Source organism: Epargyreus clarus, unplaced genomic scaffold, assembly GCF_041222505.1.
Source record: "Epargyreus clarus isolate Ecla_fem2 unplaced genomic scaffold, WU_Ecla_fem_2.2 ptg000036l, whole genome shotgun sequence".
In the NCBI taxonomy this organism is placed as follows: Eukaryota; Metazoa; Arthropoda; class Insecta; order Lepidoptera; family Hesperiidae; genus Epargyreus; species Epargyreus clarus.
In genome coordinates this window covers 178,182-250,270 of record NW_027332241.1, presented here as the reverse complement: position 1 = coordinate 250,270, position 72,089 = coordinate 178,182, and the positions used below count along the sequence as shown (strand labels likewise).

At 35.7% G+C, this 72,089-nt stretch overlaps 1 protein-coding gene across 1 annotated transcript; it reads right to left on the bottom strand.

The window, feature by feature from the left end:
* Positions 1-22,867: 22,867 nt before the first annotated feature.
* fj (four-jointed box kinase) lies at positions 22,868-65,590 on the bottom strand. The gene is made up of 2 exons (XM_073092391.1): positions 65,375-65,590; positions 22,868-26,464 (listed from the first exon to the last, which is right to left on the bottom strand). Exon 2 carries the CDS (start codon positions 26,416-26,418, stop codon positions 24,697-24,699), a length of 1,722 nt encoding a protein of 573 aa, XP_072948492.1. The 5' UTR covers positions 26,419-26,464; positions 65,375-65,590; the 3' UTR covers positions 22,868-24,696.
* Between the last annotated feature and the right edge of the window lie 6,499 nt (positions 65,591-72,089).

Genomic DNA, 72,089 nt, shown 5'->3' with positions numbered 1-72,089 from the left:
AAAAAAATAGAACCTTTTTTGAAACTGAAGGAGCAAAAGAAGCAGTCGACCTGAAGTCACTGCCTTAGATATCTGTAATCTAAATATTATAGGTCTACAAACTGATTATTCCTGAAAGACTATCTTATATACAAAATTCTCGTGTCACAATGTTAGTTACCGTACTCCTCCGAAACGGCTTTACCGATTTTCACCAAATTTTATATGCATATTTAGTAGGTCTGAGAATCGGCTACTATCTATTTTTCATACCCCTAAGTGTTGTTCCCATAAGGGTTGTTCACCCTTAACATTTTTTTTATTTATATGACAACACAACGTTTGCCGGGTCAGCTAGTATTATAATAAAAGATTCAATAACAACTCCATTCTTTATTTTCTCTGACAATCCATTCTATGGCATCTTATTCTCTAAACAATATAATATCCTTCTTTCTTTTATATAATTTTCTAGACTGTTACTCACCAGCAATTAAATAGACTCTTATTAACATAAAATAATTATAAAAGTATTGTAATAAAAATATACTGATATAGCTTCTTTATCACACCAAATCGTAACGTAATAATTATCTAGTTATAGTCCGCGTATAACAGCTAGTCCGCTCTGAATATAGAAATGAATCGCGTCGCCATAGCATTTTGTATGACTACACCTGCTCGCAACTTCAAAGCGGACTAGCAGTTTGGCGCGGAGTATATCTTTTTAAGTACAAATCGAATGGTGGTGAAGCCGGCTGCAGACTTCTCACAGTTGTGGGGAAATAGTGCCCAGCAGTGGGACATAACAAGGCTCTACCATCTCTATTTCGCCATATTTCTTTATTGAACCCATCGAAACTACTCTAACTGTCATTAAGAGTCCGCCATTAAAACCTTAGAAATGCGCTTGTACTAACCAGAGGTAAGCGATAAACTATGTGATCGGTAATCTAACAGAACGCCTACTTTTCTTTATCTCTTTGTCTTTAAGAAATACCCAAAAAAGTTCTGAAATGTGTTCAAAGTCTACCAATTCGCACTTGGCCAGTGCTGTGGCCTATGACCTAAGGCTCTCCTATTAAGAGGAGATCTGTGGCCAGTTATGTGTTGAAAATGTTCTTTTGTTGTCAGATTGTTCAAATACGGTGATACCGCATATTTCTGCCTTATTACTTACAGCAGTACAAAGCTGCTAATTTTAAGAGTTGGGTAAGACACTCTTTATTCCTTACAATTATTAGCTAAATTCTAAGGCTTGATTATAAATGTCCGTTTGCGACACCGACTATATAGCTTCACAAATAGTAATCGTTATAAATATAATGACATGAAATGTTAAAATTTCGGTGGCACCACCGCCACACCTATCTCTGCCTCATAACAACAGTGTTAAGCGCTGCTGTGTTCTGGTTTGAAGTGTGGTAAGGGAGACATACATACAGGCGCTTCAACTTGATTCACAGGGGTAGCACTTGTGGCCAACCTGAGATAGGACTCTAATCTTATCTGGGATTGTATAAGATGTGCATGGGCGGCAGTAGCCTCTTACCATCAAATGTATTGCATGCTATTTCGCTACTTCTAAGCAATATAATTTATTTATTTCATTTATTTTATATGTATGTATTTTAGTTATTTATTTTTGTTAATTAGAACGATACATGTATCATTTACACTAATTAACACGTCAAATTTAATGTCATTAAAAAAAATCGCTTGAAGATCTTTACTCGCTTAGAGTATAACCTTACCATAAGCATAGAACCATAATGTCTTTATTGAAGCTCTGAATAGCTAATAAATTTAAAAGCCATTCCCAGTACAATTGCTGGATGTTAATTATGCTTTGGACGGACAGACAGACATAACTTATGTACCGACATGCAATTTCCTTAACCGACATACATATTATAATTATCTATTTTTATGTAGGAGTAGTAAAAATATGCAGTCGACCTGATTGTAAGCTACCGCCCATGGACATCTTTAATCAATCCGAGATAAGATTAGATTCCTACCTGAGTTAACAACAGATGCGAAGACAGAACTACCCTTGAAGATTAAGTTGGAAAGTCTCGGATAAGTTGACCCCTTTACCACACCCTTCAAGCCAGAAGACAGCAGCGCTTAACACTGCTATTATAACAGAAATAGGTGTACCGGTGATGCCGCCGGAGTCGACCCACAGAGGGTTCTATCTTCAAGAATCTGACTCCGAAGGCTCATGACATGCGTTTTTAGGGTTCCGTATCCAAAGGGTAAAAACGGAACCCTATTACTAAGACTTCGCTGTCTGTCCGTCTGTCACCGGGCTCTATCTCCAGAACCGTATTAGATAGACACTTGAAATTTATACAGTTGATGCATAACGATTGCTGCTATAACAGCAAATACTAAAAATAAAATAAAGTTGATTTTTCGGCATTTTTCGTTCTAACTCTGAAACCGTACTAGGAAGACACTTCAATTTCTACAATGCGTTTACTATTATAACTGCTATTACAATAAATATAAATAAGAACAATTTGATACATTTAAATATAGTAACTTTAATAAGATGAATAAAAATAAGTTTTTTTTTTTATAATATAGGTGTAGCAGACGAGCATACAGTCCACCTGATGGTAAGTGGCTACTGTCGCCCATGGACATCTGTAATCAACCCCAGATAGGATTAGATACTCCCTGAGGTCGGCCACAGATGCGCCGCTGCCCCTGAGGACTAAGCTGGAACGCCTCGAAAAAGTCTGTCTCCCTTACCACACCCTTCAAACCGGAACACAGCAGGGCCTAACACTGCTGTTATTACGTAGAAATAGGTGTGGCGGTGGTGCCGCCTTCTACATAATGACATTCTGTACCACCAAATGTTCATACAATACCAACATTTGGTGGTACGGAAGCCTCCATGTGCGAGATCGCACGATCGCTAGTACTTGGCGAATTATTTTTTCATAGGAAGAAAATTTAAATCTAAAATAAATGGTTACAAATGGTTATAGTAACTTTAATAGGTGGGCTGCATGCTTGGTTGCTACTCCTATTATATTTTCCTATAAATGAACACCAGGTGTGTTGCTCAATAATTCTAACAAAAAATCCGTAAACCTTATTTTAACACATCAGTTACCTTACCGATAAATACACAATACATTTTTTTCAATACAAATATCTTAGACTAAAAAAGATAGACCGTCTCAAACGATATTGAAGTATAGGTAGCAATTTTATTTTTAATATGAAAGTAGTAAATATTTATTCTTCAAATACAAAATACAAATACAAATTTTCTACAAATATTTTTTTTTGTATTTGTATGATGTGTATATATTATATATATATATGTAATAAGACAATAATGGGTTGATAACCAAAAATCTATCGATTTGCGTAGTACAATCAAATTTCGCACATACAAATACGGATTACAATACAAAGAATCTCTGCTGAGTTACGTTGTACGATGTTAAACGCTCGGAACACGCCGTCGTGTGTTAAGTGCTGCTTATATAATAGTACATCACATACAGTTGATCGCAAGTGCAAATCAAATCAAAAATATTTTTTTAAAGTAGATTTGTATAGAAGTATTTTTGAACGTCAATATATCCACCACCACTTCATAAGATGTTTCATTAAGAAGAATAAACAAGTTACAATACCACGTTCAATGCTTTATCTTACATTATTTTAGTCTCAGATCAACATCAAATATCGAAATATCTTGCCTTTTACAATAACTCAAATCAAACTATAATCGACCCAATTATACTAAAAATAGAGCTCACATAACAACATTTTCAAAAACCATAATAAATCTTACTACGGTAATTTCAAAATTCAATTTGGTAAAAAAAAATCTTATTGAAGTTTCGTCCATATTGAGTTACTCAAAATGTGCGAATAGGCACAAAAGATGGCTGTTTACAAAAAAATAGAAAAAAAACCATTCTCTCTGGATTAGCGTTGACAATAGGACGTAACGCGTCGAGTTTCGCCGCCATTTTGTAACGCAGCTGTCAAAGTCACTGTCAAATGAAAATGGCGCTTATTCCAACTTAATACGAAGTATAGCTAATTTATAAACGTTAAATTACGAATGTTTGCTTCGAATATTTCCCAAGTTAAGTTTTCGGTTGGTAAATATATGTTTGGCGCTAAAATATGTCTTATGGCAACAAAAATAAGGGTTGATTGGACATTTTGAGGGTTGCTTAAGTAAGTTTGTACAAATCCAAATATTTTTCATAAAGGAATCTTTATCAAAGAATCCGAGCTTAGATCTGATTCAATGCTGTTTGAATATTTGAAATTCGAAACTAAGGCAGCTATCTGTTGAATCTGTCAGATTTGAATTTCGAAGTATTGTGTCAATGGTTCTTTTTAATCTGTGGGATTTTGATCTTGCACATTCAAAGATGGGTAACGTTAGATGATTTATATTAATCATCTGTAAATATAATAGGAATTTAAGCTTCGTGTGTCTGTACGTCGAAAATATTTGCAAAACATAGAAAGAACTGAGAATGAGTAATAATAGTTTTTTTTAATATCTAATATAGGAGTAGCAGTCGAGCATGCAGTCCACCTGATGGTAAGTGACTACTGCCGCTCATGAACATCTGTAGTCTACCCCAGATAGGATTAGATTCCTACCTGAGGTCGGTCACAGATGCGCTGCTACTCCTGAGGATTAAGCTGGAACGCCTCGGAAAAGTATGTCTCCCTTACATCACACTCTTCAAACCAGGATACATCAACGCTTAACACTGCTGTGTTCTAATAGTAATTTCCATATTTTTTTGAATTTTTGTCTGCTTCTTTGTCTATGTGTTTGAAATCGCATCAAACCAAAACTATGGAATTGAATTCAAAGGATTACATTATACTCATATCTCGTTAACATTTAGTCTTTATTTCATTAAAATCGATTAACTCAATCAAAAGTTATACAATTTAAAATCAGAAGTAATATTTCTAACATAGCATAATATGTGACAAGTGATAGTGATGAGTTTTTAGCAACAAAATATGGATAGGTATGTTTTAACCATCCAAGCAGTGATAGCCTAGTGGTTAAGAAACACGGCCTCTCGATAAATCCCAGGCACGCACCTCTGATTTCTCAAAACTATTTGTGTAGTAGAAATTTATTGTCACTTGCTTAAACGGTGAAGAAAAACATCGTGAGGAAACCTACATACCTGAGCGATTTATTAAAAATCTCAAAGGTATGTGAAGTCTACCAATTCGCACTCGGCCAGCGCGGTGGACTATGGCCTAATCCTTCTCATTCTGAGAGGAGACCCGTGCCCAGCAGTGGGGCGATAATAGGTTAATAATGATTAAGCCTCTAAGAAGGATATAGTACATTTTTGAAACGCAACCCACGAATTTTCATAAAATGTATGTACTCCTACGACAAAACAAACAAACACATCATTTCTACACTCACAGCCCCACACTAGGATTCCCTGTATCGTGCTATGGACACACACAGAGACAAATACACAAACACCCAGAAACAGAAATCTAAATTCACCATTTAGATTTCTGTCGATCGAACCCGGGACCATCTGCGCGTCAGACCGGCATGGTGACCGCTCCGTCACGCGGGTCGTCAGTGCAATGAGATCGAAATATATTTTTTTAATTAAATATTAATCTTTTTCGGTGCAAATAATCAACGAAGCTTAGAAATGTATTATATTGAAAGTACAGACTGACACACATTTTATTTATAGTTCACAAAAAATGTGTGACCAACTCACTAAGCCTTAACTAACCGAATTTGGACTATTGTCATTTTGTATAGTGCAACAAATGAAACACATCCAGGTAACAGAGACCCTTGAACCACTATACCAAACCCCCGCTGTCATCTACAAATGTATGAACAAAGAAGGGGGAGGGTGTCATGTTAGACTGGTTGGTCTACGCACGTACATTTTAAAGGATCTATACTAAAGATCTTTATTCAGGTAAATTTTGTGTTGTGTTCGTAAAAGTTAGTTTGGAACAAGGTTTAAGTAATTTCAATGCAATCGTCTGCAATAAAGAGATGACATGTTAAAATTAACCTAAATATTCCTTTGTGCTTTGACTCCGGAGGTACCACTGTCACACCATTTTCTGCCCAATAACTGCAGTGTTCATTATCAATAATATCAATTAATATAATATAATAATCAATCTTGAATTATTAAAAAAATATTCTCAGACATCACAAAAATACATTCGTTTTATTGCTTATACATTATTATTAGAGATGTCCACCAGTTTGCACAATATAACAAGATTATTAATATTGTCCACAAATTCGCACAATATACCAAGATTACAAATCACAACATAATTACCAACAAATATTGAATTAAATTCTATAGTTTAACATAAGTCGTCATTTAATGAGCTGCACTTTTTAAAAAGAAAAATTAAGAATAAGATCTTCGATACTCCATGGTGTATATTATGCATGCCTACTCTCCTCTCCGACATATATAATGGGCATATAACACCAATGATAATAATAAGCATTAGTTCGCACAGAATCACAGAGTACACTGCCACCGCCAATCGTCAGAATGATTCGTATTTTTGAATCAAAAAGGATGCGTGGAACGAATCCAACCGTTACTAAACATCAATTACTTTTTAGGGTTCCATACTCAAGAGGTAAAAACGGGACTCGATTACTAAAACTCCCTTGTCTGTCCATCTGTCACAGGGCTTTATCTCTTGAACGGTAATAAACACTTGATTAAATGGTAAAAATATTTCGTTATATCATATGGTCATTATAACAAGAAATATTAATAAGTAAAGAACTTTTATCCTGACTGATTAAAATACTATATCCTAAATCACTCCCACAATTTAGACGAATCCAATGACACCTCATTTGTTAAAATCCGTCAAGACGTTTGGGGCTGTAGGGCGTGGCAAAGAGGTTTAAAGGTGGTAGAACCCTTGCGGTTTGACTCCGGCGGCACCACCGCCACACCTATTTCTACCTAATAACAACAGTGTTAAGCGCTGCTGTATTCCGTTTTGAAGGGTGTGGTAAGGGAGACAGACTTTTCCGAGGCGTTCCAGCTTAGTCCTCAGGGGTAGCGGCGCATCTGTGCCAACCTCAGGTAGGAATATCTGATCCTATCTGGGGCTGATTACAGATGTCCATGGGCGGCAGTAGCCACTTACCATCAGGTGGACTGCATGCTCGTCTGCTACTCCTATATTATAAAAAATAATAATAATGGGACATACATACATACATACATACATACGCACGAATAACATTACCCTATATTACGCAGTTGCATAAAAATAAAGGTATTCCCCATACAAGACATAGTTTCGGATTATCCATTGAAGTACAACTAACTCTTGAAATTTTCACAGATAGCAATATAAATGCTATAAACTATAGAAATAATATTAGTAATATATAGCTATGGAAACAATAATAGGAATACTATTTTAACAATATACAGTGTACCTATTTGTAAAAATATAAATAATGCTTTGATGCCTGACGCTTTTTACAATCACAGCCCCACACTAGGATTCCCTGTATCGTGGGTGCCATGGACACACACAAAGATGAATACACAAATACCCAGACCCAGAACATACGAGTATATCTAAATTCATTATTAAAATATGTATATGTCTGACTGGAGATCGAACCCGGAACTATTAACGCGTCAGACGGGCGTATTAAATAAATATTTAAATTCATGGTGGTACGGGATCCTTCTTGCGCGAGTTCGACTCGCACTTGGACGATTATTTTGAAAATGTGTGATTCCTCCAATTTACTACGCCTTGTTTGATTCGAAATGGAATCGTTTTGGTCATTCGGATAATGAATGACTGTTCAAATTCTTTTTTAACCTCTTATTCATAAACGTAGCAAACGAGGATGCAGTTTACCTGCTGGTAAGCTACTGCCGTATGGACATCCGTAACTAACTGTACAGTACGTGAGTTCTACCTCGTCGTCAACCCATTACTGTCCCACTGGGCACGGGTCTCCTCTCATAATGAGAAGGATTAGGCCATAGTCCACCACGCTGGACAAGTGCGTATTGGTAACTTCACATACCTTTGAGATTTTTATAAATCTCTTAGGTGTGCTGGTTTCCTCGCGATGTTTTCCTTCACCGTTGAAGCGAGTAAGAATTAATTTCTAATACGCACATTACTTTGAAAAATCAGATGTTCTAAGAATTGGACCTCGGATCCCTCATTCGAAAGGCAGAGCTTCAACCACTACATTATACTCGTTTTATCACCTAATAAACTAAGTTAATAATAATTAATGTTAATTATTTATTAATTTGTAATTTGTTATACTTTATTTTAATTTTAATAATGAGTTAAACCAAATTGCTCTGAATAATTGGTATTAGTTTTTTAAACTATGTATGTATGTTTTAACATTTACATTTCTTTTATTCATCAAACTAATGTGTATTAATTAAATGTTAAAATAATGTTGGTTCCGTACATATTTGTTTTGAATATTTTATAAGATAGAATCAAATGCACATGCCGTCCACCTGATGGTAATGACAACTGCTCAAGGACATTTACTTTACTATTGGCAGAAATAGGTTTGTCTCTAAAGTCAAACCACAAAATACTTTTACCAGAACCTTAAAATTGTACCGACCACTCTTAGAATATTTTATGGAAATTTACATACATCACACCATGCGTATTTTTTCCCTGTAGTTCCGGGAGTAGAATAGGACTACGGTATCTCCTGCCTGTCATAAGAATCGACTTAAAGGAGGCTTCCAGAGGACCCCGGTTGCGTTCCTTTGGAGATCCCGGAGTCCTCTACGCAGCGCTGAGGACGATCACCGGGGTTTTAATAATACGGTTTTATAACGCGGGACCCTACAAACCTGTCCAATAAAGCCTATTAATAAACGTGTCTAGGTGGTACTAAGTGATTTCTGCTATTTGTATGACGTAGACTAATTAATCACGCTCAATAATTGATGTTTGTTCAGTCGTAGCTCGACTAAGTGGTGTAGATATTTGCCTATAATTTTTGTAACTAGGTAAGGTTCTAATTTTATTTAGGGTTGATTACAGCTGTTCATTGACAGCAGAAGCCACTTACCATCAAGTGGGCAACATATTATTTTTCTACTTCTTTATAAACACACACACAACACCACACACACAACTTAGCATAAAAACAAAAGCGAGAGCAATATTTTCACACGGTTTAGAAGTTAATAAAGTTATAAGAACACCTCACACCGGGGCCCCTCGCGCCTCACGCTATGTCAGTTTGCCGAAAATATTAAATGGAGCAATGAAAATGAACACCGGAATCGGGTTTTGTAAACAAGAGCCAAGTTCTGGTAAACGTATCTAAGAAAGTCAGATTTTTATAATAAATCCACATAGAAAAAAATATTTCGTGCACATACATATACTCACATAATACAAACACACACAACTACATAAACACACACATACACACACACACAATTTTGCATATAAACAAAAGTGAAGGCAATATTTCCACAACGTTTAGAAATTAATAAAGTTATAAAAACACCTTATACCGCACACGCACACAAACACACGCGCGCGCTCAAGCTCACACACATATACGCACAATTTAGCATAAAAACAAAAGCGAGAGCAGTATTTTCACACGGTTTAAAAGTTAATAATGTTATAAGAACACCTTACACCGGGGCCCCTCGCGCCTCACGCTATGTCAGTTTGTCGAAAATATTAAATGGAGCAATGAAAATGAACACCGGAATCGGGTCTTGTAAACAAGAGCCAAGTTCTCATAAATTTGTAAAGAACTGGCAATGTAATAATTACATATAGTTTATAGTATGGTAAAGAGAAAGAAGTGAAACTGTTGAGTGAGTCTATAATCATTTTTATCTATGTTAACTCGCTGTTCATGTTATGTTGGCATTTTTACACATTTTGTCCGTACAAAATTGTCCGTCGTTTATCTGATAATAAAGAAGTTAGTGACTTTTTTGTCCTAGTTATTTTTTTAATATGTACAAAACAAAATATCAACAAACTTAATTAAATAATAGGTGTAATTCTTATCAAGTTTTAACTATTTTTTGAACTGCTAATAAAATTTTTGTTTGTCACGTTTTGTTAATTAGTAGTATCAATAATTTTAGTATAATATATTACAATTAAAAAACGTATAACTGAAAAAGATTCACACTATTGAAATTAACATAGTTCGTCGTTATTTCAATACTGTCACATTGCTAGGCCAGGCTCGAATTAAGATAGATTTAGGCCTAAGTATATAAGCAAGATTTTTTTTAAATTTAAAGCTTAAAAATATCAACCCTTATTAAATTAAAGATGAACACAACTTGACGCTCGCACTACAGAGCCCCCAAACAAAATTAGTATTAAAAATAAATGCAAGTATCAAACTGCGGCACGCCACACCGACGGTTGTATTCGGGTGGTTTCCAACTACCAGACGAGCAAACATTGTATATATAATATATATACAATTTAGATGTACATACATTTGTCTAGAACATCTTAAAAGTATTAGGTATTTGAAAAGCTGCACCGTAACACCTATTTCTGCCTTATACTCTAAGCACTGCTGTTTTCTGGTTTGCAAGGTGGGGTTAAGCATAATTATCCGAGGCGTTTCAACTTAGTTCTAAAGGGTGTGACGAATTTGTGGGCGGTAGGAATCTAGTCAGTTATAGTTATGAAGGTAGTAGACGTCTATGGATCGACTAAGGCAGCACCATCAGCATACCAATGTCTGCCTTAAAATAGCAGTGTGTTCTGTGTGCGCTGCTGTGTTCTGGTTTGAAGGGTGTGATGAGGGAGACATACGTTTCCGAGGCGTTTCAACTTAGTTTTCACGGATGATAACGCATCCATGGCCTAGCTCAGGTATCTTATCTTATCTGGGGTTGATCACAGATGTTCATGGGCGGCAGTAGTTACTTACCATCAGGTGGACTGCATGCTCTGTCTGCTATTTCTATATTAAAATAATAAATATAAGACAGAAATAAGTGTCATTGTGAATTGGTGGTGGGAATTTATTCTGATACTTCTTGGACGTCAATAATATCACCATTTATAAGATGTTTCGTTAAAACTTGGCGAAAGAAACTCCAAAATGCAAATTTCCCATAAAACATTTTAAATAAGAATAGCTTATTTAAAAGCGTATTTTTTTATTTTAAACGGAAACTGGGAACATATATATGCAAATATAGCTATAATAATATCGCATATTACGGCCGACAAATTGGCTAGGCTTAGAGGGAATACAAATAAATAGTAATTTATCGGTTACAACCTCAGACTAAAAAATAAGAATCACTACAGGATTGTTTTAAAACCAAAAACCCGATTTAAAATGAGGCTACATTTGTCATTAATATAATTTATACGAATCTAACGACAGCTCATATTGAAATCCGTTAAGCAAAAAAAGTAAAAGTCGAAATCGTACAAGGAGGGTTCCGTATTACCAATTTTTTAGTACTTGTTATCATAGCAGCCATAGAAGTAAATACATTGTGAAAAATTGAAAAGTGAAAAACGCTGAAAAATGACGGTTTCGTGCATGGCGATTTATTTTAAAGCTAATTTATTTTTTTGAAGTTATACTTCTTTAGGCGCGTTATGAAAAAATGATGAGAGTGAAATTTAAAGAGTCGTCACACGAAAGTTACAGTATGAAGTTGCAGCGGTTGCAGTCTTGAAACAAAAGCTACCAACAAAATAGAAATAGAACCTCTATTAGTCGCGCAAGTTAGCACCATCGTCGCGTCTGTTCACTGTTTTCATATTCATAGTATTTATCCACAGTCTAGTGTCTATAATACATTCATTATTTGTTGTTACAGCGGCGACTGTTACATACACTGTAAACAATTTAAGTATAAAAACTAACTTCTAGTTATGGTTAGTTAGGTTCAAGAGAAAGAGCCCTGTGACAGACGGACAGACGATCAGACTGACAGAAGAACAGACAGCGGAGACTTATTAATAGGCCCTTTGGAAACAGAACTTTAAAAAGAGGTTCACGTAATTTTTATTCGAGAACCGTAGTCTTCCTTTTTTAGTCTGAGGCCCGCTAATTGATGTTCCATCGATAAATTTAAAGCAATGAATGTTTCTGTTAATGGAATTAAACATGCTTAACGTGTTTGTTCAATATTTCCAAGTATTTCTATTTTTTGTTGATCTCAAATTATATTAACTTAGCGATTTTTTTTTTAATTAAGTAATAAACGAGCATGCAGTCCACCTGATTGTCACTGCGGTATGGACGTCTGTGACCAACTCTATATAGAACAGCTTCTATCTGCAGCGGATCACAGATGGTCGCCTCTTATGTAAGTCGCCTTATATGCGTGGTAAGTCATTGCCCATGGACATCAGTAACGAACCCCAGATTAGATTCCTACCCGATGTTGGTCATAGATGTGTTGCTACCTCAAGGACTAAGTTATAATGCTTCACGTTAACACCTTTTTCACCAAAGAATACAGCTTTTTTTACGAAGACTAAATTGGAACACATTGTTTTGTGTTACACTTTAACGTCACCCGTGAGAACTAACTTATAACGCCTTGGATAAGTATGTCTCCCTTACCATACCCTTCAATCCAGAACATCGCAGCGCTTAACACTGCTGTTATTAGGCAGAAATAGGTGTGACGGTGGTGCCGCCGGAGTCGAACCACAATGGTTTCTACCACTCTCAATGTTCTACCACCCAACACTAATAGTTACATAATATACAAAGTTATCGTAAGTCATTTAGCAAACTAGTTATTAGCAATAATTTATGATATCTACGGATTATATTTACAAATTATTTTATGGGTTGACAAGTTCAATAAAATTTATATTTAATTATAGTAACGTATATTTGAAACTAACCTTTTTCTGTTGCATGGTTTGTTATAATAATTATAACTTTTCTTTACCTCTTTTTTATATTTTTTCTTCTTTCTTTTTTTCTGCTTTCAACACTTGTAGCCCCACTAAGACCAGAAATCTCTACTCATAATTCAGACATGTTTGCCGAGGATCGAACCCGGAAACCTTAGCACGTCAGACCGGTTTTAATATAATTGCTTTTAAGTAAATATTATAATTGAATTTCTGTATGTAATTTCAAAATATCTATGAAAACTTTACAAAATTGAGAGTTGTAATATAAATTTAAAGTTTTTTACTTAAAACAGTATTGTATTGCTCCTGTGTTCTGGTTTGAAGTGTGTGGAAAAGACAGGTAACGGAGAGACAAACGAGGCGTTCCAACTTAGTCCTCTAAAGTATTGACGTATTTTCGACCAACATTAGATAAGTTGCCCACTATTGCCCATGGATGGTGATAGACCATCCATGGGCAATAGTGACCATTTAGTAGTAGTGTCATGTGGACTGTTTTTTTTTTATTAAAAATAGGTTATTTACAGAGCCCTTTTTAATGTCATTACATCTACCATCACTTCACAAGGTGTTTCGTTATGGAGAAGAAGCGGCGAAAGAAACTTCATAACACTACTATTTCATTTACTACTCCAATTTTCAATGTTTACTAAACCGCACTATATATATCTTATTATATCTCAGTAGAAACCCACGCTCATGAAACATCAGTATTTTTTTTATCTTTAACATACGAACTTCAATAACTATTTTTATATTATTATAGATTAAGTAGCTCCTAATATGAGTTATTTATTAGCCACATAAGTTATAAATGTCGTAATTTTTATAAAATATTATATTAATAATCTTTTTCTATTGTGCACATGTTTTTGAAGGCTTTCAAATATTTTATAATACGGCCTTCGATTTTTTGAGTCGATTCGCATAAGGTCATAGGTTATAAATGTGAGCATTTGCAAAAACTTACACGTAGGAAGGTAATACCAAGGAAAAATAAATAAAAATATTATTTAAAATATAAGGTCCTAGAACCTGTAGTTCGACTCCGGCGGTACCAACGTCACACCTATTTCTGTTATAACAGCAGTGTTAAGCGCTGCTGTGTTCTGCTTTCATGGGTGTGGTAAGGGAGACATACTTATTCGAGGCGTTATAACTTAGTTCTTATGGGTGACGTTGAAGTGTAACAAAAAACAAGGCGTTCCAATTTAGTCTTGAGAACTAAGTAACGAATTTACTGTATTTTAATTTTAATCAGGTAAAGGCGTAAGTTATGAGAAATCTAATCCTATCTATATCTCATATGTATGCGGTAGTAGTTAACCATCAGGTGGACTGCATGCTCGCTACTCCCGTATTATAAAAAAAGTTGTAAATTAATTTTAACCGACTTCCCAAGGAAGAGGTTATCTATTCGTCGCGTATTTTTTTATATAACCTCAAAACTAAGGTTAGTCAATGCAACAAGTTCATGTGTAAAGCAATTCCGTGTTTTACACCTCGGCCCCGTAATATTAATAAATTATTGGTCTGGCCGAGCTCCGCCGGACGGCATTTTTACGAATGCAAATATTTTCGGCTTAAATGTCACTTGGATGGCGTTATGCTGAATGGAGACATCTGAAATTGCGTTTGTTTTATTAAAAAATGTAGATCTATAACATTCATACGTCTTAGTTCTTAGGTCCACAATTCTCCTCTGTGATCGACTCCAGGTGGAAAGCCGCCCTGACTAAGGTCGTCAGAGGCCCGGGGTGGAAAGTGGAATAGAGGCCCTTAGTCTAAAAAATGTTTTGATTAAAAAATACGAATGTGTCATACATAGACTTATTCACCGAGAAATCTGTATTTCAGTGATGTTACACATTTCTTTAGCTAATCATTTTTTTAGCTAATAATGTACACAGATTGGGGGACCTCCAGAACCGGAGGCCCGAGGTGGACCGCCCCTTCAGCCCCCCCTGGTCCGCTAGAGCCTGCTCTATATTTCCAATGGAAAGTTTTCTGAAGAATTATGTAACCTGGCGCCTACATAACCTTTCTTCCACCGCACCACTTGCACCATCGTCGACATCTACTGGACCCGTGTCGGTCCACCAGTTCCACCATAATTCGATTTGCATCATTTCTTCCTAGTGCATACAATATGTGGAACTAACTTCCTCAAGTGGTAGGAAAAGGTGCAAAAAAGCTCTCCTACAAAGTCGCCGATGCATGCGACTACTCTATATCCTTAGTATGAGTTTTTACGTTTTTACAAATATGATTGTTTTGGTATTTGTTTACGTATTTGCCCATACATTTCCAATCAGCGCCCCTAGAGGATTGTATCAGAACTGATTGGAAATAAATGGGAAATACGTAAACAAATACAAAAACAGTCATTTTTGTAAAAACGTAATTCTCATACTAAGGGTACTGTAAACTTACCAGAACTAAAACAATAGACATAATGACTTTTGCATACACCCATCCAGGGATTTAGAATAGATAATAATAATGGCTTCAAATTTATTGGACCTCTTTACATAAACGCTAAAACATACAGAAATTGGCAGATTCATTGATTTGAGCGATAAATTAGGCGCATTTGAATAATTCCGCCGTTAACTTGACACATCTGTGACAAGAATGAACGAAGTTTGGAGGTGACACTTTGCAACGTAATCTAATGCCTGCCACATACTACGGTGCACGGAGAAGTCTTTTTTTATAATATAGGAGCAGCAGACGAGCATGCAGTCCACCTAATAGTAAGTGGCTAATGCCGCTCATGGACATCTGTAATCAACCCCAGATAGGATTAGATATTCTTACCTGAGGTCGGCAACAGATGCGTCACTGCCCCTGAGGACTAAGCTGGAATACCTCAGAAAAGTATGTCTCTCTTACCACACACTTCAAACCAGAACACAGCAGCGTTAATACTGCTATTATGAGGTAGAAATAGGTGTGGCGGTGGTGCCGCCGGACTCGAACTACAAAGGGTTATCTTACAAATGTTAATGATTGGCAGTTGCCACTAACCATCAGGTGGACTGTAGCCTCGTTTTCTCTGCTATATTATAAAAACATCAAATAATTATCTTAACATACTGACAAACAGTTTAAAAGTATTATCGAATAAAAATGTCACATTCATTATAAATTTATTCGTCGCTCGGTCTCGACAATTTGTCAGCCGCCATATTGTATGATTTACGCGCGAAAGCATCGCTTTTGACAGCTGAATTGATATCCGCCATCTTACTTTACGCCATTTTGGATTCTGTTTTAAATTTTAATGTGTTAATATTTTGCGTTACTGATATCTCATTTCATATGAGATGTTTTATCTCGGGAATTATTTACGTGCCAACCATATTTTGATATAGTAGTTTATGCTATGGTTTCGTCTGCAGTACTCTTAGTATGAGTTTTTACGTTTTTACAAAAATGATTGATTTTGTATTTGTTTACGTATTTGCCCATACATTTCCAATCAGCGCCCTTAGCGGACTGTATCAAAATTGATTGGAAATGTATGGGTAATATCATAGATTAGTAAAGAAAATGTAACCAGTTTTGAGAATTAAAATATGTAGTTGTGTAAAAAAAAATTGCCACGTCTCCATGCTAAAATATCCCTAAAATATTTGAAACACTTATTTTTTATTATGTAAATTACTCAGTACTTATAAGTTATTTATTCGTAAATTTTCTCTAAAAATGTTTTTATTTGTTAAGAATTCAAAAAGTAACTGACAAATCAGCATTTTGTGGCTTCATTCAATTTCAAGACGGCGAAGTATCTTTACTTATCAAAGGGGAAATGCGTAAACAAATACAAAACAGTCATTTTTGCGTAAAAACTCATACTAAGGGTACAGATGGCCAATACTGACCACTTAAGCACCAACTGAGCAAGCAATCATGGTTGTTAATTGTCCCACAAATGTCTATTATTAATAACCGTTAATCTATTTATCTTATATTTCCTACAAAACAACAAAAGTTGATAATTTTTTATATGAAAAAATGGTCAAATTTCGCAATATATTAGATTCCCTAGTGACAAGTGACCAACCGTGGTTTCTTCCTACGTTCTGAGCAAACTAAAAAATCAAAATTTTTTCTTCGTAGTCTTACTACTTTCTGTTATCAATTTATTTCTGTCCCACTGCTGGGCACGGGTCTCCTGCCAGAAATAGAAGCCCATAGTACACTTCTCATTCAAATTCCAAAATAGTTCTCAAAGTAACTCATCTTTCATCTATTTCTCTGTAAATTAATACGAAAAACGATTTTAATTTGGTCCTTCGAGTCAGAGAAAAAAGCAGTAACTTCTCAGCGAAACCTCTTGCTTCCTGTTTCATATAAAGCTGGTTATACAGCTGATCCATTATACAGGTTGTTTATAACTGAACAAAAACAGCGTGTTCATTTTTACAAAAAGGCACTAAAGCGCCTAATCTTGAAAGCGTTTGTTTATGCCTGACATGTTCAGCTAAAGTTATTGCAATAGCTGGGTGATATGTCGGGTGACATGCTGGGTGACATGTTGGGTGACATGTCGGGTGACATGTCATGACGTTGAGGCACTTAACTAAGGTATCTGAAGCGTCAAGTGCGGGACCTCCCAGTAAATGTAGTGTGGGGGCATAGAGTAAGGTGCCAGTGGGTCAAATAGGCATAAAAGATAAAGGTGAAGGTACTTTACGCGGTTTTCTATATTTTATACTCGGTTAGGCTGAAATCTTGATGTCCAATGCAATTATTATGCGTGTTAGTGTTTTTTTTATTTTATATATCTTTGTGTGTGTCTACTTATGACACAGGGAATCTTTGTGTGAGGCTGTAAAATACTTGAGGCTGTAAAATACTTTTTCATCTTATATTACGATTATGGTTAAATCTTTATAGTATTTGTCAAAAACAATGTCAATCTCTTCGAAGAGGTTTGCACACGGCGTTTTAACTTAGGTCTTAGGATTTTATTATATAGAAGTAACAAACGAAATAGCAGTGCACCTTGATTGTAAGTGAGCCCCCAAGGATATCTATAATCAATCCCAGATAACACTATACTTATCTCAGGTAGGCAAAGATGTGGACTAAGGACTAAAGTAGACCGCCTCGCGTAAGTATGTATATCTTCCTTACACATAAATAGGAAAAGATAGATCTAACAAGAGATCCCTCTTTTATTTCGACTTGCTTTTATGAGGTTTTATCTTTTCCGAAATGCACCATCTATTGTTTGTTTACTCTGTGGACCTTACTCCATTTATCGAAAGGTTTAAGGCCGCGATAAGGGCCATGATTCATAAAGGGAGGTTTATTTTTTCCTCCAACGTACCCGCCTTAAGTAGTGTCCTAGTGTGACGAGTCTAGGGTTCCGTAGCTTAAAAAGGTTTACAAAAAACCCTGAATAAGTTTTTTTCCTGACACATGTTTTTTATGTAGCAGTGATATCCTAAAAACTTTGTTTGTTTCAAGGAGTCCGAGGTTCGAATCCCAAGCATGCCTACCTACATGCGTAACGATTTTTTTAAAGTTCTTAAGGGTATGTAAAGTACAGCTATTCGCACTTCGAAAATACTGTAGACTGTAATTTACGTTTCTTTTACTCTGAGAGGAGACTCGTGCCCAACAGCGTGCACAATAGGTAGTAAATAACATGAAAATATATTCACAATGTTATTACTGTTAAAGCAAGTGATAATTAATTTCTAATACTTACAATTATTTAAATAATCCGAGGTACATTTCTGGGATATAAACCCTGAACCTATTATATCAAATACATCATGATAGATGATTCTTAACTATGTTTTCTTTCACCGTTATAGCAAGCACGAAATTTTTTTTTAATACGCACATTAATTTATCAAAGGCTTGGACTCGAACCCTGAGCTCCCTTCAATCAGTACTTTTCGTAAAGTCAAGATCAACATAAAGAACAGTTCCAACCACTTACAGAACCCGAAAGTATAAATATTCCCCAACATTTTTCAAGTGTAATCGGGCGCCGACCTCGGCTAAGTGCGGCACAACTGCTATAGTTTATTACTTTACCCTCAACACCAAATGAATTCCTAGTACCTATATATAAAATGTACTTGTCTGTATGTAAATTCCACGCTTGACAACAAGATTGTTATATTTTATTCATTCTTTCATCTTCAACCCATTACTAGAAGGTGGTAGAACCCTTTGTGGTTCGACTCCGGTGGCACCACCGCCACACCTATTTCTACCTAATACGCACATAACTTCAAATCAGAGGTGCCTGGGATATGAACCCTGGACTCCTCGATTTAGACGCCTAGTTTTTTAACCACTAGGCTATTACTACTGTTATACTTAATTTTACTATATTCTAGCTTGATTGGTACTTATTCAAAGCAGTGTAACTTAGTCCTCATTAGTAACGCTATGGCTAACCCAAGTAGAATTCTAATGCTATCCTATCCTTATTACTTCTATATTGTAAAAAAATATAAGGCAGCATAGACCAGCATACAGTCCACCAGATGGTAAGTAGCTAGTGACGCCCAAGATTAGAATCCTAACCATGATCGACCACAGAAACGCTGTCTCCCCTGGAGACTAAGGGAATCCCTCGGAAAAGTATGTCTACCTCACAGCGCCATTCAAACCAGAACACATCAGCGCTTAATACTGCTGTTAAACACTGCTTGTTGTGAACCACAGTAGATTATATCACATTTAAGTAGGATCTTATTTGGAGATTACATCTGAAGGTGGTAGAACCTATTAACAGCAGTGTTAGGCGCTGCTGTGTTCCGGTTTGAAGGGTGTGGTAAGGGAGACAGACTTTTCCGAGGCGTTCCAGCTTAGTCCTCAGGGGTAGCGGCGCATCTGTGGCCGACCTCCGGTAGGAATATCTAATCCTGTCGGGGTTGATTACAGATGTCCATGGACGGCAGTAGCCACTTACCATCAGGTGGACTGCATGCTCGTCTGCTACTCTTATATTATAAAAAAAAACATACTATCAAATGGATTGAACGCTAGTTTCCTACTCTGTATGGTAAAAAAACGTGTAGAGGTAGAAAAATCGTCGACCTTTAGGAATTCTACCGCGAATTAAATTTTAACGATCCGCGTGGCGGAGCGGTCACCATACCGATCTGACGCGCAGAGGGTCCCGGGTTCGATCCCCGGCCAGACAGATTAAATTTAGGTTTCTGTTTCTGGATCTGTGTTTGTGTATTTGTCTCTGTGTGTGTTGATAGCACCCACGATACAGGGAGTCCTAGTGTGGATCTGAATGTAGAAAACGTTTTATTTTATTATTTACCATCTATAAAATTTTAAATACTTGCCTAAAAGATACATCTAGCAGATATGTCCTTGTCTATCCCTTTAGATACAAGGGCGTGTGGCATTGTAATTCATAGTCCGAAGTTCGACCAAGCATAGAATGTTTTCTTAAAGACTCGGTCAAAGTAACAGTATGCAACAAGCGGATTTAGAATTGTTTGTGTACATAAGCAACAAAAGTAATCCAAACTTACTTTTGTTGCTTATGTAAAAAAAAATAATGGGTCTAATTTTATTTCCAATAAATGTTCACTATTTTATAGGTTGATTGTTCACTATGTTCTAGGTAATATTATAGGCTTAATAATTTTATCACAACGTTTATATTAAATAGCAGTTCGTCTTGTTTTATTTTCTTATTAAAATAAAATAAATTATTTTCTTTCTTTCTTTCTTTTAAGCTTGAATGCTTGAGTGTGAGCATAGTCCACCGCGCTGGCCAAGTGCGAATTGGTAAGCATCACTACAATATGTGAATACTATTGACAAGATTTCTCAGGTATGCAGGTTTCCTCACGATATTTTCCTTCACCGTTTGAGCGAGTGATAATGTATTTCTTATACGCACATAACATTGAAAAATCAGAGGTGAATCAACATAAACTCTCGATCAAGAGGATGAGTCTTTAACCACTAGGCTATCACTGCGTTATTGCAAACATGATAGTAGTTACTATGATAAGAGTTACAATACTATGATGAGCATAGTGGAATATACCAACTAAATCAACCTGCGTCAGTCAAACAAGTAAGCGAATATTTTAAAACATTATTTTGGCCGGAGCTTTAAGATCGAATATTTCAAGGCAGCTGAGTTAAACTAAAGCGGATGTTTAAAAGCATTGCTTTGGCCGGAGCTTTAGATCGCAGAGGTAGCGGTGGGCGGCGCCGCATTATGCTCCGCATAAACAGCTATTGACTTATGTTAAGGAGCACATCTCGCTATGAACCGACGGGATTGACGTTTGGAGGTATTGCTGTGTTTTATTACAACACTTTATGCTCTATTTAGGGAACGCTTCTTCTAATATTAAATTATATTTAATTGTTATATATCTATTTACATGTCCTTTTCTTTTACTCTCTTTTCTTTATATTCTCATGTTTGACTTTCTCTTTCTATCCTTCCATTATTTTTTTTTCTTTTCTTTCAATTATTAACATTAATATGTATTTTGCGCCGCTTTTATATTTTCTGCACATCCTTAAGGTTGACTGCCAGAAAATGCTTAGCATTAAGTCTGCCTGTTGTACCACTTTTTTTATTGGTCAATAAAGTGTAATAAAAAAAAAGCTTCAAAGATCTTTTCTTATTAATCTATGTTATATCAGAAGTTTAGATTTAGAATTTAAATGTTTTAGATCCATCAGTTTCAGCTTTGTACTGGGGGGTTACTACCATCTCTTAAAACAATATTATTTTAATCGTATTTTAACTTTTTTTGCAGGTAATTTAACTTTATTAGTAAAATATGACAATTTCAGTTGGTTTTATACAATGGATAAGCGAACAATTAATAAGGGTTTGAGTTTGTTAAACTGTGTATGACGGAATATTTTACTGTTTTAAGGAGGAAATAAAACTTTTCTGAACTATGATGGTTTTTAAAAGATGTTGGTAGGCCCCCTATATGTATGTATCCGTCATTTAGTATCACGCTCGTTAATTATAATCTATCTAATGTTTTTCCTGTGAAAGATCGAAGTTAGTAAATTTTTGCCTACTTGTTTGCGATTATAAACTTCTTGATCTTTGGTAAACAAATTGGGTAAATTTATTCTTATTTTTTATATATCTTCTTATTTTTATATTTTTTTATATATTTTATTTTTTAGATATAGAAAATAATAGGTAGCTAGGTATTATTTGAATATGTTTTATGTCTGCTGCTTGCATGTGCTTATTTTGAGTGTGTCAGTCATAAAATGGGTATGACTAAGATGTAAAATCCTAGTATGAAATTTAGAAGATATGGTTTTTTGGTATAAGCAGCAAGAACTCGTCCACGTATAACTCCAGTTCAGTATAAGTGTTTACAGATGCCCTTAGATATATTCTAAGAACAGTTACGTGTCTTAGGGACTAATGTGTTGAATGCAACTTAAGTAACTGCCTTACCACACCCTTCAAACCAGAATATAACAACTGCACTTTTATCATCAAGAGCACATTTCTGTCCCACTGCTGGGCACAGTTCTCCTCACATAATGAGAGAGTTAAGATCCATAGTGCCGATCCGATGCCGACAGGTATCCAAATGATGACCTTAGATTTCTGTTTCTGGATCTGGGTGTTTGTGTATTTGTGTGTGTGTCTATGGTTCCCACGACATAGGGAATCCTATTGCGGGGCTGTGAGTATAGAAAACGTTTTTTTTAAATATAGCTATATGCAAATGTGTCTGGGATTTGAACCCTGGACCATCAGCAAAAAAATCAATAGGCTATCACTATCTTTTCATCGAAACTAAGGAAATAGGTGTGGCTGGTACAATACCACGGAACCTTAAATATTGAGTGTTCTACGAAGCAGCCTTCGCCTTAACCATCAATTATTTATGACTGCTCTCCGCATAATATAAATAACAATGCATTTCTTTAGGCTTCATTTATTTATTATAATTACATACTTTTTACATATATTTACATATTTAAAGCTTGCTGGTCCCGAAGCGCGTAATAAAAAACATTTAGACTAAAATTAGAAGTAACGAAAACAAATAAGTGTGAACCAGTACCCTTAGTATGAGTTTTTACGTTTTTACAAAAAATACTGTTTTTGTATTTGTTTACGTATTGGCCCACACATTTCCAATCAGCGCACCTAGCGGACTGTATTAGAGCTGATTGCAAATGTATGGGAAGTACGTAAACAAATAGAAAAATATTCATTTTTGTAAAAACGTAAAATCTCATGCTAAGGGTACTGTAACCAACTCCATATAGATCATAGAAGCAGCGCTAAATATGAGCACTAAGATGGAATGCCTCATGGTTTATCACACATTTAAACGAGAACACAATAGTGAACGTTGTTATTATGACAGAATTAGCGTGACACTGGTGCCACTTTAGTTGCACAATATGACAATTATATTTTACTTCATTATTGAACAAATACATTTCTTTTTAAGTATGGAATTTAAAAAAGATGGTAATATACAAATTTTTATTTTCATAAATTAATAATAACACATAATAAGTAACACATCGTTTAAAAATGTAATAATTATACATTGACATTTTTTCCATACAAAAGACATCAACGAGCTTCCACAAAATTTTGAGAAAATAAATTACTTTAAATTTTTTCTTCATGTATTACAATTAGTAATTTTTGAAACACAACGGTAACCAGTCAAAAAGCATTATTTACAATCATTATTTATATTATAAATTAAAACTAATTACAACGATATCACTTTGATCAACATACAACATACTGGCACATAATGGAATCGAATTTACAATAAATAATGATATTTGGTATCGCACATGCTTCTACCAAAACATTGTATGTGTTTAGATAGCTTTTTGATACAGACTAGTCTTAAGTCTTTTAACCGACGACAATACGATGGTTACTAGGTTCGATACCTGGTCAGACAGATGATTGAGTTTTAAAATTCTGTTCTGTTTTTTTTTTGTGTATTCAAACCAGAACAGAAATAAACAGATTGTTTTATACCGAATGAGCTATCTAGACTCATACAACGCCTTTGGTTTACACATATCACTTATTTCGCTCGTACCGAAAGTATATAAAGAATTTTATTAATAAATAGAAAATTACAATACAATTATTCTATAGATTAAAACCATCACAACTAGACCTTAAAAGCCTTCAAGTGATTGTTTTTATACCAGGTTCTTGGTTAGGCAAAAATCTGTATACTATCTATTTTGGATCTGAACATTTTATAATTTATGTTTAAGATTTTGAAAAACACCAATTTCCTTAAAAATCAAGATCCATCAAGAAATTGTTATAAGGGTATTATAAAATATCTTCATAACTGGAGCATAAAGTGGTTGAATACGCTCCAGCCAAATTTGAGTCGGGAGTCGGAGGGCGGAAAATATATACCTAAGACACAAAAGGGTGACTTTCCGACAGAGATTTGCCTGGTAGCTTAATTATGGATATGTGGCAAATTTACCAATAAGTTTGAATTTAACTCAATAAAATATCGAAAAAAAGTCAAGTCAAACTACTTATTGGTGGATTTGTCAAACATTCATCACTTAACGACCTTATACATTTGTAGTGAAAAGGCTCATTAAGGTTTTTATCTAAACAATTCGCCTCCAATTTTAAATGCTTTCAATTTAAAATTAGGAGTTCAATATACACAGTAAACAGTCTAGATAAATAAATAAATAACATTATTTACATTTGACGGTACGAGGCGAGTTACAAAACTATCTATTCCTATTCGCAAACGTCTGTTCACATTTCTCGACTTGGCTCAAAATCTTGCCGATCCTCTCGTGGAGAACTTTCGCGTTCTTCTCCGGGAGTGGGGGCAATATGTCTCTTATCACCGCGTTATTCTTCTTATGGAATATCATACTTAACTTGCTACCCACTGACTGCATCTCGTACAAACTCCTCAAAGAATCGATTGTCCGTCTCCTAAACACACATAGGTTATCCAACATCAAACTGTGGTATACGTTGTATTTCTTTAAAAGTCTATACCCGTGCAAGAGACCGGATTCATTGTCTAGGAAAAGAAGTAACCCACTATCCATCTTTCTTGCTAAATTATGCGCTGGTCCATCCATAATATTGATATTCCATTGATAGTTAAATAGATTGTTAACAATTCTATCCAAATTAGCGGTTAGATAGTCAAAGATAATGAGATCAGACCACTGCGCGAGTTCAACAAACAAATCAATCGTTTTCTTATTTAGCCTAACATCTATATGGTCAAACTCTGCTATCTCGGTTTTCGTCGTTTTAACGTTTTTTGTTTTCAGTTTGTTGATTAGAATCTGCTTCGTTGCGTCCACAGTATCATTTTCTTTTAATGACATTTTGTAAACGTCATTTTTATTCAAATGTCGCGTTGCAGGTTTAAAGATTTCGGGTATTGTAGCTGATTCGAGGCTTGGGATATACTGAGTGAGTACAACAGCTCGGTTTGTGTTCCACTGTGCCGCAGCGATGTCATTCGCAACATTTTGCCACAGTTTGTCCTTGAGATCGACGACTTTGACCACAGATGGCGCTAAATTCGTCAAGTTCAATAACCTCGCGACGTAGAAACTGAAGATTTCGCCCTGAATTTGGTCGGTGTTCTGTCTGTAACGCACACAAGCTTGAATGCCATCTTTGAATGTGATTAATCTATTCTGCATCCTCCCACAACCAACTTCCATTTTAATTACCTCGCTCTGATCGACATACTTCTCCCATAACTCTGCTGTGTTCTCCCCATAACCTTGAGGCATTGAGTTTTCCACCTCAGGACCCCAATATACATTATCATATAAAACTGTTAAATCATTTGGCGTATAATCCGTCTTATTTAAAACAGTCGTTATAGTGTGCTTATGATGCATATTTTTGTTGTCCTTCAAAATCTCCTTCATATCATCTGTTAAAGTTTTTGGATAAACATCATCTTTATACTTATGGGAATCTACTGCACCCGTGAAAGAGACGGTTGCGAATTTTGAGTCTTTCTCTGTCTCGAAATCAGTCTTAAGATCGCTTGAAAATTTCAAAGAGTTCAAACTCCTTGATCTTATATCTTTCGTGTTATCTATTTTTATTGATTTCCTAGGAACAAAGTTTGGGGTGGCTATCTGGGATTGGGGCGATCCAACTATAACCACCCCTATCACTAACCCCAGGATAAAACTAAGGCATACACTTAAAAAGCAGTAGTTATAGAAACTGTATTCTCTTTTCAAGGCGATTCTTCTAGATAAATCTTCTTTATATCCGAAATTATTGTAGAAGACGTAATTTTGTTTCATTTTGTATAACGAATTCATATCTATGGGGACTGTTCTTGGTACGAAGGCGAATTCTCGATCGTTTTTATGTTTTATATCTTCTAGAGTAGGTATTCTTTCTGATTTACATTCTTTTTCGTTTCTATGATTGTTAGCTAACTGTTCGGCGGCCATTTTGTTTTTTCATTTGAAGTCGTCACTCCGAAGCCATCTTATGGATCTGTAACAAAGAAAGTTGGTTTTGAGTTTTTATATGAGTTATTTTTTTGAAATCACGAATACACTGCTTAATGTATTATTTTTTTAGGACTGTCGCTTAATATTTTTTTACCTGTCTGATAATAGACCAGTAGGTATAGTTTTAAGTGATAGTAAGGAATTTTTTAAATAATGTAATATTCTGAGTTTAAATGCCTCTCTTAAGTAGGTATATCTAGCACACTTCTCACACTATCTTAGCACAACCAGTACCCTTAGTACGAGTTTTCAAAATATCCCACAATTTTACGTTACGTTTACTCAATCCATTATTCTATTCCGTTTCCTGTAACCAGTTAACTGTAACTTTCAGTAAAATTAGTTGTCGAAAGCACACCACTGAGTAAACGTAACAATAAGTAAATGCTCAAGTGACGATGAACTTTTTGTCTCCCTCACATGTTCGCAAAGAAGAGAGAAAAAACATAAAGCGCCATTTTGTCCATTTAGACATTTAATGTTACGTTACTGACACTATAGTTCTGATACAATCCGCTAGGGGCGCTGATTGGAAATTGTATGGGCAAATACGTAAACAAATACCAAAACAGTCATATTTGTCAGAACGTAAAAACTCATGGTAAGGGTACAGAACAAACCAGCGCTATACTGTTGTTTTAAAGCTCGGAATTAATGTGAGAGCGTCCTCGAAATCGAACTACTACGATTTCTACTAATTTCCCAAGGATTCATGAATAATTAGTCAAGTAATAACTTAGAAATCTCATACAAATGTAGCACAGCGCTAAGAGAAACTAAGTAGTAAGTTAATTGCAAATTGCGTTCTATCTAATCAGATCCATCAAGTTGCATTCATACCGTGTACGAGTATAACAGAGCTATTTCTGGATTGGTTTCAATCCGCGATCAACTGCATCTGACATGGGACATGTTTGTAGGGTGACCCTTCACTTCACTTTCTTTTTAAATTTTTATGTTTTATTTTTAGTTTGTAGTTGGCGATTCTTAAAATTGGTTGAAGTGGTAATGGATTAGCCACATCGGTCGGTACTCCTCGAGTGGCGACCAGGTAGACCGACGACCTGAAGAAGACGGCGGGAAACCGTTGGATTTTCGCATGAACTACTGCCACCCATGGACACCTGTAATTGACCCCAGATAGGATTAGATATTCCTACCGGAGGTCGGCCATAGATGCACCGCTACCCCTGAGGACTAAGCTGGAACACCTTGAAAAAAGTTTGTCTCCCTTGCCACACCCTGTAAACCAGAACACAGCAGCGCTACACTGCTGTCATGAGGCAGAAATGGGTGTGGCGGTGGTGCCGCCGGAGTGGAACCACAAAAGGTTCTGCTACCGTCTAAGTCCAAGTAGGCCTTTTCTAGGCCTATTCCCAGGACTTTTACAAGCCGATAAATACCTCGTTTTCTATCACAAACCTCATAAACATATTATCTAACAGCCGTGTCACGCGAAACTACTCGGTCTGAATAAATTATATCTGAAATAGGGTTGCCACCCATACTGTAATATATATAGTAACAACCCGTAGCTGCCCCACTGCTGGGCATGGATTACCACAGATTGATAATCCTAGATCCTAGAGTAATCCTAGATCGCAGTGGCCAAGTGGAAATTGGTACACTAACTATATCTAAATTACGGTGCCTAATTGTTCATCATCATCATAATTATACCCCTTACTGGTTCACTGCTGGACACAGCTCTCCTCAGAATGAGAAGAATTAGGGCTAAGTCCACCGCGCCGGCAAAGTGCGAATTAACAGACTTCACATACCTTTGAAAACTTTTTTTAAAGATTTTTCAGGTATGTAGGTTTCGTCACAATATTTTCCTTTACCGTTTAAGCTAGTAATAATATTTTTTTAATGTACACATAATGCCTCGGAGTTTCTTAACCACTAGGCTATCACTGATTCGATTCCTATCTGACATTGGCCACTGGTCCGCGGCTACCCCTGAGGACTAAGCTGGAACGCCTTGGAAAAGTATATCTCCCTTAGCATCTCCAAACCAGTACACAGCAGCGCTACACTGCTATTATTAGGCAGAAATAAGTGTGGCGGTGGTGCCGCCGGAGTCGAACCACAAAGGGTTCTACCTTGAAAATATTTTTCCTAATATTTATAAAGTGGCATCCCTCATGAGTACGACTGGTTTATTATTATTGATTACGGCTCCGTTATTATTATTTATATTGGAGATAAATTTTTATTACTCACGTCATGTTAAAACTAATATGTGTAGATGTTAGATACGCGAGACGTTTATACTGTACGATGTTTTAGTCGTAACGACCTATTATATAGAGATACTGGTTTGACTTGCAGGTTACAAGTTCAATCGCTGACTAGATAGACATCTAAACGATAATTAAGATTCTGATTTAGCTGTGATAATGGCAGTAACCCAGAGAAGTCGTATTAAAATGTATGATTTTACTCATTTATTACATTTTAAAATTTCATGTTCAATGTCAAAGTGTTTGTATTAATAGCTCCAGTGTATTACAAAGGTACATTTTTATAATGATACTGTTTTTCTAAAACAGAAGCTAAAATAGACTCTATTTATGATCAAACTCGTCTTAAATTCGTCGATTGCTTCTGAAAAAAGTTGAATAAATTTCTTTATTACCATTAAGTGCAAATATTGATACTAAAACGGTGCCTCTTTACAGCAAGATATAACTTTTATAACAGTAATATTGCCTGAATGTAAACAAATGTAATAATTGTATTTAAAAATAGTCATATGAATTTTCAAATATCCATCGTTTTCAAAATTGTTCTCTGAAGTCAATCGTGTCGTAGTCGTCACGACACATCACAAACGTCGTACGTTATAAACGCCACTTTTAATAGACACGGTATAATGATGTTATGTGTCAAAAGCTCGTCTAATATAGGGCTGCCAACTTCGACAAAACTATGTACCATTGATCTATCATATAAGACTAAGTTACATCTTACGCGCTTCAAACATGAAAGGTTTTATTTAAGGTTAAGCTAGGTAGGATAAATGTGACTCTGGTACCGTTGCAGTGTAATTATGACAAGTTCTATATCCTTTAGTTATTATTTTTTTAGTTGATACTAAAACATATGCTTTGCCTTCAAAACAGAAACACAGCAGCACTAAATCGATGTTATAAGGTAGAAATAAGTGTGACAGCGGTGCCTCTGAAGTCAAACCACGGCGAGGACTATCTTAGAATAATTTCGAAATAACTATTTTTCAATTAGTAAATATTATGAAAACCAAAACACTTCACTGACTAAAAATAATGAACTGAAAAGGAAAGTAATACGGCTAATTAATTAATAAGTATTATTATATCACTTACATAATTAGCCCAATCGAAGAACACCTTATGTTAAAATCCGTCAAGCCATTTAGGCTGTGGGGCGTGACAAATAATGCAACATATATACAAACAAACACAAACATACATACGTATGTTATATATTGGCCTTAATCACCATAGTTAGAAGTTCGCCTTAAACAAAATTATCAAGAAGACACCCGATCCTGCACCGCCGCCGTGCCGTGGGAACGCTGACTCCGCACCACCGCTCCGTTTCCACTGTATAGTCCCGAACGTGGGAATTCACTCTGGGCGCTAACATTGCCCCAGCAAGTCACTTAGGATAGTTAGTTTTAATTTAGATTAGATTTAATCCAAAACATGTAATATTCTGTTTTGATTAAATACATATATATAAGTAATTCGGTCTTTCTGTATCCTGGCTGCTGCATCCCGACGTAATATATAACTAGTACATACACAAACACACACACATACATACACAGCGCCCCTAGCGAACTGTATCAGAACTGATTGGAAATGTTTGGGAAATACGTAAACAAATACAAAAACAGTCCTTTTTGTAAACACGTAAAAACTCATACTAACGGTACTGAAAAGGAAAGTAATACTTATAGTATATAATAATCTATATCAGTTACATAACTAGCCGTTTGGGCTGTAGAGCGACTCAAACAATAACATACAAAATACATACACACAGACATACAAACAAACACATTACCCTCCCAGTACAAAGCCAGCTTCCGTCTCAAAACCCGGGCGTGGCAACCCTACACTAATCCTACGTATGAGCGACGTGACTTCTGTCTGTCTGCGATTGCTGTTAATCTCTTAATTACTAACGATCTGAGATAGCGGAACGGATACAGCCTGGTTAATGTGCTTTAAGCTTTATTGCGATCGCGGATAGCCTAGTGGTTAAGCCTTTTAGTCGACGGGTCCGAGGTTCAAATCCTACGCACCTTTGATTTTTAACAGACTTCCCAAAGGAAGAGAGGTTATGTATTCGTCGCGTATTTTTTTTTCAGTTATGTGCCAATTACAAATGATTACTTGCTTAAACGGTGAAAGAAAACATTGTAATGAAACCTGAGAAATCTTAAAAAAATGTTTTCAAAGGTATGTGAAGTCTACCAACACGTTCGTCCAGCGCGATGGACTATAGCCTAATCCTTCTCATTCTGAGAGAAGACATGTGCCCAGTGGGATAGTAATGGGTTGATGTTGAAGCATTATTGCGAGCTTTACTTTCAAGCTTATGATGTAAAACAATATGGTAGAACCTTTTGTGCACCAACGTTACACCTATTTCTATTATAACAGTGCTAAGCGCTCCTGTACTCTGAAGCTGCATTGCTAAAGATGAGTAGTCCTGATGGTAAGTGGCTACTGCCGTCCATCGACATCTGTAATCAACCCCAGATAGGATTAGATTCCTACCTGAGGTCGGCCATAGAAGCGTCGCTACCCCTGAGGACTAAGTTGGAACGCCTCGGAAAACGCCTGTGTCTCCCTTCAAGACTTAAATAGTTACAAACAAACAACTTTAAATATTAAAAATTCCACACCAAAACTGTTTTTATTTTTGATACTTATAACATTTTTCTTTTAAACGTAACATTAGTATCAATAAAACCCACACAAGGTAAAAAAAACGAAAACGAAACAAAAATTCTACAATCGTATGTAAAACAAACGTAATTATATAGAGTTGCAACACCCCCCAATTACGCGGAGCTGTAATTTACTAATATTTCAATTAGTACGGTGTATATAATTGTTTTTACGGTTCGGCCGCTGTACGCCCCTTGACGCGTGCGGGTTTACAGAGCTGTTATTACCACCTCGGATCATTATAATTATGGAGCTTATTAAATATGAATTAGATTTAGTGAGAGTTGTTATTTAAATAAAAGCGAATGAAATTTAAAATATGTAGTTTATAGTTTTGTATGTAATTAAAGTTAAATACAAATATACATACTATCAAAAAATTCTTCGTCATAAAAATGAAAATGTATGTCTTAAGGCATTACCGTACCATCCAGGAAACGTAAGTTTAATAATTCTGAAATAAAAGTTCTTAAAAGAGTATGAAGTCTACCAATCCACACTTGGGTAGCATGAGGGACCTAAACCTTTATCACTCTGGGAATTTATGATACCTTAAATGAATCTTTGTTCTCATAGAAGTGACGAAATGAAATATATTTATTTATATAGGCCAACGACGGCACTTACAAATTGTCAGTTACAATATTTTTCTTAAACTACTACCGGATCGGAACGCGACCTCTACTGAGAAGATCCGGTAAGAAACACAGTGGGTTTGTCTTTTTTTTAAATAATTATTCTCTTCTTTTAATGCCATCATTTTTACGTGTTAGTCCTATTTGAGAATATTATATGGAACAGATTGTACCTGAAGCCGATTAGAGATGCATTTCCAGTCCTGAGGACTTAGTATCATATGTAAGTCAGTCGCTATAAAAACCGGCTACGAAATAATATAATGTTTATGCTTCAACTGCTGTCATTTACAAATGTTCATATGTTACAATGGATACATTACGTCATATTTTATTTTAAAATTCAATTTGGCCACATTAAATACACTTGATTGATTTACTGAATGGAACTCAAATAAAATAATAGCGTGCAAATTTTAAAACAGAAACGAAACAAAAAATAACGAATTTAATATTATAATATGGTAATAACATCTCCGTATCGATTCATCTAAGTCAACTAATAAGTCCCGCGGCACACGAGGCGAGCCTTACTTTTTTACTTCGTTTTTTCGTTTGTTTTTTACCTCGTTTTTTCGTTTCGTGTCGTTTTTCGTTTCGTTTTTTACTTGTAGGAATTTTGTAAAACACAGTCTATGTCATGGCGCATTGACTTCTTGTTTTAAGTTAACGTTTAAGTGTGGTTTTAATGTTCAGGTTTACATTACATTCGATACTTCTAATATGTGTGTTTTAGTGGTATTGGTGTCACACAGTTTTTACATTAATAATACGACAAAGAATCTATGATTTTTATAGTTTTTTTTTATAATAGAGGAGTAGCAGACGAGTATGCAGTCCTCCTGATGGTAAGTGGCTATTGCCGCCCATGGGCATTGGACATCTATGCTAACATCATCAGGCCTTATAACAGCAGTGTTAAGCGCTGCCTACTTTTCCGTTTTAGCTTAGTAATCAGGGGTAGCGGCTTATCTGTGGCCGACTTCAGGTAGGAATCTTATCCTATGTAGGGTTGATTACAGATGTCCATGGACGGCAGTAGTTACCATCAGGTGGACTGCATGTTCGTCTGCTACTCCAGTATTAAAAAATCTAGAAGATAACGAAGCAAGAACTGCGTTACGCTAAAAAATGTTGTGACGGTGGTACCTCCCCGGTTGAAGCATACTTAAGGCTAACGAATTGTAGGTATTAGCCAGATAAGAGGCTCTTTAACACCCACATGAAGAGAAGGGTTGGCCTTATTCCTAAGGCTCGATTATATAACCTGGTAACGGAACAAACCTTAAACAATACAATACAAATAGATATATACAAATTATATTGAGGTGTCTGTCTGTAATTTCAGTTTTTATTCTAATGGTAAGTTATAAGTATAATAACATGTATTACAAGTAGGTTTAATGTCTGCTAGTGTGTTCAAATTATTTTGAAATTAATAAAAAACAATGGGGTTATTTTTTTTGTTAATAATATAGGAGTAGCAAACGAGCATGTTGTCTATCTGATGGTAAGCTACTGCCGCCCATGTGATGTATTCAACTCCAGATAGGATTAGATATTCCTACTTTCGATTCTACGAACTTAAGCCTCAACCCAAATATCTGAAATGTAATATATTTATTTTGTATAGGCCAACGGCGGCACTTACAAATTGTCACAAATAGACAATCATATAAATAGATATAACATATAAAACTCAAAAAATATATCTTCAAAATTTGATTAAATTAAACATAATATAAAACGTTTAAACGTCAAGAACAAAATTTAAAAAAATAACTAAAATTACCATAATCATTAAAAACCATTAGAAACCATTAATAAGCTCACACAGATGTGAACACTCCGGCAGATAACATGCTAATAACACTCGTATCTATCGCCCAAAATACTTTCTCCTCTATTGTTATTTGGAAAAATCGTGAAATGTCTACAGTGAAAGTTTACGATGTTTGTTTAGAGTTATGTAATAGTAGCTAGACATATGTATGGTCACGACAGTCTACCTGAGATTCTGTAGTCCCTGTAGTTCTGGGACTAGAATACGTCTACGGTATCCCCTGCCTGTCGTAAGAGGCGACTAAAAGGGGGCTTCCGGGGTTGCGGGCGGCAAGAGTAGGTTAAAACCGCCCAGTAAGCGACCCTGGGAAGGACGGCGGTATGTGTGGCCGCATACCGTTGCAAACACCAGGTCTGTGGGAAGAGCGTAAACTGCTCCCCCAGGGAAGAGCTCGATTGGGGCATCGCGGTCGGAGGACTCCGGTTGTGTTCCATCGGAGATCCCGGAGTTCTCCACTAAGCACTGAGAACGGCACCCGGGGGGGTTTTAGTGCGGTAAAAATCCTACATAACCCGGCTTCGCTCCCACGTCGTCGGGTACCTTTTGAATGTTTCCCCCTCGTAAACAAAAAAAGTCTACCTGAGGTAATAAACCTTACACTTTACATTATTTTAAATATCGAAGTAGCAAACCCGCCTGCAGTCCTCATGAAGAGCGACAGTAGCCACCATTAGTTGGATTTGTTATCAATCCTAGATAATTTTAGATTCCTACCTAAGGTCGACTAAAGATGCGTTGTATCCGAGGACTATGTTGTAACGTCTCTGATAGATATGTCTCCCTTACCACACTTTAAAACATAATACAGCAGCGCTTAACACTTCTGTTATGAGGCAGAAGTAGGTGTGGCGGTGGTGCCACCGGAGTCGAACCGCAAAGGGTTCTGCCATCTTATATCTTTAAATCATTTTTATAAGGCCAAACAAAACCTATGTTCATAAAAATAAAAAAAAGCCTTTTAATTGGTATTTAAGCGCTATTCAAAAGAATTTCACGAAAGTATTTATCTAAATCAAAACTTTAGTTTCACAGCAATATATTATGTTATCGTAATTATAGGATACTGTTAAATCTATTATTTAAATTTCTAGGTCGAGTTGCTCTTTATATTTATCTGCGTCGTCATCCCAGATAATCACTGAGGTACTTGTTCTAGTACACGCGAGTAAATATAAATAAACTTAAAAAAATATAGTGAAGTGTTTGAAGAACCATCTTTGGTTCGATTCGGAGACAACGCCATTATTTCTGCCTCATAACAGTAGTTTTAGGCGCTGTGTTCTGGTGTGAAGGGTGTGGTAAGGAAGACATAATTTTCTGAGGCTTTCCATCTTAATCCTCAGGGGAAACAGCGCATCTGTGGCCAACCCCAGGTAGGAATATCTAATCCTATCTGGAGTTGTCTACAGATGTTCATAGGCGGCAGTAGCTTAGCATCTATAGCCGACCTCAGGTAAGAATATCTAATCCTATCCGGGGTTGATTACAGTCCATGGGCGACAGTAGCTTACCGTCAGACGAACTGCTCTCTCTGCTACTCCTATATTATAAAAAGCTTACGTCACAAACACCCAGGACTAAATCGGAACGCCGTGGAATGTCACCCATCCTACTAAATCCCTATTCTAATCCAACAAAACAATTAGCATAGCTAGGTTTAATTATAAAAGCCTATCTGAAATCTCCCGCACGCGATGTGGACTATCGCAAAAAGATGTGGCTATTTACGGCCTGTAGGCATTCCGGTAGCGTTCTGCGTAGTGGAGACACGGTATAGCCTTGTATAGCAAGCTGAAATGCCCCGTCGTTTCTAGACATATGACTCTCATTCGAAGTATCTTTATTTAAGTTTTTGTTAGCTATCATGTAAGTGATAGCCTAGTGGTTAAGAAACTCGGTTCGATCGTGTGGTCCGAGGTTCAAATCCCAGGCACTTGCTTAAACATCGTGAGGAAACCTGCATACCTGAGAAATCTTAAAAAAAGTTTTCAAAGGTATGTAAAGTCTACCAATACGCACTTGGTCAGCGCGGTAGACTATAGCCTTATACTTCTCATTCTGAGAGGAGACCCGTGCCCAGCAGTGGGACAGTAATGGGTTGATGATATTAGCTATCAGAAGGACATGATAATGTGAAGATTCCAAAGATTCCAAAGGCTACTGCCACCCATGGACGTCCGTAGTCAATCTCAGACAAGGTTAGAGTTCTACCTGAAATCGGCCACAGATGCGCTGCTACCCCTGAGGACTAAACTGAAATGCCTCGAATATATATTTCTTTCTTACCATAACCTTCAAATTAGAACACAGCAGCACGTAACACTGCTAAGGCAGAAATAGGTGTGACGGTGGTGCCGCCGGAGTCGAATTATCTTATATATAAAATTCTCGTGTCACAATGTTAGTTACCGTACTCCTCCGAAACGGCTTTACCGATTTTCATCAAATTTTATATGCATATGCAGTAGGTCTGAGAATCGGATATTATCTATTTTTCATACCCCTAAGTGATAGGGGTTGTTCACCGTTAACATTTTTTTATTTATATGGCAATACAACGTTTGCCGAGTCAGCTAGTAGAGAAATAAAACTATTATTTGTTTAATTAAAGATAAATAAACATTTAGATGGCAACAAATTTAATAGATGGCACTATATTCAATTTACCAAATACAAAACCTATTTCAAAATCGGAAATATTTTCGGAAATCAATCATACTCCACCGGCCCTTCCAAATCATATCGTTCGAGTTAGTTATACTATTAATCATTATTATAACCATAAGATACGCTTCGTTTAAACCCGCTGAGTCACGCTGAATCGTTGATTTGGACGCAGCCTTAGACACAATGTTACTCTAGTATTGGTAGAGAAAGGATCGACTCGAAGATTTGACCACAAGATGGTTATCGAAGGTAAATCAAATTGTTATTGTCCCACTGCTGGGCATGGTTTTGAGAAAGGTTAAAGCTGACCATCAAGGCATTTGTAGGTTGGTAGACTTCACATAACTTTGAGAGCTTTTTTAAGTTTTCGGCGTTTACGTTTCTTTACGAAGTTTTTCATCCGTTGAAGCAAACATCTGTTTTTAATATTGAAATAACCGCTGTTTACTACGTGCATATGAATATACATACGGTACATACTCCAAAATAACATTTTTTACAATTTTTGTCTGTCTGTTTGTTCTGGCTAATCTCTGAAATGGCTGGACCGATTCTGACGGGACTTTTATTGGCAGGTAGCTGATGTAATAAGGAGTAACTTAGGCTACTTATATTTTAGAACTAGCTGTGCCCCGCGGTTTCACCCGCGGTAGAACTACTTTTTAACGCGAGTAAAACCGCGGGGCACAGCTAGTTATAAATGATTTCTAATAACTTTGAAAAAACAATGTTGCATGCCTGGGATTCAAACCTCATACCTTCCGATTAAAAGGCCTAGTTTCAACCACAAAATTATCACTCAAATATTATTTTGAAGGTGGTAGAACCCTCTATAGTTCGACTATAGCGGCATCACCACCTATTTCTGCCTTATAACAGCAGTGTTAAGCGCTGCTGTGTTCTAGTTTAAAGGGTGTGGTAAGAGAGACATACTTTTCCGAGGCGTTCCAGCTTAGTCCTCAGAGGTAGCGGCGCATCTGTAGCAGACCTCAGGTAGGAATCTTACCTTATTTTTAGTACTTTTTATTATAGCAGCCATTGAAGTTAATGCGTTGTGAAAATTTGAACTGTTTATCTATTATGGTTCATTAGATAAAGCGAAAAACGCCGAACAATAACGGTTTCTTGTATGGCGACCCCCATTTAATTTTGATTTTCTTTTTATTTTTAGTATTTGTTTTTATAGCGATTATACATATTCTGTTGAAATGTCAATTATATGTCCATTACGGTACCAGTGATAGAGCCCTGTGACAGACGGATACAGCGGAAGCTTAGTATCTAGTACTACAACTACAACTAGGTTTTTTACAAAAAGAAATAAAAATGTCCTATAAAAAGAAATTTTTGGATAAACATCAATATTAGGTCAATCAAACTGAAACTGTACACCCAATAACTTTATCTGAGACAAATCCGATGTCGCTATTGTCCTCCCACGCAACGACCAGAATATATCACGAGAGATCCCTTCGCCTATAAATATCTGCGGACAATGATATCTTGATGTTTGCTGCCATACTGACGTACACCCCCATTTTGTGGAGAATATATAGGTTTTGGTTTTAGCTTGTATTATGCAAGAGGCAGTGGCCTAGTGGTTAAGAAACTCGGCCTCTCGTTCGAGGGGTCCGAGGTTCAAATCCCAGGCACGCAACTCTGATTTTTTTAAAGTTATGTGCGTTTTAGAAATTAATTATCAATTGCTAAACGGTGAAGGAAAACATCGTGAGGAAAGCTGCATACCTGAGAGATTTATAAACAAAAATCTCAAAGGTATGTGAAGTCTACCAATGAATGGCTTAATCCTTCTCATTATCACGGCCGGGAATCGAACCCGGGACCCTTTGCGCGTCAGACCAGTAGTGATCACTCCGCCACGCGGGTCGTAAAACTTACATAATCATAATCATCAACCCTTCACTGTCCCACTGCTGGGCACGGGTCTCCTCTCAGAATGAGAAGGATTAGGCCATAGTCCACCGCGCTGGCCAAGTGCGTATTGGTATCCTTCACATTTGAAAACTTTTTTTTAGATTCCTCTGGTATGCGGTACATTAAGCCCTACCTTAAACCTAGGTTTATTTAAACTATTCATATCCGAGTCCTCAGAGCTACAATCCAGATCGGTTTGTGCACGCCTCATTACTATGAACCGTGGTCAGAGCCTACCACCGGACAGGGTTTACTTGCGTCGTAAACACTGGAATGCGTTGGACTATACTACCTGATTTTATAGAGCCTTTTTATCTTAAATATTAAGGGAATAAACGAGTATCAATTATTATTGTTGGTTGTTAATATTTGATCTATGTTAACTTTGAGTAAATATGAAGGAAAAAACGAGTATTAATTGTTATTTTTGGTTGTTAATATTTAATCTATCCAATGTTTTGTCAAAAAAAAAATGATTTTGTTTCTACCAAAAATTGTAATTTTGCTTACCAAGGACCTAAAAATCACAATTTGTGAAGGAAATTATAAAATTTTGACTTTACCGGGCTTAAGTCGTAATTTGAAATCCATCGATTTTGTATATTATGAATACAATTACCGGGCTAGCATGCAGTGGGTTCCGGGTTCGATCCTCGGTGAGACAAATATCTAAATGAAGAATTTAGATTTCTCTTCTGGGTCTGGGTATTTGTGTATACGTCTTTTATGTCCATGGCACTTACAACATAGGGCATACTAGTATAGAGACTATGACTTTAGCAAACGTTATTTAATTTTTCCGGATAATAAAAGTATGAAAATATATACAAAATCCCCCCGTGTGGCCCGCACCTCGCGCCATTCCTTCCAAGGCATATTTAATGTGGTTTAATTATGACGTAGACTCCATTAAGACTCTAACTCTCTTTACATATAATTATAATTCATTTATAACGACCTTTGGGATTGTATGCGGAAGTATTCGTAATATGAACTTAATATTGACGACCCGCGTGGCGGAGCGGTCACACCGGTCTGACGCGCAGAGGGTCCCGGGTTCGATCCCCGGCCAGACAGACATCTAAATGTTGAATTTAGGTCTCTGTTTCTGGGTCTGGGTGTTCGTGTATTTGTCACTGTGTGTGTCCACGACACAGGGAATCCCGGTGTGGGGCTGTGAGTGTAACAAGCGTTTAATATTGGCTTACTAAGCTCACTGTCCCACTGCTGGGCACAGGTCTACTCACAGATTTTTAAGTGAAAACTTCGACGACCCGTGTGGCGGAGTAGCCACCATACCAGTCTGAGGCGCAAGGGGTCCCGGGTTCGATCCCCGGCCAGACAGATATCTAAATGATGAATTTAGATTTCTGTTTCTGGGTCTGGGTGTTTGTGTATTTGTCTATGTGTGTGTCCATGGCATCCACGACACAGGGAATCCTGGTGTGGGGCTGTGAGTATAGAAGTTTATTCTTAAGTGGCATTGTGCACTTCTTGTGATGGGTGAGAAATGTTAATTCGCGTCAGGACACGTGGCCTGATCGAAAATTCGTAAGACGGCAAAGCAAACAGCAAAAGTCAAGATGTCATCCGGTGTCAGCATAGAAAAAATATGTCAATGGGTGTCAGTTTCAATTTTTAATTATTATATTTTATTATTCAACCAACCCATTGAATTCAACCCATTGTTTTTTTGTTATGATATACGAGTAGCAGACAAGCCTACTCCACCTGATGTGAGCTACTGCTCATGGACATCTGTAATCAACCCCAGATAAGATTAGATTCCTACCTGAGGTAAGCCACAGATGCGTTACCCCTGAGGAGTAAGCTGGAACGCCTCGGCAAAGTATGTCTCTCTTACCACACCCTTCAAAGCAGATCATAACAGCGCTTAACATTGCTGATATAATGAACATATGAATACGACACTGAACCCATGCTAGAAATTACTGTTATAAGTGTAAACAAATGTAGCGTAATCATTAGGGATTCATAATGGGGGTCCGAGGTTCAAATCTCAGGCACGTAGTGTATCTGACTGACCTCAGATAGGACTCTAATCTTATCTGGGGTTGATTATAGACGCCGGCAATAGCCACCTCCTTATTAACTGTAACTTTAGTTATCAGAAATCAGTATCCAGATTTGAACCCCACACCATCGCTTCCACCACTAAGCTATCAGCCACATTAAATAGTAACTTGTAAGCTTATTCGATAAATAAAAACCGGAACTCCTCTAAAACCTACTTCACGCACTAACGTTCAAGACATATTGTCTCATAGAACAAACAAACTAACCCTTAAAGCCTTCAAAATAAGAGCTAAAATGCTTAAAATATTTTTCAAAGTTATTATAAGAATACATGCAAAAAACAACCTTAATTCATTATAATAAAGATTGCGTTAAAAATATTAGTGTATTAAAATTGAAACTTAAAAAACAAGGGAAAAGCAACTTTAATACAACGTAATAAGGATTCAAATGTGAGCGGTTTAACTGTAAGTCAATTGAACTGTATTAGTATGTACATAAAGGCGATTTTTCTTTAAATATTCGAGTGTGATCGATTGCAGTTCTTTAAACGGTCAAAAAAGGCTTCTATAGCGTTGTCTCGCTCGCACTGTATGGGAGTGAAGGGGATGGATATAGTTGGTTTGAAAGTTCAGATTTCAATCGATAAAGTTTTGAGTTAAGTATCGTTGGGTTACTCACACTAAGGTTCTTTACACACATGGATAAAACACCCAAACCCAGAACTGAAGTCTATTTAAAAGTAGAACACCATCAAAAACGATACAGCGATCTGTCTTATAGTATAACGCTGCTGTGTTCCGGTTTCAAGTGTGTGGTTATGGAGACATACTTTTCCGAGGCGTTCCAGCTTAGTCCTCAGGGCTAGCGGCGCATCTGTGGCCGATCTCAGACAGGATTATAATCCTATCTTAGGTTATTATAGATGTCCATGGGCGTCAGTAGCCACTTACCATCGAGCGTACTGCATGCTCGTCTGCTACTCCTATATTATAAAAAGCAAAAAAAATACTCTTTGAAAAAACTTTATAATGCAAACCGTTTAATCGGATAAACTTATGTTAGTTGACGAAGCAAAGGTGTCGGTTATGTGGATTATGGACAGTTATGTGCAGTTATGTGTTGTTATGACCTGTTATGGTCACTGAGGGTCCTCGCTCGTAAAGAACTCGTTTTTTTTTAGCACAAACCTTATGTATATTTTGAGATTGTCCTTTGTAATAAAAATAAATGTTTGCATAACTTGTTTGGACAAATGTTGTTGGTTTTGCATTTTTTGGTCATACGTTAAATACGCAGAGGTTCCGGCTTCGCTTCCCGGTCAGACAAACATAATTATGGATTTATTTTTATTTCAGAGAAGAAATAAAAAATAGAAATAGGATTGTAGAAACAGTTTTTTTTATATCATAGAAATAAAAAAATGAGCATGCAGTCCACCTGATGCTAAATGGCTGCTGCCGCCCATGGTCCTCTGTAATAAGCCCCTGAAAACCCCTTCGGCCACATATACGCCGCTACCCCTGAGGACTAAGCTGGAACGCCTGGGAAAAGTACATCTGCCTTACCACACCCTTCAAACCAGAACACAGCAGCGCTAACTGCTATTTTAGACAGAAATAAAATCACCTGTACCCTTAGTTTGAATTTTACGTTTTAACAAAAATGACTGATTTTGTATTTGTTTACGTATTTGCCCATACATTTCCAATCAGCGCCTAGTGAACTGGATCAGAACTGATTGGAAATGTATGGGAAATACGTAAACAAATACAAAATTTTGTAAAAACGTAAAAATGGAAGGCTTTCAAAGTCAACGTGTCACAATATTGTTATAAGTGATACCTTGTACACCATACTCCATTAGGGATCATGGACACAATCGGTATCCTAGTAAACCTTCGGATAGTGGCCTGAAACAAGATCGCTGACGGTAGGGTCAAGTTGCGGCCGGTGGTACCATTGTTAAACTATGCTTTGATGGCTTAACAATAGCTAGGTGCGAAATGGTACAATCAAATCTAATGTAAAAGATGATTTGTCTATACTAATATTATAAAGAGGAAAACTTTGTTTGTTTGATTGTAATGAATAGGCTCAAAAACTACTGGACCGATTTTAAAAATTCTTTCACCATTCAAAAGCTACATTATCCACGAGTAACATAGGCTATATTTTATATGAAATATATTTGATAAATAGATTTTGAGGCGGTACAAAGTTTGCCGGGTCAGCTAGTTTTAAAATAAATTAGGAAAAAGTAGAGCGCTGCTTTGTTTTATTTCTGGTAAGACGTACTTTATCAAAGGCGTTCCGATTTAGTCTTCAGGGGTAGCAACGTTGTGAACGATCTTAGGTAGGATCCGAATCTTATCAGGGGTTGATTATAGGTCACATGTACTACACTTATATTGTATTATTACTATCCGAAGATTTTCTTTCTATTTTGCAATAATTAATTCATTTTAATTTGACTTTAATTATTATTTTTTCTTTAAGTAGATATGGAAATGTTTTAAAATAATAATTTAAATTGTGCTTGTTAAGTAGTATAATTGATTCTGCAAAACCGTCCTATTTGATGATAAATAAATAATAAAATAATGGTTATTGTCATCCAACCAATCAAATTATATAATTGAAAGCGACATATTACTACATCATTTAACCATTAGTCATGTTAACCTTAATCATAATATTGCACAGTACAACCGGCCCTACACTTTATGGTTTCTGTTCGAAGCCCTCTCAAGATGTCACTCAGCCGTAACATAGGAATTATCACCCCTATTCCCATTGTATTACCGGTCATAATTGTTTGTGTAATATATAACATATATATAAACATGGTATTGTCGTTTGAAAATGCCTAAGGCTAGATTTTGCCCACCCGCGTATAGTATATAAAAAGCTGTGATAGTCTAGTGGTTAAGAAACTCGGCCTCTTGATCGAGGGGTCCGAGATTCAAATTCCAGGCACGCACCTTTGATTTTTCAAAATTATATGCGTATTAGAAATTAAAATTGCTTAAACGGCGAAGGAAAATATCGTGGAAACCTACATACCTGAGAAATTAAAAAAAAAAGTCCTCAAAGTAACGCCGGGTTATAAGCTAGTTTTACTATTCCCTTTTATAATACAGGAGTAGCAGACGAGCATGTTGTTCACCTGATGACGCTGCTGCCGCCCATGGACATCTGTAATCAACCCCAGATAAGAATTTTACCTGAGGTTGACCACATAGACTATTTCTGAGGACTGAGCTGGAACGCCTCGGAAAAGAATATCTCCCTTACCACACCCTTCAAACTAGAACGTAGCAGCGCTTATCACTGCTGTTTAGTAAGGCAGACGATTGTGTGACGGTTGTGCCTCCAGAGTAGAAGCCCAATATGTTCTACCACTTTCAGATGATTCGATACTACCAGATACTTTTAGCATCGGCGTTTCGCATTTTCTGATTGTATCGCCGCATGACGTTTTAACAACTTTGCGATTGATCGCGTTGTCGAAAACGCGCAATTTACCGACTACATATGTTTTGTTGCTTTAATCACGTTAATTTTTATCATGTTTTTAATTAGCTTGACCTGTATGTATATCTGAGTATGTAACGCAATCTTTGAACTCGATTTTTACCCACTTTAAACGGTCCGATTTTAACAACATATGAAGCTCCAGAACAGACGGACAGACAGAAGCTTAATAAAAGAGTTATGATTCCACCCTTTGGGCACGGAACCCTAAGAAAGTTCTTAAGGGTGTCTGAAGTCTAGTAACGCACTTGGCCAGGGCAGTAGTCTAGGGCTTAAAACCCTGTCACCAGGAGAAGACTCGCATCCAACAGTGGGACAGTAAAGGGTCAAAAAATCTACAGTTGCCTCAAATGAAGATAAAAACGGAAGTTATATTAAATAAAACGCCTCCTACATTCAAAACACACTTTATCACAGCCCGTCAAAATTAGCAATATTTGTCCAAAAAACCAAAAACCACCCCAAAATTATCAAATTAAAGCCTCCATGAAACTATAATTAACAAATCCGCGATACGTCCAATTACGGCGATACGGGCCCTTAATAATAAAGACAGGGCTTGGTAACATTTTTTAGAAAAATGGACTTCGAAAAAAGGTTGCCGATGCCTCCACCGATAAGTTACAACTTAAAGTTTAAAACTACATACGCACATTAACGCTGCCCCCAGCGGCCAAAAGAAAAAAGTCGGGAACACAGGTACACATACAAGCATGAATGATATGGCCTGACGCTCGTTGGTAGCGTCAGCAAACACGGACATTTATTTGAATATTTAGAAATGATTGTCGAGTTGCCAATTTAATTAATTAACATTATCTTTTTTTATAATATAGGAGTAGTAGACGAGCATGCCGTCCACCTGGTGTAAGTGGCTACTGCCGCCCATGGACATCTGTAATCAACCCCAGATAGGATTAGATATTCCTACCTGAGGTCGGCAACAGATGCGCCGCCACCCCTGAGGACTAAGCTGGAACGCCTCGGAAAAGTATGTCTCCCTTACCACACCCTCCAAACCGGAACACAGCAGCGCCTAACACTGCTGTTATTAGAAATAGGCCTGGCGGTGGTGCCGCCGGAGTCGAACCATAAAGGGTTAACGGTTAGAAACTCTTGATCGAAGGGTCCGAGGTTCAAATCCCAGACCTCTGATTTTTCAATTATGTGCGTATTAGAAATTAATTATCACTTGCTTAAAACCGTGAAGGAAAACATCATGAAGAAACCGGCATACCTGAGAAATGCAAGAAATGCAAGCAAAGGTTTTTAATAATATAAAATACTTAACTCTCTTTCGTCCCAACAGATTCTTGAAAAATAGTAAATTTATATTTAATTAATTTTATTCAAAAAACAACTCAATAAAATAAATTACACCTTTTTAAAAATAAAAATACTCATACCTTTGACGCATTAAATGGGTCACGGGTTTGTTCGCCCCTTAGCCTATTAGGTGCTCTAACAGGGTTGATTTTCATAAATTAATAAATTACAATAAAAATAACATTGAAATTATTAAACGCAAAAGTTTTTAAAAATAACCAAACAAAAAATAAATTAAATCAATTATGAAAACGCGAGCAGCTGTGTCTGCTGACGCTACCCGCTATCTGGGTAGAAAATTTTTGGAATACCGGCGGTCGGGCGATGCTATCGTGAATACGGGTTCGATTCTCCGCACGGCTCTATCACGTGGTATGTCTGTTTTGGATACCCGACTATATTATTGTCCTTAATATTCTATATCATATCATGTTTATAAGCCATTTTGACTGTTGGCATAAGTCATTTTAATTGAGAATTTAGTCAGTCATAGTGACTTACTATGATTCTTCATCGATGCTTTTCTAAATAGCAAACGAGCATGTAGTTCATCTTATAGTAAGTGGTCACTGCCTTCCATGGAAATTGGCCAACAATATAATTATGGACAAGGTTTTACCTGAAGTCTATCACTGATGCGTTGTCACTGAGCACTAAGATCGCATCATAGTAAGTCAGCCTGCTTTCATCATCTTGCATTAAAACTCAAGAACTACACAGCTTGAAATAGGTGAGGAAGTTGTATCTTCATGTCCGAACTATACCTACTGGTTCTACCACTTTAAAATTTAGTACAAATATTTGGAGTTGATTACTAATGTCCATAAGCAGTAATTACCACTTATATTAGTTATAATAGTTATATGTATATCACCTGCTTAAACGTGTAAGCTGTGTTGCAGGTTAAAGGGTTAAGAGAGACATATTTACCCGAGGCGTTCCAGCTTATTCCTTAGTTCCTTAGGAGTAGCAACTCATCTTTGGCCGATCCCAGGTAGAACTCAAATCGTATCTTGTGATTGATTCCAAAAGTCATGGGCAGTAGACATTCATGATGTAAAAATGGCTTATATATACGTTGCTATTTCTATATTATATTAAAAATATGTTTTCATATATGACCTTGTTGATCATAGTGTTAATCAAATTATTAACCTGTACAAGTATAAACAAAAACAAAAACAGTAATTTTTGTAAAACGTAAAAACTCATACTAAAGGTGATGATATTAGTGTCGGTGAAAATTTATAGTAACTATGACTTACTACTTTTCTAAAAATGACTTACTCGAGTAAAAAATGCTTATATATAAGTTCCTTTGCTATTTCTATATTAAAAATATATTTTTATAGTTAAAACAACCTCGTTGATCATAGTGTTAATCAAATTATAAACCTGCAGTCATCAGGCTGTTGGACAAATAAAGAAATCAGCGTCGCTCGTAAAACTCAGGTTGTTTACATTTTTTCATCGTAAAAACACACGGAATCGATTATTATAGTTGTTCTGCTCGCCCGGATCTGTTACGGGTGTCTTACTGTGGAGGGGTAAGCGATAAACGGTTATATCGCTTGTATAGATAGTTTTAAGGACACGAAAGTGACCGGATTTGACCGTTTTTAAAATATACAAATTGAAGTCAAATAGAGCTCCTGTATTTTTTGTTAAGTACATTTTTATTTGTTTGCATGAGATGCCTTCAACATCTAGCAAAACATGTGAATTGAATTAATAAAATTATAAGCGTCTTTAGTTGACATCAATTATCAATAACAGCCTTTATTTTTGGATGTTAGCAACTTTCGTGTTAAAATTAATCTTTTTCAATATGATTTTTTACACACGCATAAGCACACACAATCACACTACAACGTATAAATACTTATGTCTTTAACAAAATATGTATATATTTGTATATATTATATTTGTATATTTAACAAATTTGTATTTTAACATAATCTTTACAAAATAATTTCAAAACGATACTCGCTCGTAGTGAGACAACTGCCCAATTTATCGATTGGTATTTCCATACGGCTAGCGAATCGAAGGTGTAAATAAGGCTAAATGTTTGAATTATACGCTTAATTGTCTTTAGCTTCACGTCGGTTATAGTGAGACTAGCTTTAACATCTGACTTTGCCTGCAAAGTATAAGTTTTATTTTACGAAGATGCTTTCTTAACGGATACATCTGACCAATATTTTTTAAATATTTTATTTAAATTTCTTTGTTACTTCGTATGTATGTGAGTCTAATCGTGCAACTTATTACCATGCTTTTATTAGCTTGATCTGTATGTATGTATGTATGTAACGGAATCTTTAATCTCTATTTTACCCACTTTGAACGGTCCGATTAATTTAAATTTTGAAGAATTATCAAGAACCGATGACAATACAAGATTTTAATAATTTTATCCATTCTACTCATCAGGATCGTCAAGAATCAAGATTAACGATTTTGCTTTTGAGATTTTAGTGTGATTTTTAGCTTTAAACTATAATTATTTTAAATCATTTAACCCTAACCATTTGGTTTTCATGACAATGCATCATTAGCTTAGTGACGTCATTCTCAATTGTTTATTTTTTGTTTCCCTTTTGTTGTAGTCTTTTTTCTTGTTCTTTTTTATGTTTCTTTTCTTTCTATGTTATTTTATTTATGTTGCGATTATCCGAATAAAATTATTTCTTTCTTTCATTCTTTCTTTCGTTCTTTCTTTGTGCTCCAAGATGGCGTACCAATTACTTTCACGCATCCCCACGATATGGGTATCAAATTTTTATTGTTTAAAAAAATGCAAAAATAAGAAATGACGTAAGTAACAAAAAGTTTCAACTCGTATAATTTTCTCTTCCTTACCACACTCCAAAGCAGAATACAGCATCGCTACACTGCTTTTATTATACAGAAATAGGTGTGACAGTTACCTTTAGTCGTACCAAGAATTATTAAATTTATTTAAAAACTTTGTAATAATATTTCACAAACAGACAGATAAAGTTATTCTTATACTTTAGTACCATGTTAAGGAAAACAGCATTAATTTAAAATCATAGAGACGACAGACGCCTCAATTTATTTATTATACTATTCATTCGTTTTTTCTATTAATGGTCCATTAGTACAATCAAAGCGAAAGAACAAATTGGCTGAAACTTGATATTGTTTCGTAAACTCATAACTTTATGACATAACTGTGAGAATTGGCTTGTTTAAAACTATTAGTTTTAATTTATTAATAACATTTAATTAAAATGCTTGAGCAGTGATAGCCTAGTGGTTAAGAAACTCGGCTTGATCGGTGGGTCCAAGGTTCAAATCCCAGGCACGCATCTCTGACTTGTCAAAGTTATGTGCGTATTACTAATTAATTATCACTTGCTTTAACGGTGAAGGAAAACATCGTGAGGAAACCGGCATATCTGAGGAATCTAAAAAAATAGTTCTCAAAGGTGTATGAAGTCTACCAATACGCACTTGGCCAGCGCGGTGGACTATGGCCTAATTCTTCTCATTCTGAGAGAAGACCCGTGCCCTTAATGAAAGCTTCTTTTTAAGACTCTTTTTACACTCACAACCTTGCACAGGGATTCCTTGTGACGTGGGTGCCATTGCCACATATATAAAAGGACACACAAACACCCAGACCTACAAGAGACATAAATAAATCTTTTATATATTTGTTTGGCCGGAGATCGAACCCCGAACCCTCTGCGCGTCAGACCGGTATTACCGCTCGGCTACCCAGGTTGCCATATAAAATTTATTTAAGAAATGTCTATAAGAAGCAGTTATAGCATCTCAAATAAGGGTTTGAGACGTAACAGCCTTTGACACTTAAAGGCAGTTACACAAACACGAAAACTCGTCAAAAATGATCGGAGATCGTACCTAAAACCCTCTACACATCAAACTAATAAACGTCGTTTAAACCATCATTTTATTTAATACACATGCTGTCGTTTATTTCAAAATTCTATTTATCCAATTTCTTAGACGTAGGTCTCATCTGACGAGCCTCGTCGGTACCCGGTAAAGTATTAAACTTAGAAATGTCTACAAATTAAACCAGTAACTTAGGCGCTTTCATGATTTTATATATCACACAAATATTCATTAATCACAAAAAAATATTCATTTAAAATTTCTCTGACGCAGTTTTCGACAATTTTGTTAATTTTAAATTTCTTGGACATAATTCTCATTCGACGAGTTTCGTCGCACGGTATCCCAAACCGAGAACTGTTAGAAACAATACAGCGGCCGACGACTTCGTCACAAAACGTCTATGTGTAAGATTGAAATAGCAAACGAATATGCTGTTCCTCTAATGTGGTTGTCACTGCCACTCATACACATCTGCGACTAACTCAAATTTAGATTCCATCGTGACAGAAGTTTTTGGCATATAAAGACGGTTACAAAAACGCCTAGACTCAATACCCTTAGTATGAGTTATTATTATGTTTTTACAAAAATGACTGTTTTTTTATTTGTTTATGTATTTGCCCATACACTTCCAAACAGCGCCCCTAGCCGACTGTATCAGAACTGATTGGAAAATGTATGGGAAATACGTAAACAAATACAAAAACAATATTTTATGTCAAAACGTAAAAACTCATACTAAGGGTATAGAACAGAAACCTTCAACAGGGATCGAACTAAGAACCTATAACATCCGATCGCTGTTTTGACCTTTACTTTATATATCACACAAATTTTCACATATTATATAATTCCTATATTACCAAATTTGATTAAATTTAAATTTGTCAAACATAGTTCTCGTTCGAGTCTCGTCGCGCGGTACCCCAAACTGAGAACAATTAAAAACAATACGGCGGCCGACGAATTCGCCACAAAAGGTCTAATTGTAGCCAATCGCCGTAGTTCGAGGAACATATGCCCTCCCATTGTCTAATTGTCATTTATTTCAAAAATTAATTTATCCTTACTAAACATAGTTTTCAGCCGACGAGATTTTCTGTATTACATATAGTCCTATCATCGGTCATGTTTCGTCGCACGATACCCGGTAGGGGGACAAACATAGAAACCTCGCCATTTTCTATATATTTCACAAATATTCATTAAAATTTTTAAATTTTCAAACATAGTTCTCGTTCGAGTCTCGTCGCACGGTACCCCAAACCGAGAACAATTAAAAACAATACGGCGGCCGACGAATTCGCCACAAAACGTCTAATTGTAGCCAATCGCCGTAGTTCGAGGAACAAATACCGTCCCATACGAAGATTCCGCTGTCATTAGCTACAACGGAGTGGAGGCTTTTTATCGCCACGATCGGGAACAACAGGAATTCGATCCCCGAATAACGAATTAGGCCTAAATCGATATTTCGGTTAATTACCAACGACGCATTATAATTGAATAGTTATTAATTAATGGTTTAAAGTTATAAGTAATAATAATACATATCCGTTATAATATTATTTATTATTAAAATGTATTTTTAACTGTCTTTCAAAAAGCAACACTATCTCAATTTTATTCTCATTTTCTGCCTTATAATAGCAATTTCGTGGTCTTCCCTTAATACAAGAAGCATTAGAAGAATGAACTCTTCTGGCTTTAAGGTTATATATAGAATTTACATACGCATATAGGCTTAGACTAGCGGCAGCTACCTTCGGGAGAGTGTATTTTGAGGAATCACATTAGAAAAATTAACTAAATGCTCTAGATATAACAGTTGGTAAAAATATGTACGATAGATATGAAAAGTTACAAATCAAACTTCATAGACTATCTTTTTGAAAATTCTCTTTTCAAAAACCTTTTCAGAAAGTGAAACCTTCAAATGTTGTTAGAGACACAATAATAAATTCTTGCCTCAGGACATTTTTTTTTCTTTTCAAAAAAACTTCTGAAAAAGGAAAATCTTCAAATTTTGATAAACATTCAAATCTTGTCCAGGAAATTCTAATCTTATCTATATATCTAATCTCTATCTAAGTATAATGACATTTTCTTTCCCCATTAAAACGTGTCCTAATTTCCAACAATTATGTTTTGGGTAATAAAATTATCCAGAAATAACAACACAAGAGTGAAATGATAACGTTCATAAACTTTTAAACAAGTTCAAGCCTTATTGTAACTGGTCTGAAACTCGCATGACTTTGCATTCAAATGTATGCCATCGCGTTGATGTCTTTTATACGTAACCTGAGTCTGACTACTATTTATTTATTTATTTATGAGAAAAAATATTTTTCACGTATAAATTGAAATATACATGATAACATATTAAAAAACATAAGAAAAAAACAAGCACCTTATAGAAATTATATAAAAACCTTACTATGAAATTCATTATTGCACATGCAAATTTGCACATTTATGGAGAATCTTTCCATAGTCGTTTCTTCTCCAAAGCGAAATGGTGATAAGTAGATTGTTGGCGTTCAAAAAGAGTTATATATGAATCAATTTTAAATAAATGATATTTGAATTTGAATTATCTTATATACAAAATTCTCGTGTCACACTGTTAGTTACCGTACTCCTCCGAAACGACTTTACCGATTTTCACCAAATTTTATATGCATATTCAGTAGGTCTGAGAATCGGCTACTATCTATTTTTCATACACCTAAGTGATAAGGGTTGTTTACCCTTAACATTTTTTTATTTATATGGCAACACAACGTTTGCCGGGTCACCTAATTTATGTATATGTTTAATAATATTTATTTTAGCAACGCAACCGTTATTATACAACCACAGTTTATTGTCAAAGCCTTAAAATTTCCAATCCAAATTACAATTCATGTTGCAAATAATGCTACAAGTTATTTTGTTGAGGCATTTTTGAAAATGGACACAAAACCCAATAACAATATGTTCAATTTGTGTTAAGGTTCTTTTATTATTCAAAAACCATTTCCGTTTCCACCATTTCGATTTTATGAAGGTCGTATGACGCATTTATTGGTACTTGAAGCCTTAGGAGGTTGTGAATGAAAATCATATTTTTTATTTAAAGCCAAAAAGCCTCACTGTCCCACTGTATATTTACTATATTAGTACATGTCTGATGGTAAGTGGTTACTGCCGCTCATGGACATCAGTAATCAACCCCAGATAATATTAGAGTTCTACCTGATGTCAGTTCCAGATGTTTTCCTACCCCTGAGGACTAAATTAGAACGCCTCGAATAAGTATGTCTCCCTTACTACCCTTACCAGCCTTCAATCCAGCGTACTGGTATAAGGTAGAAATAAATGTAGCGATGGTGCCTCCGAAGTCGAACAACCTTTGAAACCAATCGATCTCAATATTTTTTTTTAAAATGTCATCATCATGTACGTTGTCCCCCTGCTGGGCACGGGTCTCCTCTCAGAATGAGAAGGATTAGGCCATAGTCCACCATACTGGTTAAGTGCATATCGGTAGACTTCACATACCTTTGAAAACTTTTTTCTCTTTTAATTTTTCTCAGATACTTCTCCACGCCAGAGTTTTCGCCACGATACTTTCCTTCTCCGTTTAAACTTGATAAGTAATTTATAATACGCACATAACTTAAAAAACAGAGGTGCCTGGGATTTGAACTTCGGACCCCTCGATTTTCAACCACTATGCTTCAAAAAATATACCTACATGAAAATCAAAAGCTTCAATACATTTTTGATTTATAAACCAGACGCCATTGCCACTTCAAAATTCAAAATACTTATTATTTGATATTCATTGTATCTCGATTTGATTCCGATTGTTCTTTAAAAGTTAAAGGTTAAGTTATTTTCGTACAGACCAACTGACAAGGCAGTGCTCATTGGGAACTGACAGCGGCTTGCAATCTTAAAAAATATCTCTAATATTACAAAAAATATCATCTTGTCTGTATAGTTAAATTGTGTTGAAGTACATAGTTATTTTAATTTTATTAAATAAAAAAGTACTTAAAATATAGTTTATATCACTCCCACGCAGTAACAGTTTTTTTTTTTTGTTGACGAGGGGGAAACGTCCAAAAAGTACCCTATACCATGGGAGCGGCACGGGGATATGTGGGATTCTTACCGCACAGTGACAGCCTAGTTGAAACTCAGCCTCTCGATCGCGGGGTTCCAGGTTCCAATCCTAGGCCACTGATTTTTCAAAGTAATGTGCGTATTAGAAATTAATTATCATTTGCTTAAACGGTGAAGGAAAACATCGTGAGGAAACCTGCATACCTGAGAGATTTATAAAAAAATATCTGAAGGGTAAGTGAAGTCCACCAATACGCACTTGGCCAGCGCAGTAGCCTATGACCTACTTCTCATTCCGTGCCCAGTTGGACAGTTTGGTTGTTGATGAAATAAAAATAAATAAATATTATTTTTATTATAATTCTCTAGTTAATATTATTATTTCTAAATTTATTTGACGTAAAGTCGAGAGGAGGAAGATAGTTCGCTACAAAATTATTCGCGCCTCGTCGACTCTTTTTAGTAGTTCTTATCTTTGTGTATCGCAACGATTGTCAATAACGTATCTAGGGTTGCCACCTTTTGATTTCGGGCGTAAATGTTCCTATTTTTTATTTTTTTTATATAATATAGGAGTAGCATACGAGCCCTTGTATATCTGCAATCAACCCCAGATAGGATTAGATATTCCTACCTGAGGTCGGCCACAGATGTTCAGCGCTGCTGTATTCCGATTTAAAGAGTGTAGTAAGGGAGATATAATCATCGGAGGTGTTCCAACTTAGCCATCAGGGGTAGCAACGAATCTCTAAACGACCTCAGGGAGAAATATCTAATCTTATCTGGGGTAAATTATAGAGACCCATGGGTGGCAGTAGACCCTCACCATCAGGTGGACTGCGTAATCATTTTCTACGTCAATATTATAAATAACATGCGCCTGAGGTATTCCCAGAGCGCTATGACATGAGGCTCTTCAAAAGGGGCGCAAAAAGAGCTCTCCTTCAAAGCCAGCGCTGCTGGCGACTCCTTTGGTGTTGCAAATGTCCAAATATTGACTATTTTCCATCAGGTAGCACGTCTGAGACGTCTGCCTAATCGTTAGGTTAAACATTAAAAAAAACTTACTAAAAACATCCTTTTTAAAATATAACCACTTAATACTTAAACTACAATAGGTTTTTAAGTATAATGTAAATAATAACAGAATATGGACTATATCTGAATTCATTTAAATACAAAACATCACCCGATATAACATAAACAAAATAAAAGATTACCATGTTAAACATTTTTTTTTTTTTGACAGCCCTGACTCGAGTTTTTGCGGCAAATAGCAAATGAAGATAATAATATCTTGATCTCCGAGTTGCTATACTTATATTTATTTTCGCTAAAAACAAGTTGGGATTAAATAAAATGTTTTATTAATAAAATTTTAGGTATTGTTAACGATTTGGATATTTGTGTGATATTCCTAGTAGTACCCTCTGTTGTTCGACTCCGGCGGCACCATCGTCACACCTATTTCTGCTTAAAACAGCAGTGTTAAGCGCTGCTATGTTCTGGTTTAAAGGGTGTGGTACAGGAGACATACTTTTCCGAGGCGTTCCAGCTTAATCCTCAGGGGTAGCAGCGCATCTGTGAGCGACCTCAGATATGAATCTAATCCTATCTGGGGTTGATTACAAATGTCAATGGGTGGCAGTAACTTACCATCAGGTGGACTACATGCTCGTCTGCTACTCCTATATTATAAAAAAAACATGCAGGGGGGTAAATACCTTCCCGCGGTCGAGTAAAAACGTAGTTACCTATTATATAGAAGGAAAATAGCTTATTTTAATTTAATTTTAGAGTTAATAAATGTTAACTCTAAAACAGTGACGTCATTGAAAAGAAAAATATTAAAGTCAGTAATAAAAGTTGACCGTAAAGTTTTTCTATATTCACAAAGATATAAAGCCCGGAGCGTTTCGTGGGAATTCTATGAAAAGGATTGTCGTTAAAAATGTATTTGTAACAATAAAGAGGTAAGGCTGTGTTCACACGACGCGCGGTTGTTAGGACAGGGATTTACGGACGATTAATAAAAGTTCAATCATGGGTTTCAAAAGCAGCGATAAGCCTAGGGATTGAAATTTCTCAATCGAGTTGTCTGAGGTTGAAATCCCGGGCACACGCACCTTTGATTTTTTAGAATAATGTGTGTGTCAAAGTAAGGAAATTAATTTCCACTTGAAGGAAAACATCATCATGATGACGAAACATGTATGCCCCTAGCGGACTGTATCAGAACTGATTGGAAATGTCATTTTTGTAAAAACAGACATTTTTGTAAAAATGTAAAAAATCATACTTAGGGTACTGTTGTTTTATTTAAACTATTTAAAGTAATTTTATCAGCGGTTAGACGCGCGTTTCAACCGCTGTTAGTGTGAAGACTCCACTCCTCGGGGTCACGACTGCACAAAGGCGACGCTATCGCCGGGTTCCGTGTGATTTGACTGCACTATCGGACGGTTATGGTCACTTCTAGGTTATCTAGACGCCATGCCATACAACGTTATAAAAATATTTTTTTAAAAAACGCTTTCTACACTCACAGCCCCACACTAGGATTCCCTGTATCGTGGGTGCTATGGACACACACAGAGACAAATCCACAAACACCCAGACTCAGAAACAGAAATCTAAATTCACCATTTAGAAATCTGTCTGGCCGGGGATCGAACCCGGGACCCTCTGCGCGTCAGACCGGCATGGTGACCGCTCCGCCACGCGGGTAGTCAAAAGGTTTTTAAGGTTTAAATTCTGCAATTTAATTATTCTCATATAATCTTTATCGTATCGTAACGCTTATTTATATGCATGCAGTCTACCTGATGGTAAGAGGCTACTGCCGCTCATGGACATGGATCTATAATCAAACCCAGATAGGATTAGATATTCCTATTCGAGGTCGGCCACAGATGCGCCGCTACCCCTGAGGACTAAGTTGGAACGCCTCGGAATAATATGTCTCCCTTACCACACCCTTCAAACCAGAAGACAGCAACGTTTAACACACTGCTATTATGAGGCAGAAATAGGTGTGGCGGTGGTACCGCTGGAGTCGAACCACAAATTTCTTCCACCTTCTACTAAAGCTTCTACCACCAAGTGATTATATGAGAGCTTATATGATTATGTATGTCTCATCCTTTGGTGGTTTGACGATCGTCTGCTACTCTTATTTTATAAAAAAAAAGCTCGAAGAAAATTCGCCTCCGCAATCAGTAAAAAAACTACCTTAAATACATTATTTCTTCTTCAATATGTATTTGAGTAACATAGACGGAACCCTAATCCAGGACCCGCGTCACGCTTCACCGGATTTTTCAAATTTTAATTCCATCTGCCCTTTGACATGGACACGGTCGGGTTGTACTAGAAAAACCTTAGCAATGTCATTGTAGCCCTTGTTGAGCTATACACATCCTTATTTATAAGACATAAGGGATATAATCCAATTGCAATACAAAAGGGCTTTAAAATAACAGTTCGTTAGTTCAAGATCATGATTCAGGGAAAGTTTATTTATTTTTTGAATTTGATCCTGTGCTCGTTTTCGTATCATCATTAATTTGGTTAGAAATTGATGGTTTATTTTATAACTTATAAGTATAAAATCGCTTTGGATTAATATTTCGAATAAGTGTTTTAATATGAATTTATCATAAGAATCAAAATAAAGCTAAGTTATGTCAATGTAATAATCAAAATTGAATTAAATTGATTTTGAATTGGAATTGCGAAAAGAGAAAATTAGGAGTATTGACTTATTGTAGCACTCTTTTGTATTGTAGCACTTTTCATTTGCACCATTTTATACGCACATAAAACGCCCTTATATTTGTATTTTTGAATTAATACTTTTTGGAGCGTTTGGTAAGAATTATGTAATAAATTATATATTTTTTTGCAAAATCGGCATTTATAATTGTCACCTTAAAATTGTCTACTTTATTTTTTAACAAAGGTTATGGAGTTTTCAAAGGTTAATAATAGGTTTAAGCATTAAGATAACAGTACATTTTTTTTTTAAATATAATTTAAAATTCGTAATTTAATTACATTGCATGTGTAAAGGTATAATTTTCATTACAATATTTTTTTATTTATTTTATGATAATGAGAGTATTTAATTTCTGGTGAGTTGCAATCTAGCGGGAACTATATAAAAGAAAGAAAGATATTATATTGTTTCGAGAATAAAATGTCATAAAATGGATTGTCAGAGACAATAAAGAATGGAGTTGTTATTGAATGTTTTATTATATAAAATAGTTTAAGGAATAATGAGTCTACACATGATATTATTATCAAACAAATCCTAAGCCAAACATTGAGCTAATAACAGGTCTAATATAAATAGGTATTCTCACTCTAACTTCTTTATTTTATTTTTCATTCTTTACATTATAAACTAATAATTTTAAGACGTTTGCATAACAATATGCGTCGGCAATAAATACTAGAAAATAGAATCAAAAAACTAGTTTAAAGTGCAAACACCCCGTTTTTTCTGTATATTAGATTTTATGTATACTAGAAATATGTCTTTACTTAAACCATTAATAATATAATCTGACTCAACCAGAGTGGAACAAAAAGTACGATTGCGATATCATTAATCAGGAATTGCGTTTTGTTCCCGGTAAATGAAATAAAGGTTAAAGCTTCGTCCAATTGCGAGCGATTTAACTCGCTAAAATACGAAATGTATGGAACGGAACGTTATCTGAATGTGTTAAGTAAAATGGAACGCCATATTGAAATCATTACTGTTCCACGGGCACGTTTCATTGGAATGAAAGGTTAGACCTTAAGGGCGATTTGGATATAACTCCATAATATTATGCAGAAATATTGGGAGTACTGCTTTAAATTGTTTAGAACGTCTGAAAAAGTACTGAATTTCAAATGATTTGGAATCGAAACCGAGTTTCTAGAGTAAGAAGCATAATAATGCTTCTTATAAACAAATTGTATGTTGTTTAATTGATGATGTTTATAAAAATAGATTTACAAAACGTATTTAAATTTATTTTAACACTATAATCCACGAGTTCTGAGTACATATTTTTGGCGGCAAAATATCTGTATCAAGTCCCCGTTTCTGAAATGGAATAACTAGAATCAAATATAATAACGACATACGATTTGCCAAATCGATCAATTTTAACATTCTGAATCAATTTTTGCCTACCAAAGACAAAATATGAACTTGAGAAACATTTGTTAATTATATTTTTTATTTATTTATTGTCAAATACATAGTAATTCATTTACAATATTATCCTAATAAAAATACAAAAATAATATAAAACAAGTTTTTAAATAGTTATGAAAAAAAAAATACAATTAGCTTCATCCAAATTGCTGTCCTTTGGTAGATTCCCCAAAACGCTGGCGACATTACCTCGTTGAATAGCTAAGGTAATTCTTTGCCCGAGGTAATTGTTCTTTGTTAATTATTATTAATTGGCGTTTGAAGTGTTTGCCAACTCGCTACAGCGCAACGCTTAAACTCGCTCACAATTGAACGTGTCTTTACCTTCTAATTAACAAATTGATTTCTAGAACATGTCTCATGTTTCGACTCAAATTGGCTTGTTGAGAAACAGCATTGTCAACATTTAATTATATCGTCTATAGTGAACAATAATATCTATGCAATAATTCAATAACGATTCGATTTGATTGTAAACTGTTTATTGAGCTTATTGCTTATGATTTACATATTAATTAATTTCTTGAATCGAATTTAATCAAAATATTTGTCAATGTAATTATAATATAGGAGTAACAGACGAACATGCAGTCCACCTGATGGTAAGTGGCTACAGCCGCCCGTGGACATCTGTAATCAACCCCACATAGGATTAGATACACCTACCTGAGGTCTGCCAAAGATGCGCCGCTACCCCTGAGGACTAAGCTGGAATGCCTCGGAAAAGTATGTCTCCCTTACCACACCCTTCAAACCGGAACACAGCAGCGCCTAACACTGCTGTTATTAGGTAGAAATAGGTGTGGCGGTGGTGCCGCCGGAGTCGAACCACAAAGGGTTCTACCACCTTCAGACTTCAGTCTCCTTACCGCACTCTTACTAAAGTAAAATAACTGTAGACTTGACATATCCTTAAGTACTTCAGTCTCAGGTTTCATGTTTCCCTTCGTCGTTAAAGCAATAATTAATTTTAAAAAGTTTCCTTAATTATTACAAGTGCCTTAAAGTTGCTATCCAAACAGGTAGCTAATTATCCACTTAAATAAATTAATTTTAATTAATTTAGACGTAGTAGATGGTATCTGAAGCTTACTAATTAAGTCGTGTTAGTTTGTGCTTGCCGAAACTAATGGTTACGATTTTGGGAATTTTGGATTTCGATCTTTTAAGGATATAAAAAATTAGTAAACAGCAAGGATAATTAATTCTCGTTACAAAATAAGTCCTTTTTTATACTACATTCACACAATGATCTCTAAACGGGGGCCCCTCTCAGATTGACAGGGATTTAGACTGTAGTCTCCCACGCTGGACAAATGTAGAACAAAAGTGATAGAACCCTCTTCGATTGCAACGGCTCCTCCGCCACACCTATTTTAGGGGCGGTACATATCTGTACAAAGTTGTCTCAACGGTACCTCCGGAGGAAAACCACGAAGGATGTCAAAACAAAACTCGCTTTAAGTATGCTTAAAGTGACAATAGTATATATTTACATAGATACTGAATTCAGCGTCCCTATAAACGCACCCACGTACAAAGGATAGAAGCGTGGCTTTCAAATAGTTTCACATTACGTCCGAAGCGGTAAAATGGCGGACATCAATCGACGTCCCACGGCTCTGGGTCTCTGGGTGAAGATAAATCCTGTAGAAATAAGGCGCTTGTCCCCAGTTCGTATTGGGATAAATGGCTTATACTTGACTTATCATCATCAAACCATTACTGTTCCACTGCTGGGCACGGGTCTCTCAGAATGAGAAGGATTAGGCCATAGTCCACGCTGGACAAGTACGGATTGGTAGACTTGACATACCTTGGAAAACTTGTTTTTAAGATGTCTTAGGTACGCAGGTTTCCTCACGATGTTTTCCTTCACCGTTTAAGCAAGTGATTAATTTCTAAGTATGACTTATTATTGAAGTATAATTCTGAAGTTAGAACCCTTTGTGTTCCGACTTTGGAGATACTAGCGCCATATATTTCTGCCTAACACCAGCAGTTTAGCGTTGCTGTATCTCTGTTAAAAGGGTGTGATAATGGAGACTCATTTGAGGCGTTCCAACAAAGTCCTCAGGGGTACTTAGTGGTAGGTATCTGTGGCCAGCCACATTTAGAATTGATGTTTTAATCGCTTTAACAAAGAATGAACAATGGTATAAATAAATACAATATTATGTTTTTCACATTATTATTATTTATCGATATTTTTATAATATACCTAGGAGTAGCAGACGAGCGTGCAGTCCATCTGATGGTAAGTGGCTACTGCCGCCAGTAATCAATCAGTAATCATCAGATAAGAGTCTTGCCAGAAGTAGGGCATAGATATGTTATAAAAACTTAGCACACCTTGCATAATTATGTATTCCTTACCACACCCTTCAAATCAGAACACAGCAGCGCTAACTGTTGTTATTATGCAGAAATAGGTGTGACAGTAGTGCCACCGGAATCAAACCTACAACATTGGTGTTCATCACTCACACAAGCATCTATTACGAGGCTATGAATGTTATAATCGATTGTAGTTTAAGTTTTTTTAAGTTATTTCAATTGTGACTGCACAAATCAATTATGTTCTTTCTATCTTTTTTTCTAACGGAACTGTGGTTAGGACATGATGCAATTTACCAACAGTAATGAATAGTACTTGAATAGCAATTGATGTTTAACTAGGTTTTAAACAAGATTCTGCCTGGATGCACTCTGTACAATTATCCAGGTATTTTTAAATATACAAGTAGTGAATTTATTTACTGGCCCATTTATTTTATTTTTAAATAGCTGACCCAGCAATCGTTGTGTTGCCATATAAATAAAAAAAAATTAAGGGTAAACAACCCTTATCACTTAGGGGTATGAAAAATAGACAATAACCGATTCTCAGACCTACTGAATATGAATATAAAAGTTGGTGAAAATCGGTAAAGCCGTTTCGGAGGATACGGTAACTAACATTGTGACACGAGAATTTTATATATAAGATTTTAGTTTGTTTAGAATACTATGAATATTTTTAAATTTATTTTTGTTTCTTAAAAAATAAATAATTATAAAATAGTAATAAATAAGCTTGCAGTCCACCTGATGGTAAGTAGGTACTACCGCATGGACATATGTAATCAACCCCAGATAAGACAACCTGCGGTCGGCCACAGTTTGCAACCCTAAGGACTAAATTGAAAGGCTTCGCATAAGTGTCTCCCTTAAACCTGTTAAACCAGACAGTCATAACCACATCAGTACCCTTAGTATGAGTTTTTACGTTTTTACAAAAATGACTGTTTTTGTATTTGTTTACGTATTTCCCATACAATCAGTTCTGATACAGTCAGCTGGGGGCGCTGATTGGAAATGTAAACAAATACAAAAACAGCCATTTTTGTAAAAACGTTAAAACTCATACTAAGGGTACAGTTTCTGCTAGGTTAGTTTTGGATTTACAGACAGACAATACAATTTTGTTTATATTTATATATACATATTTTCAGTACATAAAAAGTGCTTTCAGAAAACCAGCGAAGCGTGCCATTGTTAAAATTGCATTTCTTAGACACAAAAAGTAATAATAAATTATAATAAACTAATATTGTTTGCACAGATTGATAGGTTAGTAATATGCAACTAGGGATCCATTTTGGAGATCCGGGTTCGATTCCTGAGCCATGTCTGCTGATTCATTCAGTGACGTTCAATAATAATTATGTTTCAATCGCTTTAACAAAGAATGAACAATGATATCTAATATATAAAATTCTCGTGTCACATGTTAGTTACCGTACTCCTCCGAAACGGCTTTACCGATTTTCACCAAATTTTATATACATGTTCAGTAGGTCTGATAATCGGCTACTATCTATTTTTCATATCCCTAAGTGATAAGGATTGTTCACCTTAAAACATTTATATGGCAACACAACGCTTGCCGGGTCACCTAGTGCTTTTCTAAAACTTGAAAATTTCTTTATATTATTCACTGTCAAAATGACTAATAGTAGACTTTAAAACACAAAATCTAAATAGATTGAGTTAGTGATGAGCTAATTTTGACATTACAAAGAGACACTTTAATTTAACTTATTTGTATTGATATTTTTGTAACAACAAAGAATAAAATTATTTCACATATTTTTATAACGACAAATAATAAATTTTACTTTGCATATTTTTGTAACGACAAATATTAATCCTACTCTGCATATTTTAAAGACAGTTGATAAATTTTGATTCGTATATTTTTGTGACAATAAAAATACATTTTATTTTGTGTTTTTTATGACGACGTATAATACATTTTATCTTACGTATTTTTATAACGACAAACAGTAAATGTCATTTTGCCATTTTTTATAAGGACACATAATACATTTTATTTGTATTTACTTTGCATATTTTTGTGACGACAAATAATAAATATTGTTTTTCATAATTTTGTGATAACAAATAATAAATGTTGTTTTTCATATTTTTGTAACGACAAATAATAAATGTTGTTTTTCATATTTTTGTGACAACAAATAATAAATGTTGTTTTTCATATTTTTGTAACGACAAATAATAAATGTTGTTTTTCATATTTTTGTAACGACAAATAATAAATGTTGTTTTTCATATTTTTGTGACATCAAATAACAAATTTACTTCGCATATTTTTATAACAGATGATAAAATTTCTTGTATTAGGAGCTAATGTGTTCTATGAATACCTACCACCTACAGTCAACATTCTTGTTGCTATGAATAAACCTATTCGGTATTTCTATTATTTGAAGTCAATACTAAGAAACCGGATAAACTTGTCTAAAACTTTCAAGTTCCTTGATATCGCTATTCCCAATGTTGGGCAAAAAATTCTGAGCTGTTTTAGGCCTGCAGCTATGAAACTTTAAGATGTTCATAAAATCAACATCAAAGTGAGAATCTATTTTATTTAAGATAGATTTAGATTAAGTTAAATTGAATATACCTACGACTGCTTGACAATGATTTTTATTACAATTATGAAAACGCTCAGAATGGATTCCAGAAATACAATATAGTCTTCCATAATCATCAACATTTAGGTACATTAATACATCTTTATCCACTATTTTATCATATCTCCATTATAAAAGACATTGCAAAAATCAGCTGACATTTCATATCATTTCAGAAAAGTATTTAATAAGTGACGTAAAGTATTAACAACCAGCAATATAAATGGATCAATGAGATGTGGCTGTAACACAATATTGAGTGGTAATGGTGGTAATTGGCTGTCGTCTATAGACATATGTGATCAATCCAGATAAGGTTAAATTCCTGAGATTGGCGACAGATGCATTCCTACCCTTTAGGACTAAGTTGAAACGCCTCGGATTAGTATGACACCCTTCAAACTGGAACACAGTAGCTCTTTATACTGCTTTTGTTAGGTAAAAACCGTGTAAGGGTGAAGCTTTCATAGTCGAACCACAAAGGGTTCTACCATCTTCACAACCATCTTCTACCATCTTCAATTATTGCCTTATAACGACTGTGACAGCGGTAGGCGTTTTGAATTTAAAGATGTGGTAACATTTGTACGGAGAAAACCAAATTACTTAGTCTTCACGAGGAGTAGTCTGTGGCTGATCTAACATAATTATAACTAACTTTATTTAGGATTGATTATAGATATCTAAAAAACACTTGTGACTTACGATCAGGTAGACTGCATATTTGTATATATAATATCATAAAAAATGCTTAGTTATGTATGTTTTACTAGTTAACCCAGCGAATTTCGTACGAAATTACCAATAATAAATAATATGTTTAGTTTTTTGGAAAGTTATATTAAAAAACGTAACAAGGGTGAAGTAACAAATTAAAAAAATGAGCATTTTTCGCGGCTCGAAGTTGGTTTCTTTTTTCATAATTTTCAAATGTTTTAATATACATAGATTATAATATACTAGATACATAGATTTATGTGTAACTCTTATTTCTAAACGTTTTTAGGTTTGTCAACATTTATAAAGAACGTACATTTACATAATTCCTAAATAACATAAATAAGTATCTGTTTACAAATATTTTATCTTGGACTATAAATTTATGTAAAATTTATATAAATGTGTTCATATTTGCAGTTTAAATTATAAATGGATATAATCAATAACTTGATTATGCAAACTCGATTTCTACTTAATTTTCGACATCTGTTTGGATTTAAAATTTTGTGCAAAAATGTTTTTTCGAAAGTATTTTTTACATTTTTTTGCATGTTAGTAGTTTTTTTAGGAATATAAATAAGTGTTTAATTAGATTTAGATCGAAGTTTGATTTTTCATTTCGAAAGCAGTTAACCGTATTGTACCAATTTACGATGGTACAATGAATAAATAATCATTTTCTCAAATGTATGAAATTTGTACTATTAATACTTTGTAAGACAAAGTCAGTTGTAGAAGTATTAAATTATGAGGTTTTGTTGTACCAAATTGTAATAACTAAATTTTGTGATTGAACCTGTATCCGTTTTGTTAAAGTATTTGGCAGCGGGAGATCATATTATGGAGAATATTATATAAATAAATAAATAAAATAATTGTTGATACTAGTAATTTGAAATTTTAAAAATAGTCATTTTTCACCGCTGTCGAGGGTAAACCAAGATAATTAACGTTTTTGTACCATTTAACCAAAGTACATAATTATTCGTTAAAATTAAAAATTATTAAGAAAAGCAATATAAAATTAATGAAAAACCCACCGTTTTTCTGAAACGAGCTCGCCAAATCCGAGTTCACACCACTTCAATACAGCACAATACACAGAATTCCATCAAAAAGCATAACCGACGTCCTTGCCTCTCACACTCATTAACTATTCAGGATTTTCAAAAAATACACCAAAATCCGCGGAAAGTTAGTAAAAAATGTAACAAAAACAAGCTCCTAATTCAGACACGTCCGCTCTGTTCCGCGTACCGTGCAAGACTGGTACTTCTAAACCGTGTATACTTCAATAAAAACTGTGTCGTCTCGCTCGCACCTCCGTCGCTCAATACGAGTGAGGGAGACGGATATAATGGCATGCATTATGGTACTGTCTCGTTTGACTTTTTTCCGATGATTTCTTTGAACGATCGGGCGCAAGATCTATAGATCTATAGATCGTTATAGGGGTCTGTGAGCTATGCCTTCGTACCGTGAATCATGGATAGGCTGTTTAGAGCGATTATAAAATTATGGTATTTGCTTTCGATCTGTTAACGTTTTATTAATAAAGTGTTTGAAATTGAATTATGATCTCTGAATAACATGTTTATTGATGCCAATATTGGTTATTCATGAATTAATATCACGTATTTAAATTAAGAATAGATTTTTAATTTTATTGACTGTTTATAATTCAATGTGCGCTTTAAGATTTAATATTATATTATTTAGTATAATGATATTTTTAATATGTAAATTTATTATCAATTTTTACGTACATTGATAAATATTTTTGTAACTGTTTTAAAGGGTAAAACTTGGTCAGATGATAGCTAAAAGTACACAAAATGCAGACTTTTAAAAAGTCTCTTAGATTATTATCAAACATGTCATAAACACACAGAAAATTATAAATCTTTGCAAAATACGTAAGTAAAATTTGATACGTAATAGAACTCTCTGGGGTTCTACTCCTATTTCTGTCTAATATCAGCGGTGATCAGGAGTAGCGATATATCAGTGGCATTACAGATCCATATGGCAGTAGCCGCATCAGGTGGCATGCTCTTCTTCTATATTATAAAAGGCGCGCTTCCCTGCTTCGAAGGGCTCGTCAATCCGTCGGTACCTATCGACGTACGACGTACGTATCGACCGGAGTCCTATCCCTTACTATCAGATGCACTTCTTTCTGGTACATCACTAAAACTGAAACAATAAGACAAACTATGCAGGTTAAGAGATGTGGACAGTGGAATGGAAGAAGTCCACGCCAGCAATGGGCAAAATATCAGACAGTCAATAACCATTCGCAAGCCTGAGGAGCGAAACTCCATAAAAATAACATTTATTGCTAATTCACACACATTTTTATGGTGTAAGTAATCATTTAGTTTATTACATCTCTGATAACATATGTTTAATGATCTGTTTAATGTATCATTAAATAATTAAATAAAAGAATGAAAAAACTTAAAAAGCAGTGATAGCCTATTGGTTAACTCGGCCTCTTGATCGAAGGGTCCCAGGTTCAGATCCTCGCACCTCTGATTTTTCAAAGATATGTGTATTAGAAATTAATTATCACTTGCTTAAATGGGGAAGGAAACATTGTGAGGAAATCAGCATACATGAGAAATCTGAAAAGCTTTCAAAGGTATGTGAAGTCTACCAATACGCCCTTGGCCAGCGCGGTGCACTATGGCCTAATCCTTGCCATTCTGAGAGGAGACCCAGCAGTGGGACAGTAGTGGATTGACAATGAAGATGATGATCTGTGACTTGATAATAAATGAAACATGTATTCTTATCTGTTTTACGGAGTTGCCCTTATTATAAATTAATTATCACTTGCTTTAAAGGTAAATATTCTGAGGAAGCCTACTTGCTTGAGAGTTATCCCCAAACGCAAGATATAATTACCTAATTTTCGTCCGAAATATCGGAATTTGCTACGATGCCAAGTATGTCCGTTACGGACGTTATGCAGAATGTATTAGTCATTTGACAGCTGAACCCTACTCTATGTCGCTTTAAGATCCAAACAAATGAATTCGGCAGTTTTTTCATTACATAGTCAAATGTTAGTCAAAGTTAGGTGCACGGAATAAAAACTTTGTTAGTTATTAACATGTGTCTCTGGCTAAATTAAAAAAAAATGCTTAAAACCATAGTCTTTCATTGATTAAATTATATATTAGTCAATTCATAGATTAATAGTGTAAATTCAAACTGTAATTTTGTTTATTTTTATTGTTACCTTTTAGTTTCACTTTTTGTGATGTTTTCTTACAAGGAGTCTTTGATACTCACCTAAAAGTGATTATTCGATCCACCCATCCATTCATCCATTCATCAGCCTTTTGAGGTCCACTGCTGGACATAGGCCTCCCCTAATTGGCGCCACTCCAACCGGTCCCGTGCCCTTTGAAGCCAGCGGTTTCCCGCGGTCTTCTTCAGGTCGTCGGTCCACCTGGTCGGGGGGCGGCCTGTACTCCTTTTGCCTACGCGTGGTCGCCACTCGAGGACCTTCCTTCCCCACCTGTTATCGGTTCTCCGAGCGATGTGGCTCATTGCCACTTCAGCCTGCTAATTTTGAGAGCTATGTCGGTAAGCTTAGTTCGTCTACGGATTTCATAATTGCGAATCATGTCTCGTAGCGAAGTGATTATGCATTTATTGTTAACTATATTCCTAAGTTAAGGTGGCACATATACATGTAATAATTGTTGGTGATTTATTAAATAAAATGAAATTTTTTTTTTTTTTTTTTTTTTTTTTTCCTTGTATAAAGTACCGAATGAATAATAAGGTACTTTATATTTATTACAATCTAGCCTACTATAAGACTAATGAGTAATTTTACGCTAACTTAAACTGCTAAATAATCATATAATGAAGGCGGCGTCCTCTGACACTGCACTTCTTTGTCTTATCACATAAAGGAGTAGACACATTGTTCTTGTGTTCTATAATGTTCACTTATCACTTCTTCACTAACACTACACTGTGTCATGTCACTAACTCAAACGGTTTAGTCCTTTTGAGTCTTCTCACTAAGTCCGTCGTATCGAGGAGCTGGATCGCCTCGATATTGACGTGATGGTGAAGTCTTTTTTGATGGCCTTCAGCATAAGTGCTAATCACTTTTTTAACAAGGTCTACTTGAAGGTCCCGATGTAGATCTTCGTTTCTTACATACCAAGGTGCATTTGCAATACCCCTAAGTACTTTATTTTGGAACGTTTGTATGATATTTAAATTACTTTTTTTGGTACAGCCCCAGAGTTGAATACCATATGTCCATACAGGCATTAGGACTTGTTTATATAGCAATATTTTATTGTATATAGACAGCGAGGAATGTTTCCCAAGCAGCCAATGCATAGCTCTGTATTTGAGCTCCAGCTCGTCACGTTTTTTCTTGACGTGAGCTCTCCAGCGCAGCTTCGCATCAAGGGTCATGCCAAGATATTTGGCTGTGTTTGCGTATGGAATGGGTGTATTGTTAATATATATAGGTTGATAATTAGGATGCCTATTTGTAAAATCAATGTGCACTGATTTGGTTTCATTGAGTTTCATTCGCCACTTCTTCGTCCAATTGATTACTTTGTTGATAGCTACTTGGCAATTCTCCGCTGCTTCAGCGTGATCATTCCCTACAGCTATAATTGCAGTATCATCAGCAAAAGTTGCGAAGATGTTATTTTCTGTTTCTGGAATGTCACAGGTGTATAAGAGGTACAGGACCGGCCCCAATACACTGCCTTGTGGTACGCCAGCATTTATTTGCTTGAGATCTGAGTATGCTTCTCCTTGTCTCACTCGGAAAGCTCTGTTTGAAATATAAGATATTAATATTTCTGAGAATTGCTTTGGTAGCATTGCTCTTAGCTTCAATATCAAGCCTTCATGCCAAACTTTATCGAAGGCTTGCGCTACATCTAAAAATACTGCAGAGCAGATTTTCTTCTCTTCTAATGATTTTTCTATTGTACTAGAGATCCTATGAATCTGATCTATCGTGGAGTGTTTTTCTCTGAAACCAAACTGGTGATCTGGTATAAAGTTTTTATGTTCTAATATGGGTTTGAGTCGCTTTAACAAGAGCTTCTCAAAGACCTTAGACATTATAGGCAATAGGGAGATAGGCCTGTATGATGCAGCTTCATGTGGCGGTTTACCCGGTTTTGGTATCATTATTACTTCAGCTACCTTCCATAAGTCTGGAACATATTGAATTCTGAATGAAGCATTTATTAGGGAAGTTAACTTGATTACAGCTTTTCTAGGAAGGTTCTTCATAACCTCACCTGTAATCAGGTCGAATCCAGGAGCTTTTTTAGGATTAATGTTGCGTTGTATCTCTGTTGACACTTCTTTTGGGGTCACAAATTTAATATCTAGCTCTGTCTGCTCTATACAGTGACTACTATAATCACTATATTCTCCTTCATTTGGTTGGAAGATTTTTTCTAGATGAAGGGCAAAATGAGAAGCTTTTTGCATATCATCAATTATCCATTTTCCATACTTATCTTTAATTGGGGGAATTTGCTTGATAGGTCGTTTCAAACCTTTGGTTGCTTTCCACAGTGAGTAGTCTGTGCTGCGATCATTGTTTAAGCTTGATAAATAGGTTTTTAGGGTATCGTTATTAAATTGATTAATTTTTCTCCTAAGTGTTTTTGTGAGGTTGTTCAGATGTTTTTTGTCTTCGGGAGACCTCGTTTGGTGCCACCTTCTCCTTTGTCGCCGTTTTTCCTTTATAAGGACAAGTATTTCCCTTGTATACGTTGGACGTGTGACTCTCACTCTAGCTTGTGGTGTATTTTTCCAGGCTGAATGTTGGATAATTTTAACAAATCCACCCACTTCTTCGTCTATTTGTTCGGGAGTTTTAAGTGGAACGTGCAAGTTTATATTACGTGTGAGATCCACCTTAAAACTTTCCCAATCTGTATGCTTATTCACTAGGCCGAGCTGGCTATTTCGATGTACAAAGCTTTGATGCAGTGTTAGTATGATTGGCGAATGGTCCGAGCTCATATCGTATGAACCCTCAACGCTCATGAGACTTGATGATATTTTTTTATATATAAAGAAATCTATCAGGTCAGGAACTTTATTAGGATCAGTTGGCCAGTATGTAGGTTGTCCTGTTGATATAACTTCACATTTCAAATGTTTCAAGGCATTGAATAATTCTTTGCCTTTAGGAGTTGTTAACCTCGAACCCCAATAGACATTCTTGGCATTAAAATCACCACCCAAGATGAATTTTTCGTTAAATTTATTTAAAAATTGTATGTACTTCTCTTTTTTTATTGAATATCTAGGTGGGCAATAAATTGCTGCAATAGTTATATGGTAGTCCTTAGTTTCGACACCAATAGCCACTGATTGGATATCATGTTCTTCGTGTTTAAATTGTTCATAATGAAACAGATTATCTTTGATAATAACAGCACTTCCACCTCTAGCACAATTGTCTGGATGGATTGCGTGATATATTGCATATCCTTTGAATTTTATGTGTGACTGTGAGGTGAAATGTGTTTCCGAAATTAAGCAGATATCTATATTTTTTGTGTCTAGGACTACTTGAAGTTCGCTCTGATGTTGCTGTAGTCCGTTGGCGTTCCATGTCATTATCTTTAGTATGCGACCCATTATAATTTATTACTATGTTTAATAATATTTTTCTCTAGTTTATTAAGCCGTTCGTTAAATGTAGTCATAAACTTTAGAATTTGACCTAATTTATCATCAGTTTCTTTACTCTTATTTGAGGTTGATTGTTGTTGTACCTTCTTGTTAGCTGCTGCTGCTTGAGCATAAGATTTATTATTGTTTTTTTGGTTTATTTCAAAAGTGTTTTTTTTCTCAGTAGCTTCTGGATTTCTTTGTTCTGAAATTGTTTGACGGTTTTCAGGGTTTGTTAGTTTCTTTTGGCTTTTATTTTTCATCTTTTGCATCTCTTTTGCTACGATACAACCTCTATAACTCGCGGGATGAGCTTCACCACAGTGGATACATTTAGCTTTAGCGTCTGACGGTTTTTGACAGTCCGTGGTAAGATGTTTGCCAGTGCATTTGACACATCTTGGTTCTCTTGCGCAGTATTTATGTGTATGACCATAGTTTTGGCACCTCTTACATTGAGGAATTAACTTTGGAGTTTTCAGTGGTTCTATTTCTACTTTGCAACCTAAAATGGATTTTATATTGTACACATTACTTATATTTTCTTCATGTTTAAAGGTAAGCATAAACATATTAAGTGGTTCTTTGTTCTTCCATCTTAACTTGTTTGTAGCTTCCACAATCTTGTATCCTTTTTCTAATAAGTCTTCCACTATTCTTGTAGGTTCGCATGTATGGTGTAATTTTTTAGCAATGACTCGTATTGGCCTCTCGCGTTTGTTTTCAAACGAGTGCCAGAGTATTTTGTTCTCTGACAGATTTTTTGTCAGTGTCCTGTAGCTGTCTTCATTGCTTGTATTAATCTTTACTGTTTCCTTACTCAACATTTTAACGTTGAATGTGTTACCAACATGTTGAGTCAGGAAATCGTAGAATGTCTGGTAGTTTTTTATGCCATCCACTATAATGGGTGGTGGTGGGGGTAGTTTTTTAGGTTTTTCTCTTTCGGGCTCCTTTTTCTCACCGGAGTCTTGTTCTATTGAAGTGGGTGATGTCGCTAATTTCCTCTTTTTTCTGCTTTTTTGTCTAATCCACTCCGTTTCTTTCGCAAGATCTTCC

What these genes read in the sequence shown, in the direction of transcription:
- fj (XM_073092391.1), bottom strand. Translation starts at nt 26,418, where the DNA reads ATGGCCGCCGAACAGTTAGCTAACAATCATAGAAACGAAAAAGAATGT.